Genomic DNA, 72089 nt, shown 5'->3' with positions numbered 1-72089 from the left:
GGTTGTGCATCTCGAGAGTAGGTTCCGTGCTCGTTGAGCAGTGGTCGTTTGCAAAAATAGTTTTTGAGAATTGTTACTGAGGTTGACTAATCTTTTCGAAAAGTATTCCATTTTCAAAACTGGACCATTTCTTGGACCCAAAAGAGGAAAATTTTCAGTGCTCATGGCCTGACTTGCATGATTTTAAATCAGAAAATCGAACAAGCGCGTTAATCTAACTCTCATGTTGGTCAAAACTGTTTTAGTAGAAAGCCAAAACAAAAAAATGGTCAAAATGATGAACTAGGGGCACAGTTGAGTCAGGTGTTCTGTCTTTTCCCCTTTGTCAAAATACTTGCCGGAAAGGGCACTCTACTTGTCGAAAAGGGCACCGTATTCGCCAGAAAAGGGCACAACAAAGGGCAGAAAGCTCTCACGTCCTCCAACCAACGAGGTATCAAGCCAAGTGCGAAGCACGAACTAGAATGGGGTAAGATATTCCACTCCATCGTCTGGACAGATCTTATCACGTCCAAACTCCCCAACAAAGCATCATCAACTGATGTTAGCTGCAGATTTGCTACACACCCAGTTGTAGCGCAACCCTTCCGTGGGAGGAATTCACTAGTTGTGAGCGGAAGAAAGAGAATCTAGCAGAGTGCTAGGGGTACGAGCCCACAATTTGCTGTTTATCCATCAACCACCCAGGGGAGGGATGAAAAATGAGAGAACAAAGAATAGAGAGATGTGCGATGAGAGGAAAAATGAGAAAAAGGCTTTTTCAGAAAAAACAGAGTTTGAGGGCCGAGTGATGTGAGAACCACAAATGAGAAAGGGTAAGAAACACTACCCGGTGAAACAGGCTCCCTGTGCACGTCTGAGTGTCGTGTCTTTCTGTTTTATCTCGATTCTTGTTTTGAGTCGTTTCGAGTGTTACTCGACGTGTCTAGGTTGTGTGCCTTTTATTTCCTTGTTGAGTCGTTTTGCTGTGTTCAGGCGTAGGCTCAATACCTGGTCGAAAACTCAACTCTCAATTTCAAAAATAAAATCGTTTTGTGCTCCGAGTGCCATGCCGTTCTCCACATCTATGCAAAACGAAATTCATTCTTTCATAAAATCGCAGGATTTAACCCAGGTCATGTGAGAACAGTGGAACCAGGACCAATCTGAAGCTATATATGGTTCCGGACTGCAAAGCAAAAGCAAAAAAGGAAAATGTCGGGTATCTGAGTTTGTTTCAACTTCTATAGGTTCCGTTTTGCGTCCTATCTTTTCAGATCAGATTGTCTGTTCAGAATGAGCTGTGTGCCGAATAAACCAAATATTGTGTTATAAGCTGCGTGTTCAGAATGAGCAGCATGCTGATATGAGCTGTATGTTCAAAGTGAGCAGATTACTTTATTGACTGTTTCACTGTCTCAAGCCAGAATGGCGATCAGAAGTGCTCCCCCCAAGTACCATTCCCAGTCAGAGTTATCCTGGCTTTTGTTTGTAATGAGGGAAAGTTGTGAATATGATCAGAAAGAAAAGCGGCATCCGTGGCTTTTACATGTAGAGATTACCCTTTGTCAACAAGAAATCATTTTACCATTCTTCCATTCGCGTGAGACGCATTCGGATTTCGAATTCACCTTTCCTCCTTTCACGTGAAACGTATTAGGATATGACATTTACCTGGTTAAAACCTTCCCTCTCTTCGTATGAAATACGTTGAGATATGCCTGTTGGTTACACCATTGTTTTTCTCCCCGATTAAAATCTTCCCTCTCTCCGTATGAAATACGTTGAGATATGCCAGTTGGTTACACCATTGTTTTTCTCCCCGGTTAAAACCTTCCCTCTCTCTGTATAAAATACGTTGAGATACGCCTGTTGGTTACACCATTGTTTTTCTCCCCGGTTAAAACCTTCCCTCTCTCTGTATAAAATACGTTGAGATACGCCTGTTGGTTACACCATCGTTATTCTTCCCGGTTAAAACCTTCCCTCTCTCCGTATGAAATACATTGAGATACGCCTGTTGGTTATACCATTGTTATTCTCCCCGATTAAAACCTTCCCTCTCTCCGTATGAAATACGTTGAGATATGCCTGTTGGTTACACCATTGTTTTTCTCCCCGGTTAAAAGGTTCCATCTCTCTGTATCAAATACGTTGAGATACGCCTGTTGGTTACACCATTGTTTTTCTCCCCGGTTAAAACCTTCCCTCTCTCCGTATGAAATACGTTGAGATATGCCTGTTGGTTACACCATTGTTTTTCTCCCCGGTTAAAACCTTCCCTCTCTCTGTATAAAATACGTTGAGATACGCCTGTTGGTTACACCATTGTTTTTCTCCCTGGTTAAAACCTTCCCTCTCTCCATATGAAATACGTTGAGATACGCCTGTTGGTTAAACCATTGTTTTTCTCCCCGGTTAAAACCTTCCCTCTCTCTGTATGAAATACGTTGAGATATGCCTGTTGGTTACACCATTATTGTTCTCCCCGGTTAAAACCTTCCCTCTCTCCGTATGAAATACGCTGAGATATGCCTGTTGGTTACACTATTGTTTTTCTCCCCAGTTAAAACCTTCCCTCTCTCTGTATGAAATACGTTGAGATATGCCTGTTGGTTACACCATTGTTGTTTTCCCCGGTTAAAACCTTCCCTCTCTCCGTATGAAATACGTTGAGATACGTCTGCTAGTTACACCATTGTTATTCTCCCCGGTTAAAACCTTTCCTCTCTCCGTATGAAATACGTTGAGATACGCCTGTTGGTTACACCATTGTTATTCTACCTGGTTAAAACCTTCCCTCTCTCCGTATGAAATACGTCGAGATACGCCTGTTGGTTACACCATTGTTTTTCTCCCTGGTTAAAACCTTCCCTCTCTCCGTATGAAATACGTTGAGATACCCCTGTTGGTTACACCATTGTTTTTCTCCCCGGTTAAAACCTTCCCTCTCTCTGTATGAAATACGTTGAGATATGCCTGTTGGTTACACCACTGTTGTTCTCCCTGGTTAAAACCTTCCCTCTCTCCGTATGAAATACGTTGAGATATGCCTGCTGGTTACACCATTGTTTTTCTCCCCGGTTAAAACCTTCCCTCTCTCTGTATAAAATACGTTGAGATACGCCTGTTGGTTACACCATTGTTTTTCTCTCCGGTTAAAACCTTCCATCTCTCTGTATAAAATACGTTGAGATACGCCTGTTGGTTACACCATCGTTATTCTCCTCGGTTAAAACCTTCCCTCTCTCCGTATAAAATACGTTGAGATACGCCTGTTGGTTACACCATCGTTATTCTCCCCGGTTAAAACCTTCCCTCTCTCCGTATGAAATACGTTGAGATACGCCTGTTGGTTACACCATCGTTATTCTCCCCGATTAAAACCTTCCCTCTCTCCGTATGAAATACGTTGAGATACGCCTGTTGGTTACACCATTGTTATTCTCCCCGGTTAAAACCTTCCCTCTCTCCGTATGAAATACGTTGAGATACGCCTGTTGGTTACACCATTGTTTTTTCCCGGGTTAAAACCTTCTCCCTCTCCATATGAGATACGGTTAGGTATGCCTGCTGGTTACACCACCTTCGCATCTTTCACGTGAAACGTGTTAGGATTTCGTGTTCATTTTCCTGCAGTCACATGAAACGCGTTTGGATCTTACAGTTCCATCTTTCTTCCTTTCGCGTGAGACGCGTTAGGTCGCTGATTCACTGGGTTAGAAACATCAGGTGCGCCAGGTGTTTACACCATCTTTCCTCATTCATTTTGCGTGTCTATCGCACTCTTTCACTTTGTACATCTAGCGCACACTTTCATTATAATTGTGGTACAGTCTCGTATCTTTCTTTTGTGTCTCGGGACGCGTGAAGCGCGAGCCCGAGCGATTTTGGACCTCTTCTCATGATTTCAGCGTGTTTTGAGTGTTCCCTTCCTTACACGATTTCAGCGTGTTTGGATTTTATCTCAGGTTGCGTTGTGCGCGCACCTGGGCGGTTGTTTTTTCGGACCTCTTCTCACGATTTCAGCGTGGTTAGAGTGTTTTTTTTTCCTCACACGATTTCAGCGTGTTTGGATTTTATCTCAGGTTACGTTGTGCGTGCACCTGGACGGTTGTTTTCGGACCTCTTCTCACGATTTCAGCGTGGTTAGAGTGTTCTTTTCCTCACGCGATTTCAGCGTGTTTGGATTTTATCCCAGGTTGCGTTGTAGACGCGCTGGGCGGGTTATTTTTGGACCTCCTCTCACAATTTCAGCGTGATTGGAGCCTTCCCTTCCTCACACGATTTCAGCGTGTTTGGAATTTATCTTAGGTTGCATAGAGCGCGCTCCTGATTGATTTTCTTTATTCTTCCTCCACTCGCGAGTCCAGCGTGGTTGGCGTGTGTTCACCCTTTGCATCTATTGCATCACATCTATTACATCGTATCTATTTTACTGTCTGGTCCAGGAGACCTTAAATCCTCTGGTCTACGGAGACCTTAAATCTTGCATCTTTATTCGCACTGTCTTGTGCACTCCCCGGTCTAGGAGACCTTAAATCCTCTAAAGGTGTAATTCCTTTGGTGTTTGTCGTGCCTGAACGACTTCTGGTGGTCTGATATAGCCACTTGCCTATGTTGGCGGTGAGTTCCTAGGAGACTAACTGAGACGGTGGAAACTAGAGTTCGAATGGCTTATGCCTATAACGCAAAGGTTCGGGATTTCCGAGACTAAAGTCTGGTTTAAATACCCAGGGGTATATCCTCAGCTTGAAATCTGTATGGCAGCCCCATAGATTGAGATAGCATCTGTATGCACCTCAATTCTGGATACTGATCCAACCTAGTCTGTCACCCAGTTGGAGAATAGGGAAAGTTGCAACCATAGTCAGGGAGAAAAGTAGTACCTGTGGTTCAACTGAGAAGAAGAGGAAGATTCCCACATCAGCATGAGGTAGCAGATTGCCGAGGTAAGTCATTGCCAATTGCCCTGTAAGGTACCTCCCTTTTCCTAGCCATCACATTGCATTTTAGCCACTACATTGCAGTGCATTACATAAATCCTCAATTTTCAAACCGACTTCGCGTAGCGTGTAAGTCCAATTTTCAAACCGGCTTCGCGTAGCGTATAAGTCCAATTTTCAAACCGGCTTGGCGTAGCGTATAAGTCCAATTATCAAACCAGCTTCGCGTAGCGTATAAGTCCAATTTTCAAACCGGCTTCGCGTAGCGTATAAGTCCAATTTTGAAAATCTTTCTGCATATCATTTCGCATCCTGCCCCTGAACTACGCTGGTTTGATTCCTTGCAAAAGGATACGTAGGCAGCCTGTGGGCACAACCATTTATTTGTCTATATTTTGTTTGTTTGTCCAAGTCTTCGGCCTCGTCAAAAATGGGTCGTCTCTGGGCTTTGACATTCACTCCCGTCACTTCTTGACTTCCGAGTTCTGTCAAAGAGGGGCAACTGTAGACACCCCATTTTTGACCGACCTTAAGACTCAGACGTCACTGATTGAGTGCTCGGTGACGTTGCATTTTGTGCTCGTTCAGAAGTCTCAGAGTCACGGCCGGGAGCCCTGCCTCCGGATTTCCGAACCCTCTTCTGTGCCTTGCCTCGGTTTGCGAACCAGACTCGGTTTTCTCTGTTTCTTTTCCTGAGGGGAGGGGGAGGTCTCGTAGATCATCTCTCAGTGGCCGTGGGCTACATTTTGTGGCTATAGGCCATTTTCCCTATTTCGGAGCCCGGTTCCCGATTTTTCGGAGCCGTCAGGCCGTGTGGCTCGGTTCGGGACCGCTTAACCACCTCTGTTTGCTCCGGTTTTTGGCACACATCTTATTTACTCCCTTTTGAGGGACACTGAGGTCTAAGAGAACCACTTCGTGGTCGAATGCCACTTTCGGTGCTTAACAGACAGTTTTCGGGGCCCCGAACTGCGCGTTCTGGCCCCCGAACATTCGTTTTGCATCGGTTTTCGTTCATTTTTGGCAGGTACCTCTGTTTCATCACCAGGAAGGCCGTAGAAGGGTGGGAGGCCAGCAATTGTCTCAGCAACCAGCTATATTCCTCCGGCGCCCTCTGACGCCCGTTTTTCTCAGTTCCAAGCCAATGTTGACCACCCTAGGGTCACTTTCTTCAATCCTAACCCCCATATTTGTGTTGTACACACATGGGAGGACACCAAAAGTTGGTGGCCGGCCAGTAATTCCACCTGATCCTTTTGAACCCTTCCTAAAAATGGCCTATTCTCTCTCCTGTTTTACAGTTGACAATTTTGAACCACAGGGTTGTGTTGAGGGCATCTGGGAGGACACCAATTTGTGGTGGCCGGCCATTAATCACACTTGACCCTTTTGACCCTTGGCCGGCCGACCGGCCACCTGCAGCTCCAAAACCTGGCCGGCCTTGATCCTTGCACCCTGCTTAGTTCAGAACTGACCTCTTTGACCCCCCAGATTTTGTATCCGGAGGGCCAAATTTTGGGGGGGAAACTTGAATGTTTTTCCCCCCCCCCCATTTTCCCCCCTCTTTTTCCCCTCCTTTTGCCTATATAAAAGAGCATCCAGCTCTGGTTTTTGGTTGACAAAAAATTGCTTAGGGGCTCTTGCATGCATATCTCCCTCAATCTCTCTCATTTCCTTCAAAAAACACCCAAATCCTACCCCATTTTCACACCATCACCTAGCACCACTCCACCACTTCCATTTACAGCAGCTTGGAGGTCTTCTCAGAGGCTAGGAGGCAGCAAATTTGGTCCAAGAAGTTGTTAAAGACTGGTCTACAAGGGTAAGCACCCTTTCCCCTCTTTTTGGCTTTTTTATTTGTATCTTTTTTTAGTTATTTTGCTTACTGTTTTGAGCTCCGACCAAAACTGAAAGTACCCTTTATTTGAGCTCTATTTCATGTTTCATTAAGGGAATTTTGTCATTTGAGGTCCCCATCTTGCACCTCCTTCTTTATCTCTTCTTTTGGACCTAATCTTGCATGTTATTTTTGGCCTATATGTAATCTGTTTTGGGGCGTGTTATAAACTGTAAGTGAGCTTATTTTGAGCCCTTATTCAACATTGAAGAAGGGCTCATCACTGTTTCGATACCCCATGTGCTACTTGCTTTGAAATCCATGTTTTTGCCTCATTTTGCATGATTTTTTTAGCCTATTTTTCTTCTGTTTTTGGACCTTGGACCGAACTGAAAGTGGCCATATTTTGACCCCCTTGTCATGTTTCATTAAGAGTCTTTTCATGTTTGAGGTATGCTTTGTATACTTTGTGTTATAACCTCTTTTGGGCCCTACCTTGCATGGCATTTTGAGTATGTTTGTATGCTGTTTTGGGGGCTTCCATAAACTGTAAGTAGTCATATTTTTGGTCCCTCTTCAGTTTTGTAGAAGAGTCTTTTTCTTTTTGGGCTTTTCATCTACCACTTGCTTCATTGCCTCCCTTGCGGAGCCATTTTTGTATGATAATTTAGTCCCACTTGTGCTTACTGTTTGGCCATGCTTTGAACTGTAAAGATGCTTATTTTGGGGCTGCCTTGCTTCTGTCTTTTCATTCCATGCACCAATTATGCATGCTTTGTATAGCTGTAAGCCATTTCATGTACCTAGTTTTGCATTTCGGGAGAAATTCCATGCATCGGGTGTCATTTCGCCTTGTTTCGGGGCTGTTTTTCCCCTCATTTTGCTACTGATTTTTGCATGTTCGTATGTCATATTCCATGTCTTTGCCATGTCTCATTAGAGTGGCATTTCGGTGCCTGAGGGTCGGTCCTCGGTTTGCGTGCACGCGTGCACGCATTTCGAGTTGTCTTGTTTTCATCTGATGGCCTCCTATGTGAGTGTGGCTGAGGCCCTCTCATGTTGGTGTAAGCCCATTATTGCATTGCGTATGCCATTTCATCCATAGCATTGTGTATGCTCTGTTGTGTATTACCTCGTGCAGCGTGTATGCCATTCCATAACATTGTGTATGTTAGGATTGTATCTTAGTTGCATTTCATGCATGTCATGCATATTGCATCGTGTTCGAGATGGGAGTTAGCTCAGGCACAGGAAACGAGGTACGTTTCGTACTCCGAGTGACGGAACGTGTCTCAATTCCCCAGTCACCGACATTCCGGATTATCCATGATGGAGTTAGGTTTTTGTTTTGTTTTCATGTGCATTCATTTCATATTGAGTTGTGCAATTCGACTCCTCGGCCATCATGCATCGATATGCGTGATTGGTGGCACGAGGATCGAGACATGCATACATTTGTGAAAATACATTGCCATGCCCCTTTCCTGCTCTCTGTTGCAGCAAAATGAAGAATCAGCAACTTTTCGAAGCTTGGCACGCATTTCAAGAATAGGTGCAAACAGAGGCTAATTGGGGCATCGTCATGGATTTCCGCACAAAGGCAACCCGAACATGCATCATTCATCACTCGGAGCGGAATCAAGGCAGTCCCTGGCTTGCATGCCAATTTTTATAGCTTTCTTAGTTAATTTGTTAATTAATTAGGAATTTGTACATCATTTGGACTGTAATATTTATTTGGACTGTACTATTCTTTTATTCGGGACTGTATATTTATTCGGACCCTCTGTGCGAGGGCAATACTGTAATAAGTGTGCGTGAGTGTGATGTATGTCTTCCAACCCCACGTCTTTTTTCCCTTTTATTTACCCGCTTATGATGGTTAGATTAGGGCATGTTTTAATTAGCATACAGTATGATAGCATGTTTGCATTCATTCATCTGTTTTGCATGCACCGGGCTCGGCGCATCATACTAACTGCATTCGTATTTCAATTCCAAGTTGAGTACTCGTTAGCTGTTGCATCTCATATGTCATGTTTAGAATAGCCGAGCCTGCTATAGTTGCATTTTGCATGTGTTGCATTAGGCATTTCTGTATAATTAGGATCATGCATGGATTTCTAATGAGCTTCTGTTTTGACTTGGAGTACTCGGTAAGTTTTATACTTTAGCATCCTTGCATGCGTGTGAGTGACTGCCATGAATAGCATGCTTACCATGAGGCTATTTGCTTATGTGATATATCTGCCTTGAATGCCTGTGGGTGAAGGTTGGGTTGTTTAGATTGGAATAAATCATCAACTGTTTGTTTTAAGCCCACTAGATAGTGGCAAAACCATGTTTTCTAAGCCCACCCGAGGGTGGCAAAATCTACATTTTAAGCCTACTTGCGAGTAGCAAACCACCTTTCAAAAACAAATACGAAATGTTTTGTTCCCAATTCAGGCGACCCGGTCTATACTTGTATGCTGTGCGCATCACATAGTAAATTTAGGCTAATAACCGGAATAAGAACGCACAGTGTTTTCAAAAATAGATATCATGGTTAGTAGAGGCCGATCTTTGATCGGGCGAGTAGGGGTGCTCACGAAGTGACCTTCCCCAATCGTACCCAAGTTCTCGAGCCGAGGCAACTTTGGTGATGACGGACACGTGGCCTTAGGCAAACGAGTCAGGGTTTCCTAAATTTCCCAAAATAAAATATTTAGGTGGCGACTCTGTATCTGGCAAAACAGTCCATGTTTGGCACTTCTTTCAAAAAATCTGTTTTCTCAAACGATTTGCCGGATTTGGACTCTTTGGTTCAGATTACGAACCGTGACAATTTGAGAGTCCTGAGCTGTAGTGACCCCAAACCTCCAGGGGTGTTCGGGGACGTCTATAACCATCGACTTTCATTTTTCTCTTGAATATCCATTTATATCCAAGAGGTTTAGAACCTGGTGGAAGATCCACCAATTCCCAACTATGATTTTTCATAATGGACTCAATTTCATTATTAACAGCCTCTTTCCACAAAGGTGCTTCAGGACTTGTCATTGCTTCCTTAAAGCTTTGAGGTTCATTTTCTAACAGGGATGTCAGAAAATCTGGACCAAAGGATTTTGATGTTCTCGCTCTCTTACTTTATCTTGGTTCATCATCAGTTAGATCCTGTTGGTCGAGACCATTACTTGCCTCTTGTGTTTGATTATCATTAGTCTCTTGACTTTGTGTACAATCATAAGTTCTTTTCTATGAACTTAACTCCTGTCCTTTCTTGTAAGGAAAGACATGTTCAAAAAACATAGCATTCCTTGACTCTATAATAGTGTTCACATTTATATCAGGTATTTCTGATTTATAAGTCAAAAATCGATATGCACTACTATTATGAGCATAATCGATAAACACACAATCTACTGTTTTTGGTCAAATCTTAGTCTTTTTAGGAACAGGAACTTCAACGTTTGCCAAACACCATCACACATTTAAGTATTTGTAGGAAGGTGGTCGACCTTTCCACAATTCATAAGGAGTGCTGTTGGTTTTCTTGTAGGGTATTCTGTTAAGAACATAATTAGTAGCCAATATTGCTTCTCCCCACAAGTTCTGTGGTAAGCCTGAACTTAGTAACATGGCATTCATCATTATTTTTAGGATTCTATTCTTCCTTTCAGAAATTCCATTTTGCTGTGGAGAATAAGGTGCTGTAGTTTGGTGAATAATGCCATGTTGTGTACAAAATTCATTTAATGGTGCATCATATTCACCACCCCTATCACTTCTAACCATTTTAATGGTTTTACCAAGTTGATTTTCAACTTCTGTTTTGTAGAGTTAAAACATTTCTAAGGCTTCATCTTTACTTCTAAGTAAGTAAACATAACAATATCTTGTGCAATCATCGATAAATGTTATGAAACACTTTTTGCCTCCTCTAGTTTGAACAAATTTTAGATCACATACATCAGTATGAATTAATTCTAGAGGTTCGGTTTTCCTTTCAACCGATTTAAATGGAGCCTTAGTTAGTTTCGCTTCTATACAAATTTCACATTTATGATTAGGATTAATTTCAAACTTTGGTGTATAATCCAAACCAATTAATCTACGCAAAGCATCAAAATTCACATGTCCTAATCTACCATACCATAAATTCGACTCAAGAATATAAGCAAAAGATGTGTTATTCTTATTCATAGCAACTTTCGGTACAACTGTTATTACATTCAACTTAAAGGGACCATCACTCATGTATCCCTTACTAACATACATACCACTCTTTGTTAATACAAATTTATCAGACTCAGAAACAAACCTAAAACCATTTTTACTTAACAAAGAACCAGAAACTAAATTCTTCCGGATGTCAGGTACATGCAGTACGTTGTTGAGGGTCAGTTCTTTCCCTGATGTCATCTTCAAGATCACTTTCCCTTGTCCAGCCACAGTAGAAGTAGAAGAATTTTCCATGAAAAGTTGTTCACCATTCGCAGCCTTATTGTAGGTAGTGAACATCTTCTTGTCCGCACAAATATGACGAGTTGCCCCAGTGTCAACCCACCATTCCTTGGGATTTCCAACCAAATTAGCCTCAGACACCACAGCAGAGAGGTTGATGTCATTCACTCCATTAGAGATGAAATCTAGTTCAGTTACATTGGCCTGATTGGTAGTCTTTTTGCTTGTACTTCCATGATCCTTCTTAGGGCGGCAGCAGTCAGAAGCTCGATATCCAGTCTTGCCACAGTTATAGCATTTTCTTTTGAACTTCTTGTTGCTATCGCCTTGTTTAAGACCATCTCCAGTAAACTTCCTCTTTTTGTTATGTGGTTTATGAACTTGTTCAACCACATTAGCCTTGGACTCAATGAGATTTTTCTCATTCCTCTTTTCAGCCTTACGGTTATCTTTCTCAATTCTCAGTCTTACAATAAGTTCATCCATGGTCATCTCTTTGCGTTTATGTTTTAAATAATTTTTGAAATCTTTCCAAGTCGGTGGTAACTTTTCCGCTAAAGCAGCGACTTGGAAAGACTCGCTTAGAGACATACCCTCAGAATGAATATCATGTAAAATTAATTGAAAACTTTGAACTTGAGAAATTACCATTTGAGAGTAAACCATAACGAAATCCAGAAATTTACCGACAACAAATTTTTTCGTGCCGACATCCTCTGTCTTGTATTTCTTCTCCAAAGAATCCCACAATTCTTTTGCTGACTTTAGAGAACTGTATACATTATACAGCATGTTGTTAAGCCCATTAAGGATGTAGTTTCTGCACAGGAAAACTAAATGTTTCCAAGCATCTACAGCGGCAACAACTTGCCGATCACTTTCATCCTCTTTGAGTGTTAGAGCCTCTTCATGGAGAAACTGGGCCAAATTAAGAGTTGTAAGATAGAACAGCATCTTCTGCTGCCATCTCTTAAACTCACTACTGTTAAATTTTTCCAGTTTTTCTCCATGATTTATTGGTACATGAACATGATTCTGGATAGGGATTGGTGTTGGTGTAACAATCAGAGTACCACTTCCAGTTGCAGTTTCAGTAGCAGTAGCCATAATCTCTGGTTAGAAAAATCAGAAAAAATTAAAACACAAATTAATTTTCTAGTTACTAAAACCAGAAAATAAATTATTACACAAAATAATTTTATTTTCCTTGTTACTAAAACTAGAAAAATAAAATACCACAATAATTTTTTGTAACACAAGTTAATATTCTGCAATTGTTAATGATACCAGTATATTACTACTATCTGTCAAATAGCATAAACCACTATTTGTTTTTCCAACCAGAATATGTCTTTATGAAATCACAGAAAATTAAATATAATGAAGATACCAAAAATGATTATGTCTTAAGATTGTTGGACAATCTTCACTATATTTAAATAGATTAATTTCTGTTGTGTACTAAACAACAACTAGAATATAAAGAAATAAAGGAAAGGAGAGAAAAATGTTTGATTACAAAAATCAAACTAAAAAATAGAATTAAATAAATAAAAACAGATTTTATTTTGTTACCAAAACAAAATTAAAATCTGATTTAAATAAATAATAATAAAATCGAAAAATAAATAAATAACTTACTTGATTAATATCTTGAATATTATTCTAATCAAGTCCAGTGTTTGACACTGTGCCCTTAAGACGGATTCGTCCTCTCCACGTTGCTTTCAGAATGTGGACGTCTATCTCCCAGGATGAAATGATCAACTACAAACAATAGCAGCACTACAAATTCTTTGCCTAACGAACATACTAAGTGTTTATACTCTTTCTCACAAAAATTAAATGCAGCAAAATAAAGAATAAATTTGCAGAGGTGAAATATGGAATTTCTAAATAAAACATCAAATGAGGGCTGTCCTATTTATAGATGGATTAGTGGCTGCAGGTTTTGAATTAAACAGGTGCAAACCTGTTTGAACAGGTATGAAACCTATTTGGTTTTGAATTAAACAGATTTAAATCTGTTGGGTTCAAAATTCAAACAAATAAAAACGAGAAGGGACCTGTTTGGGTGTACAGAAAAACCAAACCAGTTTATTTCCAGAATTAATTTGAATTTTGGATTTTATTTTTCAAAAAATAAAATTAAATTCAAATGTTTTTGACACAAAAAGATAGGTATTGGGCTGGACAAGCCCAACCCAACCTCACACCACGCACCCATGCCCAAGCCCAGCCCGATCGGACAGACGGCGGCGCGCGCGCGCGTGGTGATGTTTGGGTCCAATGGATCTAGCCCATTTTGCTTATGACCTTCCTCTCTGAAACACTTGGGTACCCCTTGACGCACACCCCAAGTTCTAATCCCATGCCTTATAAACCCATTCAAAACTTCCCCACCAAATCAATGTGGGACAAGCCTTATTCAAACCTTTAAGGATTTTTCACCAAAACTCCATTTCCATGGAGCATATTTTGGCTTCAATTTCCCATTCACTCGGTAATGGTTTTGAGCAACCAAATATACCACGTGAATCACAATGCGGCATAGAGCGTGTTACCACTTTGACCCGCGAAAATCGACGCTCGGGTCCCACTTAAATATTTGACCAAAGTTAGGAAAAAAATTCTATTTTTTACCCAGATTTTCAGATTTTCCAAACCGTTTCCAACAAAATTTTTGTGTATCTTCATTAGGATCTTCTTGAGCTCGTTGCATGGTTGGACCTTGTTCAAATGGTTCTGGTAAATTACTTTCTTCTGCATATTCATTCATATTTTGGATGTGTATGTGAAACACGTCCCGCAACATGTCACGTATATCACCATACTCAGGTCATATTTCTTCAACATGGCTTTGACTAGTTCTACTAGAAGTCGTTGCAGACATAATTTCCCCGTGATGATACCAACAATTATATCCTGGACTAATTCCATAGGATACCAAGTGATCATGTACAACTTCTAGGGTCAACATGTATGAATTCACACATTTCATACATGGACATGGAATTGTTCCATCATTAGACACATTATGAGAAGAAAACTCCAAAAATTCTTTAAGCCCTTGCACATAATCTCTTGACTATCTACTTTTCTTCATCCAACTCTTATCCGTTGATTGATAATTAACTAAATTGAAGTACCATGAAACAAAATAAAAAGTTAAATATATTATATAAAGAGTTATCTATACTAACATAAAAAGCACTACACAATTTAGTGTAGGTACACATAATAGAATTATTTGTATATGACTTTCCCTATATATCTTTTCCTAAAGTTGAACTATTTTATATTTATACGTTTCATTTTATTTTTTATTGTTTTCTTGGATTTCATTTTCACAATTTATGTAACATTTTAATTTTATGAGTTATGATTTTTTACTTTGTCGACCCCATTTGATAGGACTTAGGACTTAGTTTGGGTATTTGCTTTATGGTTGCTACACTAATTAAAAGGGTGGAATATTTCAACGTTTTTATGTTGATGATAAATGTACGTTAATTGTCTTTAGATTCAACAAACAAAAAGGCATACATGAACGTTGAATTTCCTTTAATCACATTATTAGGCGAACAAAACATTACACGTGTACTATGAATTAAATTCATGGACAACAATTTTCTTAACAAAAAAAGAAAAAGAAAAAGCAAAAAAGAAATGAAGGAATGCATTAGTCAAACAAGTAGGAGGTTCAGTTGTGAACCTAAAGACAATGCTATGATTGGCTGATTCAGAACCATTGATACCAGCTAATTAGATAAGGGAAAAAGTTATATGTTCAAACAGGACAACTATTGTTAATGCAGAATACACAAAATGGCTGTCACGACCCCAAACCGCCCCTAGTAGTTTCGGTGCTGTGATGGCCAGTAATCCGGGATTACCGAAGGCCAACTTTCAAAATTCACACACAATCAGAGTATAAATATATGGGGCTCACAAGTGCGGAAGTAATAATTTAAAATACAAGTGGTCCATAAGAGCTGTGCATAAGTTAAATGAAATAGCAATCATCTGCCTATGGGTTACAACTTAATTACAAATGAAGCAAAGTACAAATTACATCTTACATTTTAACAAAGGGCTTCACAAGCTGACACAAACAAAATGTACGAATTACAGGTCGAGGAACATAGTCTGCCAGATTGCCAACATCCCCGTTGCCGACATAACATACATACAAAACACACATCTTGATCAAAAGGTTTCTCAAGCCGACGTGTACGATATACAACTATTACAAGTCGAGAAGCATAATTTTCAAGACTACCGACGTAAATACAAGTCAAGCCGACATAATCAAAAATCCAAAATAAGCTCCAGAATCACATCTAGGTGTCACCGCCTTCTTGCTCATCACATACATATATATAGAGAGGGTGAGCTTGGATACTCAGTGAATGGTATAAATAATAAAGGGGTTCGCATGAATAATAGCCGAAGTCATTTCAAAACAATACAAGTCAAAACTTTAGATAACAAGGAATGGACATCGTCCATCTAACAAATCTTCAAAGCTTCAAGGGACACATACTAGCATCACATATTACAAATGAAAACATTCTGGCAAACATATCCATGCGGTAAACCGTTAGTGGCAAAACAAGACAAAACAAGAGAGACATCTCAAACAAGGGTGCTACCAAAGTTTAGAGTCCTCTAACATAAGGGACCTATGTTACAAAGGCCCGTAGCCTTTTAACACGAGAGTGTTGCGAAAGTTTAGAGTCCCCCAACACAAGGGACTTTCAAGACAAGATGTGCTGCGAAAGTTTAGAGTCCTCCAGCACAAGGGACTTTCGAGACAAGATGTGCTGCGAAAGTTTAGAGTCCTCGAGCACAAGGGACTTTCGAGACAAGATGTGCTGCGAAAGTTTAGAGTCCTCCAGCACAAGGGACTTCCAAAACGAGATGTGCTGCGAAAGTTTAGAGTCCTCCAGCACAAGGGACTTTCCGAGAAGGTCATCAAAACAAGATCATGCTTGATATACAAAATAGGGACAATTATTCATGCTTAACAAATACTTTCAGAACAAAGCAAAGCAAAGTCTTTATCAAAACGTACAACATAGCTTTATTAGAAATACCACTCACCTAGTTCGTCAAACGTCGGGGTCAAGGCAAGTCCAAGTCCTACAAACACATGGCAAAGTCTATTGAATGCACTTCTCGAAACGAGTCTTGCATGCATACAAATGACCTCGGCATTCTTCAAAAACTAAGTCAAATCAAATCAAAGCACTATTTCTTATTTCTGGAAAACATGCTGGGCAACTACCAGGTCTAGGCCGAGGTCCCACACCTCCTTGCCGAGGTGTGGCCCCGACGGCCACATTCAAAAGTGAAGTCGGGAAAATCTGGATTTCCCTCTTGACAACATGAAGAACATGAGCATGAAGAACATGAAGAACATGAACATGAGGAAAATGAATGCAAAGATCAAAACTTGCTATTACGAAAGCTGAGATTTCATGTTATGAATTCAAAAACTTGGACCTGGGTACCCATACTCAGGGATCTTATCAAAACAAAAACAAAAACATGAGCCTTAATGCAAACTTTCGGATCAAACGAGGCTTTTCTTCAAGAACACATGAAAACCATTTTCTCTTTCTAAAACCAACTTTAAATTAATGCATGACGTGCCGAACAGGTTTGATCGTGTAATGCAGCTAGATGATCAATAAGAACAACAAGAGTAGGTTAAGATTCTAACCTCAAAACTCGAATCTAACGGTTCAAGCTCCAACGATCAAGCTTGGAAGTTCACTCTCTCTTGCTCAAACTTCTCCTTCTTCTTCCTAGAGTCTCTCTCTCTAAAAGGCAAGATTTGATACAAAATGTTATGTTTCTCCTGACAGTCACTGAGTTAATCCCTCTGCTGGGACACGTGGCACCGGCTGGTTGGCTCCACTCGAAAAGGTGACTGACTGATTAGACAGGACTATGACAAGGTGTATACAACAAGCTAAACAACAAGATCAATCCAGCAAGTAGCGACATCGGCTAACAACAAGACTTCGGCAAGCAAGTGGCAAGGACATCGGCTTAGAAGGACAACACTTGACTAAGTTGTGCCACACCTTGGCCTAGATGTGCCACACCCCAGTCTAGGTCATACCATTCCAGGAAACAAAATCGCTAGTGCAAGGATCAAGGATCTAGAACGCCTAGATATTAACATCTTGGCCTAGATGATACACATCTCAGCCTAGGTGACGCGCACCTCGGCCTAGATGGTGACATCTCGGCCAATATACCAGGGTACAGATGAGGTCAACCGATGGGGTTCCAAGGTTGTTCTAAGTAGAAAAAGGTTTCGAAGGTGCCTAAGCTCAAGATAGCCTCGGCAACACACCAGGCAAGAACAAAGCATGCAAGCAACATTCGAGCAAATCAAGACAAGATTTGCAAATGCACATATCAAAACAAGATCATACATAAATGTATGCAAGTGTGACTAAGTTGAAATGAGGGTTGTTACAATGGCAGTATAGTCTAGTAAAACATATAAAAAGGTAGGCACTATTTTTTTATGACTTCCCTATATTTTTTTTCCCAAAAAATTGAAATATTTTATAAGAGGATTGTAGATTAATGTAACTCCTTTTTTTGGAGTGCAACACCTAAGTTACAGAACACACCAAGTGTCATCTTTGAAAATAAAGAACATAACACACTGTGGTGATTTGTTGATAGTTTATGCATGCCAATACATCAAACTTGCAAGTAAACCAAGTTTTAGTTGCATGACTGACATTTATGTTTAAAATGTTTGAAAATTTGTTTTCTAAAAAAAAAAAAAAAAAAAGCCTTTCATTGCTAGCACCGCAAAACATTCACATTAATATCATATATAAAGTTTCAAGGTCACATACCTATCCATTAAAATACATAATGGATATATATACAGTTCATGACTTGGCGAGATGGCAAGTGCTCATTTCCCTCATCACTATATGGTATAGGTTTGAGCCATAAAAATTAATTTCTCAACTCAAAAAAAATGAAAAACAAATTCTATAGATCTGTGCTCAAGACCATCATCAATGATCAATCTCAAAGGGAGGGAGAGTTCAAGTTAATTATTAGTTAAAAAGTACAATGCTGTGTTGCTAACATGTGTTGCTATAATAAAAAGTATAATGATAAATCACAGTAAAAGATCCTCATCCCTTTTACAAACCCCAAAAACTGCTTGAAGCATATGCGATTCATTGAAAATGTGCTCTCTCTCTCTCTCAAAAAAAAAAATAAAAATAAAAATAAAAAAGAACAACACTAAAATTCAAGAAGACAATGTGCAGTGTAATTAACCTTGGATCCTAGATTTGAATGCCCTCAAGTCATGGGTCCAATATTTAATATAACAGCTAGTGATAGTACTCCTCCTACAATATCAAGCCTGCCTTGAGCATCCTTCCCGTCCAATCCAATAGTCTAAATGACCTTCTACATGTTTTCCTTTTTTTTTAAGTCTTTAGTCAAGTTGTACACGCACATCACATAAATGAAAAGTTGTTGCCATTGTGATTTCGCAGGCATGCATCAAGCACACGCCCCACTGTCTCTCTCTCTCTATATATATATATATCTTTGTGTGAGAGTGTGGAAATTTTTGGGTAAAGTAGGCCAACAAGGGTTTCACTTGATCATTGCAAAGTCAAAAAGATCCAATTCCAAAAAGCAAGTGTTCCCTATGAGACAACATTAATAATTTCAGGTAAACTCAAGTTGATAATGTTGTAAATCCAAATTACTGTGTGTATAATTCCTTTGAAACCAGAAAACTTGCATCTTTATTTATTTATCTCATGGTTCATGCATGCACACACTACAAAAATTTCAGTTTTTTGCGATGGCAAAATGCCTTCGCTAATACTCCTAACGTCGTCTCAAAAAAATTTTAACAACGGCAAAAGGGGGGTCACAACAGAGAGTGTTGCTAAAACGTTTTAGCAACGAGATGATGCCGTCGCCTTTTTTTGCGACGGCAAATGTTGCCTTTTGCGATGACATTTTACCATCACCTATAATATGTAAAAAATTGAGATCTTTTGCGACAGTAACGCTGTACCATCGCTAAAAGTTTTATTTGAGACGGGAAAAAAAATGCTATCACGAAATGTTTTTTTGTTGCGATGGCATGACCTTTGTCACCAATTTCTTTTGCAACGGCATTGCCTATGTTGCCAAAAAAAATACATTTTAGTTCTAATGTTTTTTGCGACGCTGTGGTGCCGTTGAAAAATATATATATATATATATATTAAAATATTAAAATTATCTGTATTAAATGAAAAAAAATTGAAAAAGAAACCAATAATTGCATAATAATACAAAAATTCCTGTATAGAAATAACAATTTCTCCATAATAAAAATATTCCTGCATTCATAACTGCATATCAGCAAAATTACCCCATTACATAATGTTTCATAATACAGGTATAATGTTTAAATACATAATGTTGTTTACAATTCAAAATAACATAAACCAAAAACAAAAGTTTTCCTCATCATTCTCTGTGGACAACAAAAACAAAAGTTAGTCGCATTCTTCACGGGCATGCATTCCACAAGAAGCAAACTCCTACTCAGGAAATATCTAAAAACAAAAAACAAAAAACAAAAATAATTAATGACAATTTAATTTTGTGTTAATATATTAATTACAAAAAAACATAAAAATTTAACTACTATACAATTACAAATATAATTAAGTAAATAATTTTGCCTAGACTGAAATCCAGCTCTAACTCCCAAACCAGGAACTCGATTCGAGTCTCGTCTTCTCCCACAAGTCTTTCGTGCCAAGGCGGTCGTGTGTGCCAAGTTTCGTGCTAATTCGACACTATTTGGTGATTTTGGGGCGTCAACACCTCGAATTCTGAGTTTCTTAAGAAACTAGTTTGCCTAGACCGAAATCCGGTACAAACTCTCAAACCGGGAACCCGATTCCCACAAGTCTCTTATGCCTAGGCGGTAGTGTGTGCCAAGTTTTGTGCTAATTCGATGCCATTTGGTAGTTTTGGGGCATCAACATCTTGAATTCTAAGTTTCTTAAGGAACTAGTTTGCCTAGATTGAAATTCGGCTTTAACTCCCAAACGGGGAACCCAATTATAGTCTTGTCTTCTTCCACAAGTCTCTCGTGCCTAGGCAATTGTGTGCCAAGTTTCATGCTAATCCAACGTCGTTTGGTGATTTTGGGGCTTCAACACCTCAAATTCTAAGTTTCTTAAAGAACTAGCTTGCCTAGACTGAAATTTGGCTCTAACTCTCAAACTGGGAAACTGATTCGAGTCCCATCTTCTCCTACAAGTCTCTCGTGCCTAGGCGATCGAGTGTGCCAAGTTTCATTCTAATCCAACGCCTTTGATGATTTTGGGGTGTCAACACCTCAAATTCTAAGTTTCTTAAGGAACTAGTTTGTCTAGACTGAAATCCGACTCTAACTCCAAAACTGGAAACCCAATTAGACTCTCGTCTTCTCCCATAAGTCTCTCGTGCCTAGGCGGTCATGTGTGCCAAGTTTTGTGCTAATCCAATGCCATTTTTGGGGCGTCACTGCCTTGAATTCTAAGTTTCTTAAGGAACTAATTTGCCTGGACCAAAATCCCGCTATAACTACCAAATCGAGAACCCGATTTGAGTCCCCTCTTCTCTCACAAGTCTCTTGTGCCTAGGTGGTCGTGTGTGCCAAGTTTCGTGCTAATCCGACGCTGTTTAGTGATTTTGGGGCATCAATACCTTGAATTCTAAGTTTCTTAAGGAACTAGTTTGCCTAGATCGAAATCTGGCTCTAACTCCCAAATCAGGAACCCGTTTCGAGTCCCGCCTTCTCCCACAAGTCTGTCGTGCCAAGGCGGTCGTGCTTGCCAAGTTTCATGCTAATCCGATGCTGTTTGGTGATTTTGGGGCGTCAACACCTCGAATTCTAAGTTTTTTAAGAAACTAGTTTCATGCTAATCCTTTTCTCATCACACTGACCATGTTACAACATATTTAGACAGTTGATCATTGAGACGACATATTGTACATATACTAAAAAATCTACATATGCATCGATGAAATATCACAATGTAAAACACTAGAGCTAATAAAAAAATGTATTCCTAAAATTAGATTAATGCTTTTAAGTGTCATACATAGTCGACATTAGTGATAAAAAGGGAAAAAAATCCAAAACTATATACATGAGCTACTGACCTGATAAGCAAATTTAGTACGAGCCAAATCTAAAGGATATGTGCGTAAAACTGATGTTCCTTTGGCTACTGAACCAGCTAAAAGACCTATAATGGGGCCCACTACCAAGGTAGAGTAATTGTTCAAGATCCAAATGCGATACTGCTCATATGTCATGAAATGTAATGCTGCATAGGGAACAACCTAAAGGACACTAGCTCCATTTCCTCTAAAAGAGAGAATAAAACATGAGTTTAAACAACACTGTCAGTTTTTTTTTCTTTTTTTCTTTTTTATTTTTCATAAGTAACATTGTCTGGGAAATATATCAAAAGGTGAACAGTGAAATTTAATCAAAACTTACTTGTAGAATCCTAAAACACTTTCATGCTTCAGTAACTTCTTTAATGATTGATAGACCCCTAGAGAATGGAACCCTTCAGTTCTAGTCTATAAATATCCAAAGATAGAGGGAGTTAGGAAAATATAAAAGTAATGTATAGAAATAGTAGATACTAATAAAATTTGGCAAATGGAGTAGGCTAATTTAGATCACATGGTCAGAATGTGATGAGGTAGTTTTATATGCAATAGTAATTTAGAAATAGTAGATACTAAGAAATTAGGCAATCGGAACAAAGAAGTGAACACTTGCTTTCAAAATTATATATATATATATATATATTGGAACCAACAATGTAAAGACATAGAACTGAGTATGTCCTGTTAATATTGTATCATTGCGTATTTGATCCTATCCACTTCTTCATCCCCTCTAAGACTCTCTACTGAAGTCTTGGGACTCCATTCTATTAAATACTTAAACATTAATTGCAACTCTTTGTCTTATAAAGAGGGGATTACATTTTCTGAATGTGCATTCCATAAAAAAGCTAGGTCGTCAATGTAAATAAAATAAATCCTAAAAATGTAAAGAAAATCAAATAGCAAGACTAACAGAACAAATCCCACAAAGTAATAAAATACCTTTCAGATTCAGATACAGAAAGAAAACCAATGAAAACGCAAAACGAACGCATGCGTGGAAAGAATAACAAATTCAGTTACTTTATGAAATACGAAATCGATGTAAAAAAAATAAAAAAAAATATTAAAAAAACCTCATAGAATTAATAGAGTTGTGGTCAAATCCAGAAAGAAAATCACCGAAAACTAAAAGCCAATCCTGCCATTCGAAAAACAAGAAGTCTAGGGAAAAAAATCGAAACCGAAATCAATAATAGAGAGCAAGAGAATAACACAAAAAACAAACTTGGAGATTATCTCTAACAACCAACAAGATCAGTAATTCTATAACAGTCGGCTACATCAAAATCCAAACGAGACAGCTTATATAAAAGCATGTTGAAAAATACTAAAAACGGATACAATCATCAGATGTTTCCATTGAGGACCAACATTCTAGTTTAGACAAATTTCACAAGTGGCAGGTGTATCATTAACAGATTTATTGTCAGATTTATTGTAATATTTTTTAAGGAAAAGAGCAAGGCCATAGAAAATTGTAGATTAAAGCAATAAAAATGAATATTATGTCCAACAATTCAAGGTGGTATTGTTAAAGCTAGGTTTCAAAAGAAAAAAAATAGTTAGAGGTTGTGCCCCCCCAAAGTATGTTTAATAACAGAGTTGTAGATGCAGTTTTTGGGTCAACTTTGAACTCAAATCTGTATTCACTTGGATGGAATTAAAATACAAGGCCTACACCATTTGAAAGATATCCGAGTCTAGATTCTAACCAAAAAAAAAAAAAAACTGGTGCGTGATTTCGAGTTTTCTAGACAAAACTATGCCCGCTTTCCCTTAGCTTGAGAGTGCTACCTATTCTATGCAGGTTTCGAATTCAAACATTGTTTTCACTCTCTTTCCAAGTTTCTAAGCTTCATTTTGATACATGCAAACTTGTTTCAACATAAAAAAACATTCTATTCCCAGCAAATCAATGAAAACACAGCTCAAGTTATAGCAATTAGTTGTCAATTTTCGATGCCTAAAATAAATTTTAACAATTAAACACAAATTTCCAGAACTTGCAAAGAAATTGCTATTGTTAAGTAATGTTCCAATTTGTATTCAGTAATTACCTACTATGACATAACAAATTCAGCATTTGAAGCTTCAATTTCAAACACTAGATATAAATAAATAATCTATTTGATAAATTTCCAACCATAACACTCACACTATAAACAAATTCTCATTCAATTGGAATTTAAAAATTGATTTAATATAACGAGTAAAGAACAAGAATAAATTCTTACCGATATGATTCCATTTCATAATATAGTCCCAGCCCAGCCAAACATTTAATTGGATTGAGCAATAATCATATAAGAACTATTCTCTATAATCAAGTATATATACACACATGTGTGTATATATATATAACCACAAGATTCAAAACCCTAAAGCAATTCAGTTCAAAAGAAAACAAATGCCTGAGTTCTCATGGAACTCTCTAAATTGATCGTAAATTTTTCAAAAAGAAATTAATCGAATTTTTTTTATAATGAAAACAAAATCATGAAACCCCAAAATCAAAAGGGCAAGAGGGAAAGAAAAAAAGAAAAAGAAAAAAAAAACCCTAGTTCCACATATATTGGGATAAAAATTTCACAGGAATTAATCAAAAAAAATTTATAATGAAATGATGAAAAGCCTAAATCAAAAACACAAAATCACAAATCACCACAAATTGACAAATATATATATATATATATATACACACAAACAGTAACAGCGAATTCAATCAAGTTTAGTGAATGTAATAAAAGATAAAGAACAGATGTAGAACAAAAATGAAGGTGAAAAGAAGAAATTCAAAGAGTAAATTAAGCAAACACATATATAAACCACAAAACAAATGAGGGAGCTTTTACCTGAGGGAGTTGAATTTGGAGATCACATAGGGTCGTCGACCTAGAGCATGAGATTCAAGCCTTGAAGATAAAAAATAAAATAAAATATAAATAAATAAAGTGTGTGTGTGTGTGTGTGTATGTGTGAAAGAGAGAGAGAGAGAGAGAGAGAGAGAGAGAGAGAGAGAGAGAGAGAGACAAGAGAATACATACCAATGTTATTTACGAGGGCAACAACTTGCTCAGCAAATTCGAGCTCTCTAGAATCCCTAGTTCCTTATATTATAGTGTGCTTCGACATTGATGCTCTACAGATTTGAGCTCTTGTCGGTGGAGGAGTCAGAATGAGAGTGAGATGAGTAGCGCGAAGATGGAGAGAGAGAGAGAGATTTGAACTTGAAAATGAGAGAAGAGAGAAAAAGAAATTGTAGGCACCAAAGGATTTGAGGAAATTTGGAAAAATTGGGGGTTTTTGTCTATTTCTGAGAATATATATTGATCACATTTATGGGATTTTATTTATATTTTGTTAAAATAAATTTATTTTTTTGTAGTTAATGAATTTTTTTAATTTTTGATTTTTTAAAAAAAAATTTAAGGTTGAAAATTTATTTGTTTCATTTTTATTTTAATGAAAAAAAATATTATTATTTTTTATTTGGTAGAAGTATGGGTAATATTTTAATGAAAAATATTTTTTGTTAAAATAAAGTTAATTTTTTGTGCTCAATGAAAAATACTTTTTTGCGGCCCATTTTTTTTGGTTACTAAAAATTAGGAACTAATTTTTTGTGATAGAGGAGAAGGAGCAGCAGTAGTGATGAATGTGGTGGATAAGAGGTGATAGTGGTGGTGGTGGTGGCAAAAGAAATTAGTGGCGAAGTTGTGATAGTGGTAGATGAGATGGAGTGGCAGTGGTAGAGGAGAGGTAATGGTAATAGTAGTGGCATTAGTGGTGGTGGTGATGGTAGTAGTAATGGTAGTCATAGAGGTCACTACAGGAAAAAGCACATTCGGCTACTAAATTTCCCGACTAAAAAAAATTTGGTCCCTGAAAGTATAGCTTTCAGCGACCAAAACAGCATTAGTAGCCAAAAGTAAAGGTTTTTGGCGACTAAACAATTTTAGTAACCAAAAGTCTACAATTGGCGACCAAAACTAAGTTTCGTCACTGATTATATTGGTTTTAGTGACTAAAAAAATTTTAGTTGCCCAAAGTAAAGCTTTTTGGCGACTAAAAAAATTTAGTAGCCAAAAGTCTACAATTGGTGACTAAAAATAAGTTTGGTCCTTGATTATTTAGGCTTTACTGACTAAAAAAATTTTAGTAGCCAAAAGTAAAGCTTTTTGGTGACTAAAAAAATTTTAGTAGCCAAAAGTCTACAATTTGCGACAAAAAAATAAGTTTAGTTGCCAAAAGTGGTCATTTTTAGCGCGAGAGAACAAAAATTCTAAGGCAGGAATTAAATTTTTTGGTGACCAAAATTTTGGTAGTTGAAAGGGCATCATCAGCGACCAAATCCGACTTTGGTTGGCAAAAGTTAAGTTTTTTAGCGACTAAAAAATAATTAGTAGCCAAAAGTATAGAATTGGCGACTAAAAAATATGTTTAGTCGCCAAAAGTGGTCTTTTTGTTTTATTTTGCTACTAAATAATTTATTTTACATAAATTATGTTCAATAAAATAATTATGTTTATACATATACTTTTATATTAATATGGATGTATGTACTATATAAATAATATATGTCATATATATAATCATGTAGTGCTATAGAGGCGTAGTGGGAAGTGTATGGTGCATAACGTTTATGGTGCGGGAGGTTGGCGGTTCGAATCTCCGCAAGAGTGGATCAAATTGTTCTACAACGAATTATTATTTTTTTTCACGTTTGAAGCTTTTGGCGACTAATGGTGTTGGTCAGCGATTGGTTGCCTTTGGCAACTAAAGTTGTTGGTCGACGATTCCTTGACTATTGGCGACTAAAACATTGGTCAGTAAATGTATGATTTTAAAGAAATATAATTAACTATTGGCGGCCAAAATTTTGGTCGCTAAAGACTTGCTTTTGCTGACCAAAGGTTTTTTGGTCGGCAAAACCCTCTAAGACCTTTCCTGACAGGGTTTTGGTGACAAATGTAGCAACCAAAATTTTTGGTCACAGAATGTCATTGGTGACCAAAAACCAGACAATTGGCGACCAATATTTTAGTAGCTAAAAGTGACTTTTTTGTAGTGGATAGAGTGGCAACAACGGTAGTAGTGGTGGTAGTGTAATGGCATTTGTAGTAATGGTGAAGGTGGTAGAGGAGATGGGTGGTGAGAGAGAGAGAGATGAATGAGAGACAGATAGAGAAGAGAGATAGAGATAGAGAGACAGAGATAGAGTGATGAACGAGAAAGAGAGAGAGAGACAAAGTAGTCGCTAAAAGTGCATTTTCTTGTAGTGGATCGATAAATCAAGAGGGAGCTCAGTAAATAGAGAAGAGGGGAGGGAGAGAGTAAGCAAAATGAACACAGTAGGGGAGAGAGACAGACAGACAAACAGACAGGCAGGCAGAGAGAGAAAGAGAGAGAAAAGTGACAAGTGAGAGAGAGGCAGACAGAAAAAGAGAGAGAAACAAGAGATGAGCGAAAGATAGACAAACACAGAGAGAGAGAGAGTGAAAAGAGATGAACGATAGAGAGACATAGAAAAAGAGAGAGACAGAGAGAGAAGAGAGATGAACAAGAAAGATAAAGATGAGAGATGAGGGAAACAGACAGAGAGAGAAGAGAGATGAGAGATGAGCGAGAGAGATAGAGAAAAGAGATGAGCGGGAGAGAGAGAGAGAGAGAGAGATGAGTGAGAGAGAGAGACAGACAGACAAACAGATAGAGAATAGTGATGAGTGAGAGAGAAAAAGAGAAGAGACAGAGATAGAGACAGGAAGATGAAAAAATGGGTGAAAAGAGAAATGTTATATCAAAAGAGTAAGATGACATTTTTTTTTAAAAAAAATTTGCAACAGAAAAATACCATTTTTTTTTACCTTTTTTTTTTTGCGACTACAGCTGGTGCCGTCACAAAAACTCTATTTTTTCGCGACAGCAATCTCTGTTGTCTCAAATACTCTCCTTTTTTTGCGATAGCAATTTCTGCCGTCGCAAATACTCTTTTTTTTCATGACAGCAAATTGTGCTGTCGCAAAAACTTACCTTTTTTGCAACAAGAAGTTGTGCCGTCACAAAAACTCACCTTTTCTGAGACAGCAAGTTATGTCGTCGTAAAAACTCACATTTCTCGCGATAGCAAGTTGTGCCAACGCAAAAAGTCACTTTTTAAGACAACGAGTGTGCCATCGCAAATGCTTCTGTCTTTTAAGCCCACTTTTCTTGTAGTGACAAATCTATTGACAGTTTTTACTTCCACAAATCTTTTAGCAATGCATATTAAATGTGAAGACTTCTTAAAGGCCCACAACACCATACGATATAATTAACTTGTTTTTTGGTAGTACGAAAAGCTACAAAATATTAGCTAGCATTTTTCCACATATTTGCTTAATATACACCACATGATTGCTTCATCCTATGCTATAAGTTTAAGTTGACAAAAGACAAGTTCATTCATGCAAAAGTATACCAATTCTTCCCTTCATTTTCTCTCTTTTTTATTTTGCACTCTCCTCTTCAGCAACAGAATATTGCTAATATTATTCAGGGTTATCCCTTACTTCACTAGGAACACAGCTTCATGTACAGCTTTGCCTTTTGCTAACGGCAATTGTAACAAAGACAAAGGTGGCTCATATCATTCCAGAGAAGAATCAATGTTTGAATTGATTTTTCTATTGACTTTTCTGGACAAAGTTCATTGGAAAAGAACTGAACACTTCAAGGAAATGTTAAATTTTTTTTTTTGGGGGGGGCTTTTTAAATAGATTTCAAGTCAGTGTGAATGCTTTCTTATTATTAATAAGAGAAAGCTGAAAAGAAAGTACAACGAGATTGATAAGGGTGGATGATTATTGGGCAAAGCAAGAAAAAAGCCTAAACAATAACTTCTTTGTGACAAGACAAGGAGGCCTTCATAACAAGATTTCAATCACTGACCTAAATCGACCTAAGCAAAAGAATTGTAAAAGCCATAAGCCCATCTCATTAAGGAGGCAATGTTTTATCATAAAAGCAATGACAATAAAAAGAGGCAACAAATTTTCTAATCACATTATTAAGCCAACAAAACATTACAAACTATGCATTAAATTCATTGACAACAATTTTCTCAAAAGAAAAGAAAAACAAAACAGAACAAAAAGAACAAAAATAAACAAAAAGGTGGGGACTATTACTCCATTGTGGCATTTTATCAAATATCTAGTATACATAATGATTCCTCAAGCATGAGATTTTACTGTGTAGTATCAACAACAATCCATTCACTTCACTAATTACATTGGTTGAAATATGAATATCATATATCATCAAATGTGTGTGCGTGTTTGTGTGTGTGTGTGTGAATATCATAATCAAAATACAAAACATGTTAAAATATGTATTTTATAAATTATATTCCCAAATCAAAATCATTCAAGATGTTCATGAAATCCTTCAAAGTAGAAAAGTTTTGGAGATCTTAACAATGAATTCCACAGACCCAAACTTGTCCGAAGATGCTTTAACTTTTTTGGGATTCTTCATCTTCATGATTATTTCATGGTTATAGTGTTTGGGAAATGACAGTAGATAACCGACCTAAATCGAACAAAGTAGAGTGAAAGGGTTTTGCTGATTGGTATGGAAGAAGTAGAGAACATGATGTGGGGTGTAATTTGAAACAGAGGATGAGGAAGGAAGAAGACAGTGAGAGAGACAAAAACAAAGACAGTAGAAGAAAAAAAGAGGGGTAGAGAGAGAAATTGAGAGACAGAAGAAAGAGGGAGATAGAGAAAGAGAAACAGAGAGAGTAGGCTAACCTTGAAATCATAGTGGTAGCTTGCCATCGTCAACACGCCACGCTGGAGGATGAATGAAGGCTCTGGTACTGCACAAAAGAAGTGTTGATAGACTAGGACACAAATTGTAATCAAGGAGAAGGAGTAGAACGGTTTTGTTTGTTTTTTTTTTTTTTTTTTTTTTGACTGAAATTCTGATATGTTTAAAAAAAATGATTTCGCGCGAAATCAAAAATCTATTTGGCGAGTCTTTTCCTTGGCTTTTTGTAACGTTTGAGTCAAACTGTCACTATAAAAAAATATATGGCAGCGTTTTAGGAAAAAAAATGCTGCTAAAAATTTTATTTTTAGTTGCAGTCAATAACCGCTACAATAGCCTATCTATAGCAGCATTTTTCAGGCCGATACAATAAAAAACACAGCTAAATCTTGATTTTCTTGTAGCGATGATGGGCACTCTCAATTCACTGAATTCAAGGAATACATTTCCACAATCACTTATCTTCCGTCAACACTCAATATAAAAATAATTAATTAGTACTAGTAGAGAGAATATAAAACATTGTAAGTCATATGTTTCTCACCTCATCACTCCATGCATGTGCTTTCAAACTCTTAACAACTTGCGGTAGCTCAAGGTCTACCATCTGAGCACCAAAAGTCCCTTTGGGAAGCAAGTTCTGGAGGGTCAACACAACCGCAACCTAACAAACGTTGATGCAACAAATTTGTTGAATTCAGCACATACATTCTCTAGAGTAGATACAAACACATTTACTACAAACATTAAGACGGGCAAATCAGTCCTACGGTGGCCTCGTTTGGGAAGTTGGCTATTTTAGTAGGCTAAAATTTTTGTGTTTGGAAAAATGGTTGGATTTTTTATAGTAGGATGTGATGTTTGTGAGAGAAAAGTGAAACGATTATGGGTTTGATGTGATATTTTGTCTTATTAACTATTTTAGCATATTTTGTCATTTTGTGGATTTTAGCCAAAAAAAAAAGAACTAAAAATCCACTTGCCAAACAGGGCCATTATAAACTGGGGTAAAGTAGGTTAGCAACCTAAGCAAGAAAGAAAAATATAAACACTATGTTACATGGACACGGGTACGTGTATTGGGTTTGTATCTAGAGGTTGGATTCTTTAAATCTCAAATTTACGAGTACGCGGACTCAGTAAAAAAAAGAAGTCATATTTTTATATTTTTAATTTATTATGTGAGATAACATGGTATTATGTGTAACATGCAACATCAAAAAGGTGTTTTGTATTCTGACCGCCTCTTACGAAGCAAACCAATATCCTTCGCCCATTCAGGCGTCCATGTCACATAACCTTTCTCTAGCCAAGAATCTCGTACCCCTAATCCCATTGATAACGAGTGGGTCCAAATAATTTGATTGTGAATAGCATAGGTGATTTCGGTAAAACGATGCATGAGTTGAAGCTCCCATGTCATGCTGACCCTCCGGAATTTAATTTTTTTTTTTAAAAAAAAATGCAATAAGACCTCATCATGTTCATCCTTGCTAGCATCCGATACAAAAAATACAACAAATGATACATATAAGATAATGTCAAATACAAATATATAAAAAGTGCCCAATGAAGGTGTCAGACACATATCCTACACCTTTATCCGAGTGTGAACACAAGTATTTAATTTATTTTGAAGAGTCCATGTACCCTAGTTGAATTTAGACAAAGATTTTATCATGTTAAAATGAGCAAGCCACCAGCATGCAGTTTAGCATTGTGTTTAGTGATTTATCAATTATTTAAATTTTAAAATAATGAGTGTATCCACTTACTTTTCGTACCATTAATATAATGAGTCGCCCATGAGAAAATTAGTTTTGGTTGACAATATTTTTTTATTATTGCAAAAATTACATTTTCTTGCAGTGGTGGAAATGTTTTCTTCAAAGAAATGTGGCTCGTGCTTTTCATGTTTTTATTTTTTATTTTTGATAATATGTATTGGGAATTAAATTAACATAATTTAAACAGGATGAACGAAAATGATGCATATCACATATTTTAGTGACTAAAAGTATGTAGGGACATATTTTTTGGGTAGTCCACGTGGCCGAGGTTGTTAGCCGAGGTGCTACGTGGGCAGATCATGTTTGCCGAGATATTTGGGGCACTGCCGAGGTATTCTGCGATAATACCGGAATCTGAGATAAAGTGGATAAGGGACAAGAGTCCTAGAATGGGAGAAGACTTCAGTTTGGGTAAAGATGAGACTCTTAGAGAGTTTATCCTAATTCTACTGGGAGTCCAAGATTAGCAGTAATCCTAAGTCCATTGAAGCTAGGCTTCTATTGGGATTAGGTAAGTGTTGGCTATAAAAGAGAGACACCCCCATGGGTCTAAGGTATGCTTTTGATATTCCGTCTAGTGAGTTAAGCACTATTGGTTATCTTTTAGAGATATTGAGTATTGACTTGATCGTCGGAGTGCCCCCAGGTGGACGAGCCACCGCTGGAATCTTCTCTTTCTGTTGCAGGTTGTTCGGGCTTAATCTATTCTGCCGGTACTCTCCAGCTGGGTACCTGTTTGGCAGTGTGGTCAGAAAATCACCCACACAATTTGGCGCCATCTGTGGGAGAGAAAGGAGAATAGATGGCCAACGATGGACAGAAGAGAAGGTTGGGGACAACACCCCTACTAAGAATGGGAAACATATTGACTCTGACGTCGAAGAAGTCAACTGCAACGAAGTGACTCGTGATAAGAATCATGAAGGAAAGGACGTTGGCCAGGAGAGCGACAAACCAAAGAAAATGGACCGGAGCGGGTATTACAACGAGGACGACCTCCAGGTATGGAAGGATAAGATGCTTGCGGAGGGACAACGAGATAAAGGGAATGGGAGACAAATTGGCAGATCTGTAAACGGTCGTCAATTTCTTGATGCAGAACAACGTCGTGCAGCCACTGTTCTCGCTACAAGATATGCCGATTCTAGCGGCCAAGAAAGACACCCAGAAAAGGGGGTAGAAAACGATTCCTACAGTCCCTTAGCATGGCTAGACAAAGGGACATTCTCACCGGCCTTCGCGGGAGGTCGGCCATGAAAAATCCCAGAAGACACGATCTCGGTCTAGATGATTAGGTCCGAGAAAAGAAAAGCTCAGTCTAAAAGTGAGCAGATCCCAGATTTCAGAAGGCAAGATCTCGGCCTAGATGATTAGGTCTGAGAAAAGAAGAGCTCAGTCTAAAGTGAGCAGATCCCAGATTCCATAAGGCAAGATCTCAGCCTAGATGATTAGGTCCGAGAAAAGAAGAGCACAGTCTAAACTGAGCAAATCCCAGATTCCAGAAGGCAAGAACTCGGCCTAGATGATTAAATCCAAGAAGAGAAAAGCACAACCTGAGTTAAAGACTTTTTTCCACAAAGGAGTATGTGGAAGCCATGCAGGGGGTAGATCCCCTGCCCATAGAGCAATATCAAGGTCAAAGCCACGTGCCTAATGAGAACCCAAGTGGAACTTAAGTTCACATTAGGGGGCAAAGGACTGAAGAATGATGCTTGGGAGTTGGAATTTCATAAGCCGAGGTGATGTTTAACACTTGTTGAAACTTGAGAAAAGTTTACAAGTTGAAGTTAAACCGAGATGATGTTTAACACTTGTTGAAACTTGAGAAAAATTTACAAGTTGAAGTTAAACTGAGATGATGTTTAACACTTGTTGAAACTTGAGAAAAGTTTATGAGTTGAAGTTAAACCAAGATTATGTTTAACACTTGTTGAAACTTGAGAAAAGTTTACAAGTTGAAGTTAAAGCGAGATGATGTTTAACACTTGTTGAAATTTTGAGAAAATTTACAAGTTGAAGTTAAACCGAGATGATATTTACCACTTGTTGAAATTCTGAGAGAATTTACAAGTTGAAGTTAAACCGAGAAAGAAGATTGATATAACACTTGTTGAAATTTTGAGAAAATTTACAAGTTGAAGTTAAATCCAAGGTTATGAGTGAAAGTATCTATACACGTGCCGAGGTGACTATGTTACCAAGACTTGGAAGATAATGGAAGACAGAAGTCTTAAGAAGTAAAAGCAACACTTGTGAAAATATTTGTTACAATGTTTTCAAGTGTTAAACCGAGACCGAGATAAGCAAGGTCGGAAGTTTTGTCCGAGGTATGTTAACCTGGGGAGATTGCACAGTTAAGGTGTATGTTGAAGACATACAAATTGTGTTCTAAGTATGGAATCATACAAGGCATTAAGAAGAGGGAAAACATTCAAAACACTTGAAAGAATAAGTTAAAAAATGCATTCAGATAAGGAAAGAAGGCACTTCGGCCTGGCATTGAAGAATAAATTGTTTGAGTAATAAAAAAAAAAGTACAAGGTACAAAGACAGTACATGTTCAGTACATGGTGAAATTCAAGATAAAGGTTAAATGGTCAAAAGACATGAACGAGTAAAGCAATGATGCCGAAGTAAAGTTCGTCGGGATCAGACGGTAGCCGTAAGCAAGGAAGTGCGGCAGAAGCCTCGCCAGAGGGGAGAGTGAAACTGGTTGCAGACAGCTTCGCAAAAGCAGCAATAGAGGATTTGAAAGAGAAATTTTAAACAAAAACGAAGATGCAGAAGTGAAATGACGGAGAAAGTGAAGAGATTTTGATCAAAATACGCAGATACAAGTGTAGACGTCCTCGAACGTCCCGGCAAAAATCCTGTTTTGTTCATTTGTGCTTACTACAGTTCAGACTCAAATGTCACGGTTCTTAATCTGATCTCACAATGTGCGATGTGAGATTGATAAATCACCAAAGAGTCCAAATCTGGCAAATCGTTTTGGAAAACTGATTTTTAAAAAGAAGTGCCAAACATGGACTACTTTGCCAGATACAGAGTTGCCACCTAAATATTTTATTTTGGAGGAATTTAGGAAACCCTGACTCGTGCCTAAGGCCACGTGTCCGTCATCACCAAAGTTACCTCAGCTCGGGAACTTGGGTATGACTGGGGAAGGTCAGCTATGAGCACCCCCGCTCCCCCGATCAAAGATCGACCACTACTAAGCATGATATCGAGTTTTGAAAACATATGTGCTCTTATTCCGGTTATTAGCTTAGAATTACTATGTGATACACACAGCATACGAGTGTAGACTGGGTCGCCTGAATTGGAACAAAACATCTCATGTTCGTTTTGAAAAACGATTTGAAGGTGCTACTTGTAAGTAGGCTAAAACACGGATTTCAATGAATTGTTCCAATTCAAGCAATCCAACCTTCACCCACAGGCATTCTGGCAGTTATATCACATAAGCAATTAGCCTCATGGCAAGCATGCTGTCCTGTTAACATTCACATATATGCAAGATGTTAAAGCATAAACACTCACAGTGTACTCCGAGCCAAAACAAGAAACTAGTTAGTGATCATGCATGATCCTAGTTCATGTTAGCAATGGCTAATGCAACGCATGCAAAATGAAACTAAGATAGGCTCGGCTACCCTAAGAATGGCATGTGAAATGCGACAGCTCGATACACGTATTTAAGTTGGAATTGAAATACTATGCAATTAGTATGATGTACCGAGCCCGGTGCGTGTAATACGAATGAATGTATGCAAACATGCTATCATAAGTATGCTAATTGAAACGTGCCCTAAGACTAACCATTGAAAGCAGGTAAGTAAAAGGGAGAACGATGTGGGGTTGGAAGACATGCATCACACACACGCACGCTTATTACAAAATTCGCCCTCTCTCGGAGGGGCTAAAAGAATAATACAAACCAAATAAATAATTAACTACTCTAGCTAATTAAATATTACAAAACCTTAATTAATTAATGAATTAATTAAGCTATTAAAGCAGTAAAGCTGCCTCGGGAAGAGGGTCAAATGCATGCATTATCGATTCGCTTCGTTCGGAAACCCGTTGCCATGCCACATGTTGCGTCTATTTGCACTGTTCTGCACCTCTGAGAACTGTGAAAATCCTTGAGATGCCTCTGAATTACTCCCTGAGCATTGTGGGATGTCACCGGCCAAAAGATAGGACCACCGGCCATTAGGAAGTGGTCACCGACCAAAAGTGGGGCCTTCGGCTGGACTTTGGTAGCCAATGGCATTGAAGAGGGCCGACCGCCCATCTGTTCCTGCAGAACTCTATTTTTGCTACAGTAGAGGACAGACAGTGCATGGCAAGGAATTTACAAGACAATGTATGCATGACCACCCTCCCTATCATGCTATGAACTCAAGGAGGTTTGGTTCTGAACCCTCGGGCCACCAATCACGCATTTCAATGCATGATGGCCAAAGGCGCCAAGTGTGCAATTTGATATCAAATGAAATGCACAAAAACACATAAGGGCCCCAACCTCTATCATGATTGATTCAAAAGGCAAAGGATGCGCGCACAATGCTATGCAACCTAAGCATGCAAGCAAACTAATGCAACATGAGCATGCAAGCAACAATGATATACAAGGCAACTAGCATATAACAATATGCAAAGACAAGCATGCAAACAAGTATGTAACTTAACAAGTATGCAAGATGGATGAACATGCAACAACATGTCAATAGGCTAACATTTAATAACATGCAAAGGCAAGTATACTTAGACCAATGTAATACATGCATGATGAACTTAACAAAGCAACACAAGGATGCAATAGGCAATAGGCAATAGGCATACAACCTAAACTTGTGAACATGTATAGCATGCAACAACATGCAAAATGAAACAAGCATATAACAACATGGTGAGATAGACTTACACTAACATGGGTAGCTCTCAAGCATGCCAAAATTAGTGGCCAAACATGATGGAAATGAGGCAACAAAACACATGCAAACATGCAAGGTGCAAGGGCTCTAACTCATAGCACAAGATGCAACTCTCCTAGTGCATTGAAAAGATGATGTATGGCATATAATGGCATATATTCCAGCTCTAAAATGACATACAAAATGGTTCCGAATCATACAAACAACTCACACAATGCATGTAGGAAGGCTCAAATACTGAAACTAATGAAGCACAGTACACTAGAGGTATGCAAAGCGATGCTCGAATGACCAAACCAACCCCAAACAGTCCCTATGCAGGCCCAAAACAGTGGCAAAATGGACTAAGATGATGTGTTGAAGTGCACAAAAATGAAGCTTATGCAATGGCTCACAAATGGGGTATAAAAGCACAACTCTCAAACACATTGAAGACATGATAAACATGAGAATATGGCACACCTATAAAATCTGAAATATCATATTCAATGATGCCAAAACACTAAAATGCCTCAAGAAACACATGCAAGGGACCTCAAAACTCAAAGGTAAGCAAGGCTATTACACTACAACCATGCATGGCAAGCACCAATCGACTAAGAGGCCTAAAAATAGAGCTAAGGCAGCCCAAAACATGAACAAAACATGTTTGGAGTGTGGCCAAAAGGTGCTAGAATAAGGGAAATATGAACAAAACATGTTTGGAGTGTGGCCAAAAGGTGCTAGAATAAAGGACCAAAACAACATGCAATGTGAGCTAGTAAGCATGATTTACACTACAAGCCTATGAAGCATGTGAGGGGCCACCAAACCAGCCAAAAATAGAATCATGGCATGCCAAAATATGACCAAAAATCCACTAAAACATGGTCAATACATGCAAGAATGACATACTCCTTTGATAAGCTATGAATGGGATTACTCTACACATGCAAGAGACAAACAAAAGGGGACCAAGCCAGCCATAGACAGAGGCTAAGAAGGTCCCAAAAGTCACCAAAAACTGCCTGAAATAGGCCTCCAAATGATATAAACATATGCTCATTTGATAGGCCAAATATGCTAGTAAACAAGACAACAAAGGAGAGGGGATGACCCTCTCCTTCTTAGGATCTCAAAACACCATCCCCACCACTGAAATCTTTTTCAGTGGTGAGAAGGCCAATACAAGGTGGTCCCGAAGCTCACAAAAAAGGCACAAAAATGAGGCCAAACAAGGCCTAAGAGGGGGTAAACAAATCCAAATAAAAAAGTGATCTTAAACAAAGATTAAAAACATGAAAAAACAGAACTTTTATCAGTTATACCCTAAGCTCAAAGCAGCATGCAAGATAGGCTAAAATCTTGTGCAAAAATGGAAAATAAAGAGGGAAAATGAGTTACCCTTGTAGCTCAGCAAAACCAGCAGGTTCTTGGACCAAAAACCAGCTCTTTAACCTCTGAAAATACCCTCCAAAAACCTTAGATGAATGGTGGAGGTGTGTGGTTGTGAGGTAGTGTGCAAAGGGGCCAAGAATCTCACTCTTTTGAACCCAAAATATGGAGATATAGAGAGAGATATATCTCTTGTACCTTAGACAAATTTTTCAACCTCTCTAAAGGAGAGGGAGGCCCTCTCTTATAGAGAAAGAAGAGGGTTCAAGCTTCTTGGAGAAGCTAGAGCAAAGGTTCAAACTTCTTGGAGAAGCTAGAGTAAAAGGTTCAAGCTTCTTGGAGAAGCTAGAGCAAAGGTTCAAGAGGTTCAAGCTTCCATAAGAAGCTAAAATAAAGGTTCAAAAGGTTCAAGCTTCCTCAAGAAGCTAAAACAAGGGTTCAAAAGGTTCAAGCTTCATCAAAAAGCTTAAAACAAGGGTGCAAATCCTCCATACACGTGTATGGAGGGCAGGGTTTGTGCTTACCAGCTGGCACAGCTGGTATGCATAAAGCCTGAAAAAGGCAAAGAAAAGGTCTCAGCCAGAAAAAGTGGTCGATTGACCAAAAATAATGTCAACCGGCCAATACCTTTGGCCGGTAGCAAGAAAAGAGGGCCAGTGGCCTCAAGCCATGGCCGGTGAGGTATGGGGATGGCCAACAAGCCATTCCCTGTCCTTAGAAGCAAAAACACAAGTGTTTGGTCCATGACCAAGCACAAAACAGATAAGTTGAGAGATTTTGAGGCGAGGCACGTAGTCGAGACCTCTGAGAACTCAAAACGAACACGATCATGGATGATCATCGAGTGTTTAAACGATGACGTCCAAGTCTTGAGGACGGTCAAAAATGGGATGTCTACAGCAAGGCGACTTAATGACGCGTATCAGACACGGCTTAGTAGAGAAAAGATGCGTGGCAGAAATGGTTGAAAATTTGTATGTGCCAGCTCATACGCATGAAGAAAACTCTTGAAGTTCTTGATTTAACGAAACAAATACCTCAGCTAGAAGGACAGTTTCGGCCGAGAAACTTGAACGAATTTGGTTGTTGGTTCCAAAGCCTTGATAAAAGCAGACTATAGGTCTAGGTCATATTGAGTCGACGAGTTCTGACTTCGGCAATAAAATGATGAAGCAAGCTTAGCCGACGTGCTAGATGAAAGAGATAATATAGGTTCCATCACCTCAGTTTACCGAGGTAATAGAACCTAGGGGGCAGTTGTGGGGACATATTTTTTGGGTAGTCCACGTGGCCGTGGTTGTTAGCCGAGGTGCTACATCGGCAGATCATGTTTGCCGAGATATTTGGGGCACTACCGAGGTATTCTGCGATAATACCAGAATTCGAGATAAAGCAGATAAGGGACAAGAGTCCTAGAATGGGAGAAGACTTCAATTTGGGTAAAGATGAGACTCTTAGAGAGTTTATCCTAATTCTACTGGGAGTCCAAGATTAACAGCAATCCTAAGTCCATTGAAGCTAGGCTTCTATTGGGATTAGGTAAGTGTTGGCTATAAAAGAGAGACACCCCCATGGGTCTAAGGTATGCTTTTGATATTCTGTCTAGTGAGTTAAGCACTATTGGTTATCTTTGAGAGATATTGAGTATTGACTTGATCGTCAGAGTGCCCCCGGGTGGATGAGCCACTGCCGGAATCTTCTCTTTCTATTGCAGGTCGTTCGGGCTTAATCTATTCTGCCGGTGCTCTCCAGCTGGGTACCTATTTGGCAGTGTGGTCAGAAAATCACCCACACAAAGTATATATTTTTTTAAATCAAATTTCCATATTATCCATCATTTTAATGCATTTACAAATAGCAATTGAAAATAATTTTGTATATTAAGTAGTAAATTAAAATGATTTCAACTGGTGAATAAATTATATTTTTTTATGACAAACATAATAATTGAATAGGTTACAATTATCAAACCGATCTAATTTTTTTTGAATGAACTACGAGAAATGCTAGACAAAAATAATGTTTCCAGTTATCGAAATAAGACTCGTTGTGAATTTCATGGGTCAAGCAACGTTATTCAATCTAAATTATAATCCAGAGAGAATATACCTCCATTTAAATATAGAAAAAAATAATGTTATATGTACCAATTAATATATTAATTAGTATATTAACAAATGATGTGACATAATTTCAGAGATTTTGGGTATTTTTATAATTTGTATAATTAGTGGAGTCAGTAATAATGACATAACACTAATTAGTACACTAGTGTGTACATTAATTAGTACATGTAGCACCACCGTATAAAAAATAATATACAAACTCACTTTTTATATTTAGTTTGTAGGCCCAATAATATGTAAAATAGATAATTAACTAATAATTAAAGGAAATATGAAATGTCGTAAAAATTATGTTTAGTGTATAACGTGCTTCTCACGAGAGACACGTGAGCTTAGCTTTGTTTAGTGTTCTAATTCTAATCACAAACTTCTGAGGGAGTTTGGACGGAGACAGCTTCTACCGTGTTTTTACAAGGAAATTATTCAATACTCTCGGAGCACCACGTGTCCATACTCCAAACCAATCACCAATTAGTTGGCCCCATGTTGTTCCCCCATCCCTAATATAAATTGTGGGCCCTTGTGTCTCTCCACCAATCAAAACTTTATGGAGTACCGCGTGTCCATACTCCGGGAGTACTGAATAATCACCCGTTTTTATAACATGATGGCCTAAGTTAACAACAATATTTGTCAAACAAAAAGGTAGAATCGAAGAGTCTTTAGGGCTTGTTTGGGGCGTGGACTACTTCAACGCCACCTTAGCATGGTTCTGTAGTTCCTTGATATTTCCGAGTTCAGATCCTCTCCTTGAGGACCCTCCTCCATTCCCTACTTGCAACGGTTCAGATGAGCCGTTGCACATACAACGGCTAAGATTAAAAAAAAAAAAAAATTGAAATTTTCGTCGATCTCCCGCCCAAACAAAGACATAGCTCTTAATGCCCAAACAAAACACAGCTCTCAAAGGCTATACATTCACAGAGGTTGTGCGCACTCCTCCCACGTAGCCTACACTCACCCATTCCCTCTGTCGAACCCACCCTCACCAACGACCCAATACTGGCGGTGACCCACTATCGACGTCGTTGCAGATCCGACGACGGTAACCCAGTCTCAAATCGTTCCAGATTCTGTCTGGGTGGGTCCTTGGCAAACCAGAGGTTAGTCTTCTTCCTTTCTGCTGGGGTTAATCTTCATTCTGTTTTCTTCTTCCTTGCCAATGATGTTCATAGTTCATAGTTCATTCCATAGTTCAAGCATTCTGTTTTTTTTTTTTTTTTTTTTTTTTTATGAACATCATTGTATCGATTTGAGATTCTGTTTTCATTCATTCTGAAATTATGATTGACCTACATGGCATATAGGAATGTACAAAAGTATCTAATTGAACTAATACAACTAATTTTTAGGGCCGTTGCAATTTCTCTATGAATCATGTCATATAAGGACATTACTTAATTTTCCCTCCCAGTAGACTAGTTAGGTTTTTAATTTAATCTGGTTTTTAGATTAATTTTATAGTAATTTGGTTTTTTAATAGGAAATGAATTTTATAGGACCATATGCCATATAAGGAATTTAATATGACCATATGCCATTATATGATCAAAATAAGGATGACATATGGTCCTACTCAATTTGGTTTTTAATTTAATCTGATTTTTATGGTCCTATCGATAGTAATTTAATCTGGTTTTTAATAATTCAATTTCCTTAATTCCAGTAATTTTCCTTATATGACATATGGTCCTATCTATAAACCAGATTAATTTTATCTATAAACCAATTTCAATTCATTTTCATAGCACTACAACCTAAGCAACCCTGCAATCTTCTTAAGAAGCTCAGCTATCATTATCTTAGATAGTAAGAACCAAGATTTCACTAGCTGTGTGTGTTGAGCACAAGTTTTTTTTACTACACCCATGTTATTTTGAAACAAAATTCCCAAATGCAAGTTGTTTTGAACTACCTAAGTTATTCTTTGAAGTCGTGTTTCAGAAATTGTTTAAAAATGGCATGGGTTTTGGTAAATAACTCCCACAAGCACATAGAAAATGTGAACCAGAAAATGACTGGAATATTTTTTCAAACTGAAATTATGTTTTTTGTGTGTAAAATAAAGATGTAATTTATGTACTTAAGATTTTATTTATATGGGTTTGCAGTTGCATTTTGATATCAATATGGAACCTGAGAATGATTGTGATTGGAAGCCAAAGCAGGGAATGACATTTGATTCTGAACAATGTGCGTATGATTTTTATAATACATATGGAGGAAGAATGGGGTTTAGCATAAGAAGGGATTATTTTAGGAAGGACAAGTTCACTAATCAACTTATTTGTAGACTTTTGGTTTGCAACAAGGAGGGATTTCGAAAGGTTGACAAGCGAGACCCATTGTCAAAAAACCCTAGAGCTGAAACTAGGACTGGTTGTGAGGCTCGACTTTATATTATAGATGAGGGTACTGGTAAATTTGTTGTGACTGATTTCAAAGAAAAACACAACCATGATCTTGTATCACCCGAGTGTGCCCACATGTTGCCGTCACAAAGAAAGATATCGACTACCCAAGCAATTCAGTTAGATTTGGTGACACAATCTGGTCTTCATTTAGGCCAGTCTTTTGAACTCATGGGTAGGGAAGCTGGTGGAAGGCAATGTCTTGGGTTTACGAAATTAGATTCTAAAAATTATTTGAGAACCAAAAGACAACAAAGTTTAGCATATGGGGAAGTCGACAATGTGTTGTAATACTTTAAAGAAAAATATTTGCAGAATCCTTCATTCTTTTATGCTTTTTAATTAGATAATGAGGAGAAAATAACCAATATGTTTTGGGCCGATGCACAAATGATCATGGATTATGCCCAATTGGTGATGTTGTCACATTTGATACGACTTACAAGTTAAACAAAGAACATAGACCCTTTGCATCTTTTGTGGGATTCAACCATCATAGGGAAACAGTTATATTTGGTGCAGTATTATTGTATGATGCGACCGCTGAATTGCTTGTATGGTTGTTTGAAAATTTTCTAGAGGCTATGTCAAGTAAGGCACCAAAAACTTTGTTCATTGATCCAGATGCTGCAATGGCTAAAGCCATACCCATCGTTATGCCTGACACAAGTCACCAATTGTGTACTTGGCATTTGATGCAAAATGCATTAAAACATGTTAACTGTTTGTTCTAAGATAAGGGGGTGAAGGGTGTACTAAATAAATTCTTCTTTCACATTGAAGATGCTAATCAATGGAAGTTGGAGTGGGCAGAAATGCTTGATAAATATGATGCGCATAAAAACCATTGGTTGAAATTGACTTTTGCGGTGAAAGAAAAATGGGGCTGGCCTTACGTTAGATCAACATGGGCTGCGGGAATAAGTACCGCACAGCTTAGTGAATCTTTTAATGCTTTTTTGAAGGATTACATTCGTTCTGATTTTAACTTAAATGAATTCTTCATGCATTTTGAAATGGTACTTTACGAGAAGTGATACAAGGAGTTAGAAGCAAGATATGCTTTGTGCCAAAGGTTGCCAAAGGTGAAAGCAACAATAAGAATGTTAATTCAAATGGGTAATGTCTATACAAAAATGATCTTTGAGGAATTTCAAAATGAGTACTTTCAATCCATTGAATCGGACATAGAAACAATTGAATGTGGCGAGGCTAGTACCATTTACACAGTTGTTGATGTTGGTAACAAACATGCAAGGAAAGCGAAGATGGAGAGGGATGACTCTTTGGGTTGTAATTGTACAAAGTTTGAAAGGGAAGGAATCTTGTGTTGTCACTCATTGAAGGTTATTAGAGACATATTGAAGATGAAAGAGGTTCATTCACAATACATTCTAAAGAGGTAGACCAAACAAGCAAAAGCCGAAACTGTGAAGGACATTAAGGGGAATGACATTGATGTAGATGTGAAATTCCAACAAGCCTCGAGGTCTAAGACATTGATTACTGCATTTAGAGCACTAGCAAGTAGAGCTACTGAAACTGAAGAAACTTATGGTTTTTGTATTGCACACCTTGCTACATTAGGTGCAAATGTTGAACGCAAGTTAAGTGCTCATTTCGGTGTTGGAAATGAAGTAGGTAATGATGATGACACCCAAAGCTTTGAAGTGGATTGCAAAGATGTGAATCATGTTGTGCAACCAAAATGATTGAAGAAAAATGTGGCAACTAGTAAGGGCAAAAGGAGGGTCAAAGGTAGATTCGAAGCGACGTTGGTAGCGAACTTCAAAAAACAATCCCGTGCTAATAGCTTGGCTTCATCACAATCTATTGCAAGTTCAACAGTTGTACCTTCTCCATTATCTATTGGAGGAGATATATATGTTCGTCAACATGTTCCTCCTTTTTAACCTCTTCCTCCCCTTTATCCTCTTCCTCCATCTTTGCCCATGGGTGGTAATTATATTCCTCCGCCATTGATATATCCCACATATCATGTAAGTCTTACTTTAACATTGTATTTTTTGTGTGGATATAATATGTGACTCAAACCATGACTGAAACCATAATTGCGAAACCTAATATATGACATTATTGTAGGCGAACAATTTGCGGGAGATGTATGTGGTGCCAAATTATTTGCCAACTTCAATGCCTCAACGGCATTCTGCTCAACCAACATTCTAGTCACTACTACAAGGTTCATGTGGATATGACATTGGGTTTCGATATTCTCAAGAATCAACTACACCAATGTGTAGTCAAGTTCGTCCTTCATGTATTTTTAATTTATAGTTACTGAAAATTCTGGGTTTTTAGTTGATGAAAATTCTGTGATATCATGTATTTACTTGCTAAAAATTCTGTCTTTTTTTTTACGTTATGGACAAGCAGAAACAGAAGCAAACTGATGCTGAAATTGGGCTGGAAAGTGAAGTCATGGCCTCTGAAATTGTGAAGCAAACTGCTGCTGGAAAGTGATGTGGAGGAATGTGTGTTCAAATGTTAAATTATATGGACCAATGTGTTAAATTACATGGACCAATGTGTCAATTTTGATGGACCAATGTTTTAATTTAGATGTTAAACTTGTATTGGTTGATGTTCAATTACAGTTGATTTTAATTTATATGTTAAACCCAAGTGAGCTGGTTGTGGTTCATGTTCATTTAACTTGGTTGATGTTGGTTGATGTTCATTTAACTTGTATTGGTGTCCATGTTGGTTCTGGTTCTGGTATGCTGGTTCTGGTTCTGATGTTAGTTGATGTTCATGTTCACTTAACTTGGTTGATGTTGGTTGATGTTCATTTATGTCTGCAATGGTTATGGTATGCTGGTTGATGTTCATTTAACTTGGTTGATGTTGGTTGATGTTCATTTATGTTGGTTATGGTTTATGTTCATTTAACTTGGTTCTGGTATGCTATTAACATGGGCTGCTGGATCTGCTGCTATGGTTCTGCAATGATCTTCATTATGTCTGCAATGGTTATGGTTCTGCAATGGTTATAAGTTGATATTTTCTTGTGTTATTATGGGTATCAAGAAATGGTCAAGAAATGTTATGCAAACAGGTATGCTGGTTCTGTATTAAACACTGTTCAAAGCAAATGTATGCTAGTTCTGGTATTCAGAGCAAACTGGTATGCTGGTTCTGTATTTGATCTGTACATTCAAAGCTTTGTATTGAACACATTTTAAAGTAGATGCTGTACATTTGATCTGTATTGAACACTTGATCTGTATTGAAACTAGATGTACATTTAATCTGTATTGAAACTAGATGTACATTTGATCTGTATTGAAACTATATGCTGTACATTTGATCTATATTGAACACATAATTCATTCTGCTAGTATGCATCTGGTATGCTGGTTCATATGCTGGTAAATTCATTATGCAGGTAAATTCATAAACTAGAAGCTCCCAATTCTATTGAAACTAGAACAGGTGTTTTGATCATCTATGTCATCCTTATTTTGATCATATAATCCAACTGGACAGTGCTCTGAAATCAGCCAAAATCCTCCAATACCTCCATTTTATCCGTCTAAGTCAGCTAAAATCCTGTACCATTCATCTCAAACATCTCAAACATCCCAAGTTGCCAAATTCCATTCATAAAAACCATCTAAAATCATTGCATCTATAATCATTAAATCCACAACTACATTCATCAAATTCCATTCATGAATAGCTTCTAAATTCATTACATATATTCATCAAAGCCAAATTGCTAATAATACATCCGTTAAGTTCCATTAAATCCATAATAACATTAGTCAAATTTTTCGGATACCAACATTACATCATAAAGTACATTACATCTATACATCCATAAATCCATAATAACATTACATCATAAAGTACAAAAGTATAGAAAATACGATCAAATACACCATCGCCTTCAAATAATTTTCCACCCTTCGAAGCCTTCGACCATAGTCATCATGTTCATTTTCCACGTCATACAGCCTCCTCCTCAGCTCGTTAAAAGTCTTCTACTGTAACACCATCAGAAGCTCTAGTGTTGGAACGGATTGTGGACGTCACATCTTCATCATCTTCATCCACGAACTTGAAGTAATTGCAATTGGGAGTTTCAGTCTACAATGCATGACAATTAGTTAGTCGAATAACACAAATTAAATTGTCACTACTTACATATTTAATAAATCCATAATAACATACTTACATATTTTGATGGGCAAACAAAGAACAAACGGCCTTTATTTCCATTCTCATTGGTTCTTACAATATGTATGGTAGCTGTTCTTCCACAATTGCATAGTCTCGGTTTTAATCTTATGTTGCTATTGTTAGTAGAAGAAGAAGCCATTTCTAAATCTGCATAGATAACACAACACAAACAATGTCAAAGCAACCTATTCTACTAGCTTAAAAAATTATGTTTAGCTCTATGTGTACATCAATTGTGTACACAGTGTTGAAGTGTAGTTCAACATTGAAGTGTACCTATTCTACTGGGATTGAAGTGTAGTTCTACTACCTATTCAGCATTGTATTTCAGCATGGAAGGACACAACCTATAATTGATTTTGTGTTCACTTCAATCTCAGTATAATTCTTTTCTGTTGGATCTTTAAATTGATTATGGGGCACACACACAATGTAATTTGGTTAATGTCTTGATTTATCTATTTTCTGCATAACTATATGACAGGACCTATATGAAACTATATTCATAGATATATTCACTCTACTAAATAGAGAAGTAGCTGGATCTTCAGAAGTTGAGGATTACTAGGTCAGCAAAATATGAAACTATTTGCTTCATTGGACTATTTGTTTGACTAACTTTCTTGTCTTTCCCCAAAGGATGCATTGAACTTCTTTTCCCCTTCTCTCCCTAATCAAGTGTTTATTTTTCAGAACTTGAATAAGTAGCCAAAGTTATAGAATGCATGAGCACAACAAAATTTTATGCACAAAAGACATGCATAATGCACTTCAGACTAGTGATAGTAACCCAAAAACAGACAAATGTATTTTTATGTAACTGTATGCTTAATTTAGTCCCTTAACTTATCTAGCCTCATTATGATGGGGTCCAGCTGTGCATATTACTAACCGTAAAACTAAAGCAAGATAATGCCAATTGCAGAGGTTGAGGGAGACTAATCTATCATCATGAATCAAACTAACGATACAATCATCCCCTTTTTAGTTTATCCAAAATCTTATCATGACAACCAAGGTGGACATGTGCAGCTTCCCCATGCATGTAAGCAGGCAACAGAGATTATAAAGCTAATAAGCCAACTGGCAGATATGTGGAGAAAGTTCATACTCTATTTGAATAGAGCATGTGGCATCCTGCTTGCTAAGAGAAGTCATATGAAAACACCATTTGGAAGTAAACAAAATGCAATGAAAGAAAAATAGCTGAAATATACATGCTTAAATGGATGAGACAAAAATAAGATAACAGGAAAAGCACTAATTCCAGGCAAGATAGGAAAAGACTAGTAAAATGTTTTGGCCATGTGCACAAACACTAATAGTTGCATTAGTGGGTGAGATGAAAGTGTATATTATTCTTCTTTTTTTTTTTTTAAACAGAATTCATGTAACCAAAACATAGCAAAACAGAACCTATATGAAATGATCAAAATAGATAAATCGAGACATTAACCAAATTACATTTAGCAACCATCCATAAAATAACAAGTACAAAAAAATTGAAGTTGTATTCTTTTTTGCATAACTAGACTTACTAAAATTGATTATGGGGCACACACACAATGGTGGTATTGTTTCATAATAGTATGAGAATGTTTTCTTGCAGTTGAATTCAAGAAGCCATTCAAGAAGTCATAATGGCCATTAGAATGTTTTTTATGGGGCACACACACCTGTTAAAATCGATTTACTAACAGAAGCCATTAAAATTTATTTATCCTACAGCTACAACTACTGATATTAATGTTAATGGCTTGTATTTAGGCAATTTAAGGCAGAAAATTACAGAACTACTAACATATGGACAAAGATGGAAAAAAGAAGAAGAAGAAGAAGAAGAAGAAGAAGAGGAAACCCAAATCAAAGCCCTAAATTTTAAGCCGTTGGAATCCCAAATCAAAGCCCTAATTTTGAAATTCCAAATCTAAAAGCCGTAAATTTTTCAGACGTTTCAAAATCCCAAATCAAAGCCCTAATTTTGAAATTTCAAATCTACAAGTCCTAAATTTTTTCAAACGTTTCAAAATCCCAAATCAAAGCCCTAATTTTGAAATTCGAAATCTAAAAGCCCTGAATTTTTTTAGATATGTGGAGAAAGTTCATACTCCATTTAAATTTTCTCAGAAATTTCAACTCTAAAAGCCCTACATTTTGTCAGACTCCTAACTTCTTAATTTCAGACGTTCGAAGACCAACCTGGTTCGTGAAGAAGAGATCTATGCTCAACCGATGGTGGTTCTCGTCACGATGGATTTCATGAAGCGTACAGACAACGGTGGAGCTGTGGTCGTCGTGGGGTCGTGGGGTTACGAGGTCGTTATGGGGTTACGAGTGGGTTCGCCGTCTGGGTCACCGTCGGGACTGGTCGCCGATTCGCCGTTGAGGTTGGGTTCGATGGATGACCACGGTCGACTGTGAGGCAGAGTGAAAGTGAGAGTGAGAGTGAATGTATAAATCGTGTTTTTGTTTGGGCGGGAGATCGACGAAAATTTCAATTTTTTTTTTTGTTTTTGTTTTAATCTCAGCCGTTGGATGTGCAACGGCTCATCTAAGCTGTTGAAAGTAGGGAATGGAGGTCGGGCCTCAAGGAGAGGATTTGAACTTGATATTTCCTTCCTACCATTCAAACTTTATCTCCCACAAACATGCAAAAATACACCCAAAAAATAACAACAATATTTTAAATTCACCCTTATCAATTAAGAATTTATTCAGAAAAAGAAATTAATAATTCATATTCATTTCATATAAGGATCTCACATTTTATCAATTCAATTTCTATCACACAAACAAATTTGGGATAAATTTAGAATCCTTAAGGTAGGTTCCTTGCATTTTTTAAAAAAATAAAAATAAAAATGATTTATTGATCTTGAGGCCTATAGATTGGTAACATAAAAAGAGAAGATCAAAGTCAAAGTACGATACTGAAACTTGAGTACTCTCTTATCTCCTCATCTCACTAGCTAAGTCCAAGCAATCTATATAGTATATATGTATCAATCAATCAAATCAATCAAATTAGGTCTTAAGTCCCATAAAATGAGATCGGCTCTTTGAAGCCTTCTTCTCCACGCGACCTTATAAAAGGCTATTTCGCTAGTCAAATTAAATAGATCCATATTTCTATTCATAACACTAGCCAACGTTAATCTAGGCCTACCCCGTCCCCTAACATTCTTATTTACCGTTACAGTATTGCATCTCTTCACTACTGCCTCTATTGGTCTCCGTTGAATGTGACCAAACTATCTTAATCGATTCTCTCTCAACTTATCTTCTATCAGTGCTATTCCTACCCATTCCCGAATACACTCATTCCTAATTCTGTCTTGTTTAGTCTTGTCACGCATCCACCTTAACATTCTCATCTCAGCCACACTTATCTTATCTGCATGTTATTTTTTGGCTGCCCAACACTCAATCCCATACAACGTCGTTAGTTTAATAACCATTCTATAAAACTTACCTTTTAGTCTAGTGGGTATTCATTTATTGCACAGTATCCCAGACACACTTCTCCACTTACACCATCCCTAATTTTTAATAGAAAGAGGTTTGTCATCACTTCTTCAGATTCAGCCACCAACTTATGGAAACCTAGTCACCATTCTCAACATTGATGGAGGTGGCATTCAAGGAATCACTCCTATCACTATCTTCACTTTCCTTGAATCCCAACTTTAGGGTAATTATAACCTTATTTTTCCTTCATTCTAAACTTATATAAAAATATATAGATTTTGTGATTGTAGGTTACTAATTCCAAAAAAGTTGGTTGATGATCAGGAGCTAAATGGAGAAGATGCAAAACTTGCACATTACTTTGATGTGATTGTGGGAACAAGCATAAACGAGCTTGTGACTGCAATGTTCATTAGAAAATAATAGTTCTTTAATGACTTTAATGTAATATTAAAGTGGTTTAGATTCTTTGTAATGAAATCTTTACACCACAAAAAGAATGACAAAAAACCATCCAGATTTGAATGAGATATTAACTTATTAAGTTAGCCTCATGAAAGAGGTGTTGGGAAAGGTATGTAACCTTCTATCCCACATTGATTATAGAGGAGAGTATTGATGGGTATTTAAATCTCATTTTTTGCCTAAAGATGTGAGTCTTTTGGGGCATTTAAATTTTTCGAAGAAATTGACTTATGGATGCTTCAAGGATGGGTTTGGGTCAAAACTATAGTCCAAGTTGATTATGCAAAAATTGTCACATGCACGTGCACCGCCCACCCAAACTGGGCCGAGTCAGTGATCCTTGGGCTTGAGGCTTGTTGGAATGGGTTAGGTTTGAGCTGGGCCAAGTTGATGGTCTACCAACCTAATCTTTTTGGGCCAAGCCAGGTTGGTGGCTGCAAACATACACACATGTACATATAAAGCGTATAACTCTCACACTTAAAACCCATCAATTTGCTGCATTTGTTGCAGGAAGGCTCCTCCTCTCTCTCATTCCATGTGTATAAAAAGGAGACCCCTCTCCTTCAGTCTGCTACCCATAAAATTATTCTCCCTTTGTGTTCAAATAGTCTTCTCCAGTCTTATATTTTTCCTAGCGTGAGAGAGTGTTGTTTTAGTTCTGTTCACCGAAGCTACACTGTAGGTGCTTGGCTATATCTGGTCCAACCGTCGCATCTTGAGAGACTGACGTCGAACAACCGCCAGCACCCCAACCAGTGAGCCAACGAATCTATTTTAAGGAAACTATCTAGCACAGGCTTTAATTAACTTCTTTTTGCCATTATTTTGTTATGCATTTTTGTTCCATCTACTTGTAATTTTTCAACATGCTTCTTGTTTTGAAATTTAAAGTGTTAAATATGAATCTATTTATACTATTTACTACACAATTTTTTACAACATTCTTAAAACTCCCAAGAACTGTAGTACTCACACACAGTGTAGAAAAACATTATTGCAGTGTAGAATTCATGAATAAGATGTATGCTTGCTGCGGTTTCCTTACATATTATTCCTTATTAGACATTCAGTGTGATATCTATACTAAGGCCACCGTTTCCCGGATTCTTCATTTCTCTGATTAGTTATATATATAAGAGCTCCCTAAGCTTTCCTTTTAGTTCTCAAATACTGTTTGCCTTAATTAATTAAAACACACACACACATACACACACACACACACACACACACAAAAAACTATGCATGATCTGAGTTTAGTATTTGGAATATTATGTTCTGGGCTTTCAATTTAAGAAGCAGGTTTTTTTATTTTTTACTTTCTAGATCTCTAGTTTAATTTTACATGCTAGTGTGTGTTTTATTCACTGTTTAATTTCTTGTATAATCTTTTTTTATGGGCATGCTTTTTATTTCTTACCATGATTTGTATGCTTCTTTATTTTATAGTTTCATAATATAATTTGCATTCTCATGAGTCTCTAATTTTTAGTTAAAATGGACATGCTAATTAGTTTTTGCTTTTCGAATATGATATACATGTTCATTGTTTCTATTTTCCTAGTAAATTCACATGTTTATTAGATCGTAGATTTTTAGGATAATTCACATGTTTTATAATTTCTAATTTGTAATGTAATTTGCATGCTAAATTGCTTTCTAATTTTTAGTGTAATTTGCATGCTAATGGTTTTATAATTTCTAGAATTATTTATTTACATGTTAATCATCTACAACTATGTACATGTTTAATCACTACAAGAAAATGCACATTTGGCGACTAAAATTGGCGACCAAAACAATTTTAGTCGCCAAAAGTAACCATATTGGGCGACTAAAAACCTGATTTAGTCGGCATTCGTTTAATATTTTTAGCTACTAAATTAATTTAGTCGCCATATATTATTATTGGCGACCAAACTTAGCCGTAGTCGTTGTTTGCTACTATTTTGGGACAAAAAATTTTTGTCGCCAAAAGATGGGCATATTTTTTATGAATTTATGGCGACCAAAACTAAGTTAGTCGTTGTATAGTAAATATTGCCGACGAAAAATTAGAATTAGTAGCCAAATAGGATGCTTTTGGCGACCAATTTTTAGCCGCCAAAAATGATTTTGGCGACAAATAAGGATTTAGTCACTAAAGCTTCGAAATTTTTTAGAGGGAAACTCATTAAAGATTCGCGCCCAGTATATATATTTCAGAGACACATTTTTGGAACTGTTTTGTCTCACACACCAACATACAGACCTCACACACCAGCAGTCGATGCCAAACCTGACCGCCGATCATCACCATCGCTGTCCACCGGCGCTGGCCGATCATCGCTGGTCACCATCGCTAGCCACAGGTATTTGTCTCTCGTCTCTCTCCCTCTCTGTCGATCTGGGTCTGTCTATTTGTATCTCTCATCCCCGTGTCTCTAACGATTTCTCTAGGGTTTTTAATTTTTTTTTTTGTTTCATTTTCTGTTGATTTCACAAACAATTTTTAGGGCTTTTTCTGATTTCGTGGATGGGTTTGGTTAAAATTTCGGATTGCCGATTTCTGATTCTCCATTGTGGATTGTTGAACTATATGACCAAATGTTCCAAACTAACCCTGTTTTAGGAAATCAGATGATTAAACTGAATGCATATATATATATATGACCTCTGTTTTAGGAATATTCCAAACTAACCCTATATATATATATAAATCTAAATAATATTCCAAACAAAAAATCATGTTCTATGCTCATAATAAAAGATTTCATTTTGAAGAATGTAGGTATAGTCCACACCCCACTAATTTGGAGCTCTTTTTATCAATTGAGCTAATGCTTGTTAGTAGAAATGTATCATATTATATAGGAAACAATTTCATGTTCTTTGCTTTGATCTCTCACAAGACAAGTCCAAGGCATATCCTTAACTATAAATTCAATTTTGCAGGACACTTTCTTTGCAAACTAACCCTATATATATTATTCCAAACTAACCCTATATATATAACCCTATATATATAAATCTAGATTTCATAGGTGAGAAATCTAAATAATGTTTGACCTTGTTTTGTGTGTTAGTGAGAGGATCTGAGACCACAAAGGAAAAGCCTCTGCAATCTAAGTAAGCTAAGGAGCTTAAAGTGACAATCCAGTTCCATTCTGCTGTGCTTTTTGGAGATTTAAGGTACCTTTTCTTTGGAAAAAATTTCCGTCTAATTTGCTTATAATTTTTTTTTTTTTGCTCTGATGATGAAAATCGTATTTATGTTGTTCCCAGCATTTAGAACAACATATGTTTTTAATGTAATCAAACACTCAAATTTGAGAACCACAATTACAACTACATTATAAACAATGTTTGAGAACCCCAATCATTTTTAAACATCTACAATTTTTACATAAACTAGCATCACTTGGATGGGGTAGTCGCAGCCATCCTACTATAACCTGCTGCTCATTCAATACCCCATCTCATCCACTATGGATTTAGTAGTAGTATATGAAAAAATAAAAATAAAATAACAAAAAACCTAAACAGAGGATATAACTAAGGTTTACATTCAAAGTAGTGGCAATCATTAAAAGCACTAGGAGTCTAGTCGCTCATATTGTAGTAGCCCTTCCTGATGATGATAACTTCCATTGTGTCCATTTAATTAGCATCAGTTGCATACTCTAATGCCTTTAATAATGTAGGCAGAAATAGTTTGAGAGAGAACCATAAACAATTTGCCTTAGGATCCTGTGAACTACCACACATCCAAAACCATATCTTGTTGATTACCCAACAATGCCCTCACATAAATGTATTGAACATATACTTCCTGTTCCATGAATCATTTGCGTATGAGGGTCCTCTGAATAAAATTCAAAATACAAATTGTTGTTGGGTCGCCAGGATTATCAGTTAACAAATTTTCTTCTCCCTTCAGCACGGGTTAACAATATACTGTCATGAACTAAAAATATCGAAAGACGTTGCAAACATATTACAAAGAATTACAAGAAAAAAAACTGAATTTGTAAAATATGTGAATGGAAAACCTTGATGTGGATCGCTGGGAATAGAAACCAAAATGATTTACAGAATTGTAAATACATATTGACAATGAATCGATGAACATGTGACAAAATTAACTACATAGCTAAAGAGAGCAATGAATTTACAGGGTATGCGCATACCATCAGTGCCATTGTTAGTTTCTGAATTTCGATATTTTGAAGTTGTTCCAAAAGGGGCAAGCTCCACCAGTATTGGGTTTACAGCAGGAACAAATATTTCGTTGTAAAATGTAATTATATCAACATGCTTCTGCCCTGTTTTCTGTTTTCAGAGTAATGTAAAGGATTTGAATAACCTTTTCTTGTGTGCTCTGTTTTGCTGGGTTTGTCTTTGCTCTGCTCAGTTGGTTTGCTGCTGCGGGTGGGGTGGGTGTGGGCTGTTTATTCTTTGTTTATTGTTGATGTTTTGGTTGATGTTGGTGATGGTTGCTGGGTGGAGTTTAATAGGTCTATGAGGTCTTAGGTTTTTGGTTTATTCCAAATAATGGTAGTTTGGGGTTTTGATTCTTTGGGGGGTTTTTTTTTCTTGACTTTTTTTCTTGTTGGCTTTGGTTTCTCACCAACCCTTGGGGTCGAGCTTGTAGATGATTGGGCTCTCTGCTGATGCCTTGTTTTGTTGTTTTGTGTGCTACTGTTTGGTTGTTATTCATGCTGTGTTGGTTGTTAATCTGACACAACATTTAGGCATTTCAAAATATGTTTTGAAGTAAACAAAGCCATGAGAACACTCACATTTGCTGCTGGTTTTGTTTATACTGAGAACACTCACATTTTGAGAAGTCATTTTTTTTTATGCACACCACTATTGAAATTTTGGATTGTAATTTTTGGTAGTTGATTGAGGGAAAAATTTTATTCTTATACTGGAATTAAGTTTATCAAGTTTTGGAATTTTATGGAACTTGACTCACTTTAAATAGTAGTGAAACATTACCATGTTACAATGACTTGCTACCTTAGCATGATAGTTCCTGATGGGTTGCTCTGTAATGGGACTAGAGGTTGTTTTCTTGCTTTAGAACCTAAAAAATTGCAAATGAAGTATGACAAATTTGATCAGAATTTAAAGCTCTTGAAGGATTCATAACTGACAGACACTTACTACTTTTTGAACAAGCTTCTTGTTTGGCATAGGACTTGAAACCTTGAAGTTTGGCGTCTCTGACTGAGCCTTAAATACTGTCTCTCTAGCAATGAGTCTTTTTTAGACATAATTTATGGATATTTGTCACGTTGTACAAATGGCTGGATGGACTATCATGTATATTTGAGATCTAATAGTTATGTCTTGTTATTCTGACAGTGCTGCATATCAATGGTTTAAGGAGGCAAAAGAGAAACATTCAGCATTGAATGCGATCATATATGGAAATATAATATATGCCCATTGGTATGTTTTTCATTTGACAAATTTCGAGCTTTTTTTTTTTTTTTTTTTTTTTTTGGTTGCTCTGCCATATGCATAGATGAAAAGTTTGTAGATCATGTTCCTAATTTCTATAGCTAGTAACCTCAAAGATGGGTTAGGTACTATCATATTGAAATTTGTTTTGAAAAATTTGTAGTATTCTATCTATGGTATGATGGTATCTGTTTTGGGGCAAAGAATTGTTGAAACTGATGTGAGCTAATAATCTGATAGAAATGCTCCTATGCTGAATTTTAGATATGTCATATTATTATTGGAGACCTCTGATGTAACCATAGTCAACGTAGCGATTCTTAGCCCAAACTTTACCTTGTCTAGCAAAGCAACTTTATATATATACAAGTACTATGCTTTTTTTTTTTTTTTTTTTTTTTTTGCTTGTATTATATATTAGCCATTCACTTGGGAAATGAAGCCTTCCTAATAAAATGTCAAAGCTTCTTATTTATGGTCTAGCAACCCTAATAAAATAAGAAAACTAATACTCATATGTTGAGTTTTGACATCAATGTAGAATAATTGTTTGGTACCATCAGTTGGATCTCTATTTCAGGGTTATTCGTTTGTTAATTGGAAGTGATGTTGGGTGGAGTTCATGGTAAAAGGGTAAATGGTGTGGTCCCTGGTGTGTTACTGTAGAGGGTCATTGGTCTGTTGCTACTACTGCTGGCTGATGCTGGACTGTATGCTTAGGTTCACACGGGTCATCAGGTGGCCTCCTGTGTGTTTCGGATCCTAGAGAATTCCAGATGTCAGGTTGCTACAGCAATAGAAGCTGAAGTCTGAGTTATGGGTAACTTGCTCAAGTTGCAAAATCATGAAGTTATGTTGCCACTGAATTTGTAGTGGAATGATCTGTGTGAGAGGTTGAGCAGCAATAGTATTATGCCATGGTCTTGGTAGATAACCTGCAAAAATCTAGTGTGTTGATCTGTGTTGCTAGTCTAGGTGAAAGGAATGCTCTTGATAGGATTAAAACCTGTTTTGATCTCTTGATTGTGGTTGTTTTGTGTTTTGCTCTCCCAATTGGTGGTTGCTGCTGCTATGGATTTTGTCCTGTTTCTTGATGGTTTGAGGCTGATGTGTAGGAGCCTGCTGGGGTATGCTGCTGGTTGGTTGCTGGTCTGCTGTGTGGTTTTGGAGTCTGTTTGGTGTATGAGGATGATTGGAGGCTGCAAATAGGTGTTCAGAGGTTAGCTGGTGTATACTGTGGGAGGAAGTGGTATTGCTAAAAATGATTTTTTGGTTCATTTCTGATTGAGAAAAATTATGGGTTTGAATTCTAAGATACAAATCAATGGTAACAAGTTTCGTTCTTTTCTTTTCTGTAAGGTCATCTTAGGATTTTTAGTCAAGGAAAAATACCAAAGAATACTATACATAAAAAAAAATTAAAAAAAGAGAGAAATGGTAAAAAAGAAAAAAAAAGAATATTATACAAACAAAAAATTCATATAATTGGTGAAAATAATGCGATCCACACCCACATAGTGTTCTCACCCCAAATAATTTGTCACTTGAAATCCACCTAATATATGACATGAACAATAAAATAGAAACCCATCAACTACATTAATAAAATTTTCAATGTAAATGATAAATCAAATCGTCTGATAACAATTTTGAATAGTGAGATATTATCACTTTCATTCCTCACTTGCAAGCCTCTCACTTAGTATCCTAACTCCCATGTACCTGCAGCATTTACAAACATAGTTTCTGGAATCAGTGATAATTAAGCACATTAATTCTAAAGATGATTAAAACACAGACAGTTTCATGGAACAGAGACAAGAGGGGGTCTCTCATCTGAGAACCTTTATGTATTTTATTTATGTGCAAGTAAACTTTTTGTAATGCAAAAGATCTGTCAGGAACAATTATTCATGCATGTTTGTTACGTAATGTAGGTACCATGGTTCCTGGAATCAAGACGGGGTGACGGAAGAGAGGAACAAGCGGCAACGTATTATCACCCTCTGAAGCATGTCCACAGGAGATTGGCACCCCGCTGACGTTCTTTGATGAGACGCAACCACCAGATGATACACAAACAGTGGTGGACGAGACGTAGCTAGGTGGAGTGGGTAAGAGCATTGAACTTAGTTGTAAGCTAAAAATTTTGTTTTTTTTTTTTTACTATTTGGGTGCATAAGTCATCAAGTAAGGCAATGAAAACCCCGTAAAGACAAAGAGAAACAAAGAAAAAAAAAAACAAAAGGTTACTTTGCACATAACAAGGACACTTCCACAACAAATAAAATATTAGCTAAACAACCTTGAAATCAGCTACAACAGCAGCAACAACCAATTGAATGTTGCCCCAGCTGCATCGATAGCTTCGAAATCCAAGTTGTAGCATAATTTATGTTTGACTTTATGCAGCCAAACAGTAGCTGGCAGCAACACTAGGCAGCGAAAAAACTAACAGGACCCATAACTAACACTTTTTTTTTTTAAGTTCATTAGCAATGTTTGTAATTTGTGACTTCCTTCCCTTTTTGTACCTGGGCAAACGAGGTCAACTCGTGTACGAGGATCAACATTAGGAAAAGGAGTGCAGAAAAAAATTACTAGGAGAAAGGGGGAGAAATTACATGTCTATGTCAATCGGATGTTGAACGCAATCACAGGAGGGAATGCCATCCCAGTGACGAATGAGTTGGGCCTTCAAATTAGACGGTTGTGCCCTTTTCAGAGCGTGAAGTCATGGAGAAAATTGATCAAACTACCAAAGATGCGGTCATCCAAGCGGTGCTAGTATGAGAATCATCTTGCCATAATGTCTTCATTATGTTATTTGTAATTGCATAAATTAATTGTTGTACTAATTCTCTTATTATGTTTGTAGGACAAGTTTGTTATCGGCGATGATTTTGATAATGATGAACAAGCTCAACAGATCCTCGATAGAAAGGCATATTTGCTATACAAGGATTGGAGGTACAATCTAAAGCAAGAGTTCCTCAAACTTGAGGAAAAGAGTGTTGATGACCCCTATAGTCATCTGCCTAGTGGAGTGAGCTTAGAGGACTAGAAATATATGATTGATGTTGCTTGGAAAGACGAATCTCATTTGGTAACAAATTAATTAGAAACCCCATTATTGAAATTAATTTATGTTTTAATATGTAAAAATTGTTCACTAATTTTTTTTTATTTTGTTTTTTTTTTTTGTTCCTATTTTTTAGGAACGTTCAAAAGCTGGTAAAGCAAATAGGGGTATGCTCCCCTATAATCATACAAGTGGATCGCGATCATTTCCTATAGCAATGTCACTTATGGTGAGAAGTTAATTTACTAATGTAATGGATGATTGATTCTTCTTGATTTTGAATATTACCATGTACTAATTCGTCAATGGAATTTTTCTAAACCTAACAGACAAATGAGGATGGAGATATAGATTTTCCTGAATTTTATAAGAAAGCACACAAGTCTAAGAAGACGGGAGATTGGATTGACTCCAAATGTGGTGAGCTACATGTGAGTATGGAATGTTGAAACCAAGTGTGTTGCATATCTATTAGTAAAGTTGTTTTACATTCCTTCTCCCATCTTGACTTTATTATTTTTTTGCCATGACAGGATGATATGGTGAATCTACAAGTGGTAGCCACTGATGTAGGGATGCCATTGACCCACGAAGAAATATCAAGGCAAGTGCTCGGGGAAAAAAAAACTACTTGCGTGGATGTGGGATAGGCCCACAACCCTCTTTCACAGCTTCTAGTGCGGCACGAGCACGTGATAAACATATGGAGTCAATGAGAGCGAAACTGGAGGTTCTTCATGAGGACCGTCGAAGAGATCACGACGAGTTGCTGAAGGAGAAAGAGGAGTGCCAAAGAGATCCCGAGGAGCTATTGAAGGAGAAAGAGGAGCGCTGAAGAGATCACGAGGAGCTATTGAAGGAGAAAGAGGAGCACCAAAGAGATCGAGAGGAAATTATGAGGGAAAGAGAGCAGCTCATCAAACAAGTCAATGAAGAAAAAAAAGCACGGGAGGAACAATAAGTACAACTCAATCATTTGAACGACGTGGTGTCACGGCTGACAACCCTCTTGGAGGGTTAAGATGGTCATCCTACTATTCGGTAAACAGAATTTTGTTTGACAAGCTAGTTCAACTTCTACAACAAATATGGATCATATTGACATAGAATTGTTTTCTAAAGTTGCTATGCAAATTTTGTTTTTGTTATGTGCTTCGAATAGGTTTTAAGGCATAAAGTGAGTAGACTTTGCAACAGCCGACGTGGTGTTTTGCTACATTACACAAAGGACCGTAATCTGATTTCCATAAGGTAACCACATGATTTCAATGAAATATTAAGTTCCCCAAAAGCAAATACGATGAGCCTATGAATATGAGGCTAGTTACTATATTAGCAGTGATATCCAATTGAATGTAATTTCAAATTTAAGACTAATTGAATAAACCAAGTTAAATTGGAATGAATTTTGATTTAGTACAATATAACTAGTACAACTGGACTGGTCTAAAGTGCATGCAAGCCATGATTGGCTCATAGTGATGAGTTTGAGAGAGAGAAGAGCTGTGAAGATACAATGCAAATTGAGAGCACTAAAAGGTATAGAAAACCAATTTTTTAGAAAACTAAAATGTTCTTTGAATTTTTTAAGTTAGAAACAGTCGGTAGGTTTTAATCGAGTCAATCGGTATATATTTTTGTAACGCTTCTATGTATAATAAGTCTATCATTGTTTCTAGAGTTTGGGGTCTATTAGTGGACAACAATTTTGGGTTGTAATCAAAAGGATGATAATACAATTGTAATTTTTGTTGCGTAAAAAGGACGGTAATACGTGAAAAAAATTAATGAAACCCTCATTGTGCATTAGGAGTTGTCAACATTGAATCATGACTTTATTTGGGTTGTATTCAACATAATTCCGGGTCTATTTCCCCCTATTGACCATGTTCAGTACGTTGGACAATTATGAGCTTCATTATTGTCATATTGGAAAAATATATTAGTTCAGTTAGTCTCCTCTGTAAAATGTCGTCTTACCAGAACGCCATAAACTTAGCCGAAAAAGGCCTTCGTGGGCCGAAATTTGAAAGCAGCCCCCGAACCACTATGGGGATGGCACGGGTAGCTTCCTCGTGTCAAATAGGACCTATAGGGAATGACGGGACGTAATTAGCACATGTACGTTGGGAGTTGGCGTGAAAAACGCCATAACCTTAGTTGAAAAAGGCATTCGAGGGCTGAAAATTGAAATCAGCCCCCGAACCACTGTAGGATGGCACGGGTAGCTCACTGGTGTAAAATAGGACCTATGGGGACAGACAGGATGTAATTAACATATGTACGTTAGGAGTTGGCGTGAAAAACATCATAAACTTTGTCGAAAAGGCGTTCGAGGGCCGAAAATTGAAAACAGCCCCTAAACCACTGTAGGAATGGCACAGGTAGCTCCCTTGTGTCAAATAGGACCTGTGGGGATAGACGGGACGTAATTAGCACGTGTACGTTGGAAGTTGTCGTGGAAAAGGCCATAAACTTAGCCAAAAAAGGCCTTCAAGGGCCGAAAATTGAAAGCAGCCCCCGAACCACTGTAGGGATGGCACGAGTAGCTTGCTGGTGTAAAATGGGACCTATGGGGACAGACGGGACATAATTAGCACGTGCACGTTGGGAGTTGGCATGAAAAACGCCATAAACTTAGCCGAAAAAGGCGTTCGAGGGCCGAAAATAGAAAGCAGCCCCCCAACCACTGTAGGGATGGCACGAGTAGCTGCCTTGTGTCAAATAGGACCTGTGCGGACAGACGGGACATAATTAGCAAGTGTACATTGGGAGTTGTCGTGAAAAAGGCCATAAACTTAGCCGAAAAGGCCTTTGAGGGTCGAAAATTGAAATCAGCCCCCGAACCACTGTAGGGATGGCATGGGTAGCTTCCTTGTGTCAAATAGGACCTGTGGGGACAGATGGGATGTAATTAGCACGTGTACGTTGGGAGTTGTCGTGAAAAAGGCCATAAACTTAGCCGAAAAAAGCCTTCGAGGGCCGAAAATTGAGAGCAGCCCCGAACCACTGTAGGGATGGCACGGGTAGCTTGCTGGTGTAAAATAGGACCTGTGGGAACAGACGGGACGTAATTAGCACGTGTACGTTGGGAGTTGGCGTGAAAAAAACCATAAACTTAGCCAAAAAAGGCGTTCGAGGGTCGAAAATAGAAAGCAGCCCCCTAACCACTGTAGGGATGGCACGGGTAGCTTCCTTCTGTCAAATAGGACATGTGTGGATAGACGGGACGTAATTTGCACATGTACGTTGGGAGTTGGCGTGGAAAATGTCATAAACTTAGCCGAAAAGGCCTTCGAGTGCCGAAAATTGAAAGCAACCCCCAAACAACTGTAGGGATGGCACAGGTAGCTTCCTCACGTGAAATAGGACCTGTGGGGTCAGACGAGATGTAATTAGCACGCGTACGTTGGGAGTTGGCGTAAGAAATGCTATAAAGCTAGACCAAAAATATATTAAAGCTTATATTGACTTCCGAAGTTGAAAGATAAGATACTTGACATTTACCACAAGTCTTGACTAGTTTCTGTTGCAATATTTACATTGTTTCTGTTGTTAGCATTTGCTTTGAACCTTTCTTTTCTACCATATCCTTAAAAAAAATAAATAAATAAATAAATAAATAAAAACACTCACTAAGAGATAAGAAAAAGAGTGAATTGAAAATGTGTTGCCCCCAAATCATACTAGATAAGATTGTAGAAAAAATTATTGATTTAGTGATCCAATCGGTGGTGTGTCATATCCGTTTTGTTACTTGCTACAAAGGAAACCTAGAGAAGTTGGATGCTGAAAAGAAGAACTTGGAAGATCAGTGGCAAAAAGTCAATGGCGAAGTTGATATATACAAGACCCTTGGTGAAGACATAAAGGCTAATGTTTCAAACTTTCTAACAGAGGCGGACAAGATGATAAAAGAAGTTAAAGAATTTGTGAACCACATAACAGATCTTGAAAGCATGAAATGCTTTAAATTTGTGAACCACAAAACAGATTAGGGTGCATGGACTAGGAGGGGTAGGTAAGACAAAAATGGTTGAAGAGGTTGGCAAACAAGTGAAAAAAATGACTTTTTGATGAAGTTGTGATGGCATGTATTAAAGCTTACAAAAATATATGTGCTATAAGCATCTCTATATATGTGCATTTATGAATAAAATACATATATGTTTACACATTAGACTAAACTTGACTTGGGGATCATGCTTGACTTGGGAAATTTATTTGCACTTTGAATGTACACTTTCAATACAATTTAAAGTGTAAAGAAAGTATATTGAAATTCCTAAATTCAAACTATAGTTAAATACAATTTCAATTGCAATTGACATCCTTGCAATTTGTGTTTTGTAGATGGCTATAACTTTTTGTTTACAATTTTTGTTTACAATGGAACTAATGGGTGTAATTTTTGTTGTGTAGATGGCTTTTGGCATTGACATATGGATCTTCTATTTTTTTGTCCGGAAGATAATTCACAGTTTTGCAAATTTCGGAAGTTTTTTGTCGTCCTATACTTTTTGTGTGGACTGTGGATCCATCGTACATATAATTTTTGACGGGGTACATAGTATTTTTGGAGCTTCTATTAATTGCTCTGGTCGTATAGAATCAATGGACCATGGAATTTGGATGCGTCGTATATATAATTTATGGGGGGGGGTACATAGTGTTTTTGGAGCTTGTATTAACTGCTCTGGTGGTATATATATGGATTACCTTTTGTCGTGGTACATATTACCATGGTAATTTGTATCTTGGCAAATGGTCATTACAATGCGTAGTATAGTAAAAATGTTGTGTAAGGAGGACATTGTTTTGGTAACGTATTTGGAATGTATGACGTTATTATTTGTAATTGGAATATATATAGTTGGTTTGTATATAAGTTTACATAAGCAGGTGTTCTTTTTTGTTTGATGGTTGTAAGTGAAACATGCATTACAGAATAGGTGATAATATATATAGGTTGTATACCTATTACAGTTTGTGGTGGATACATACAGGTTCTAACAAAATTTATTAAAATGAAAAAAATAAAATAAAAATATAAAATGACGTTTTTGGTGACAAAACAATTAGTAGGCAAAAAAGAAATAAATCTTTTGGCGACTAAATATTTAGTAGCTAAAACAAATCAAAACACTTTTGGCGACTCACTGTTTAGTAGCTAAAACTCAAAACACTTTTGGCGACAACATTTTTAATCACCAAAACATAATAAAAAAGCATAGCCGACTAATCTATTTAGCAGCCAAACAAGAATGAACCTTTTCACGACTAAAGATTTAGTAGCTAAAATAACACTATTGGCGACAAAAGATTTCGTTGCCGTAGATATTTTCAGTTTTCGCAACAAAAGATTTAGTAGCTAAAGAACTGATTTAAACAAATTAATGCACCCTCTAGGCAACTAATATGTTAGTCGCTAATGTGAGTCATCGGCGACTAAAGCTCTTTTCGTCGCTAATAGCTGTTACTTTTGCCTACTAACGTGTTAGTCGGTAATTTTGTAGTACTTTTGGTGACTAAATGTTCTTTAGTCGCTAATACCTTCGGCGACGATGTATCCCTGACAAAGCCAGTGACCAAAATTTTTGGTCGGCAAAGTCTTTTGGCGACTAAAATCAGTACTTTTGGCGACTAATATTTTAGTCGCCAAAAGTGTATTTTCTTGTAGTGAATGTGTAACAAGTTCATATGTACCTCTTGCTACTTAAAATTTTTAATTTAATTATGGAGTTATAAATTTTATTTTTGTAACTCATCTACCATTTTAATTCATTAGTTAATTTTATTATTAAATAATTTGCTAAATAGTTTCAAGTAATTTATTATATTTACAGTTTTTTTAGATTGTTTGGTTTGTATTTCATTGTACTTTTCTAATAACTTTCTTTACAGGAATACCCATGCGAGAGGGGGAGGGGGGGAACAAATCCAAATGAATAGGATTTGGGATGGCAAGGGAAAAAATAATTAGACTACTAACCTTTTTGTTGAACAAAAGTACCTAAGCGTAGAAAGGAATTTTTTTTAACTAAATTTGAAGCAATTGTTTGCTTGAGTTTTAACTGTGGTTATCTACCAATATGTTGAAGCATTGCATTTGCTTGTAATTATTGTGGCAATATTTTAATTGCTTGTAATTTTGGGTAACAATTTTTAAATTGCATGTAAGTTTGGAACTTAGTTTGTTTTAACCTAATTTATCCCCTGGAAACCTTAATTCTAACAATTGTTTCCCATGGACTAGGAGTCAACGTGCTCTTGAAAGTTTTGTCTAAGATTAACTAGGTTTTAAATGGGATCGGTGTAACCCCTTCAATCTTCCTGGGAACTTTCCTGACCATGTTCGATTTTAAGTTAAGTGGTGAAACTAGTCTTGAATTAAATTTTCAACTTTGGGATTTTCTAATGTTAAGTTTGACTTCTGGAAACACAGAATAGTGAAACTCTGTTGTATTTCTCAGAAATGACAATTGTCACCGATGCTACTACTGTTGCTAATGTTGGTGGGGATCAAAACCCTGGGACAACTGCCTTGCCAACCCCTACTGGGACCTTTGTGGTCAATCCAGCTGCTGTGACCGTTGTGGTCAACCCTGTTGTTACTCCGACTGTTCCAGAAGGACTGTTCAATCATCACGAGCACCCAGAGAAGTTCACGGGAGTGAATTTCAAGAGATGGCAGCAGAAGATATTGTTTTACTTGATTCCTCTAAGCCTTGCAAGGTTTTTGTGTGAGGATCCACCATCTGTGGAAAAGAATGAGCAAGACAAGCAGAAACTCATGGCTCTAGATACTTGGAAGCAGTCAAACTTCATTTGCCGAAACTATGTTCTGAATGGCTTGGCAAACCCACTATTCAACGTGTTTTATGCCAAAAGGTTGGCAAATGAGCTGTGAGATGCTTTGGACAAGAAGTACAAAACCGAGGATACTAGGGCAAAGAATTTATCGTTGGCCGATTTCTAGACTTCAAAATGGTGGACTCAAAAACCATTAGTCAAGTTCAAGAGTTCCAAGTAATTCTGCACAATATTCATACAGAGGGAATGTTATTAAGTGAATCATTCTAGGCCGCTGTTTTGATTGAGAAGTTGCATAACGGTTGGAAAAACTTCAAGAACTAACTGAAGCACAAACGAAAAGAGATGATTGTCAAAGAGCTCGTTGTCAAACTCCGTATTGAGGAAGACAACATAAAGAAAGGGAGGAGTACCTCCACTGTGAAAGCAAACGTAGTTGAGCATGGCTAGTCCTCGGGGGTGAAGAAGAAGCCACCGATAGACAAAATCTCAAAGTTAGGGCCTAGAGGTGGAGTCTCCAATAGGCCGGTCTACAAGCCGCAAGAACTTACTTTTAGGTTCAATGGAAAGTGCTTCAATAGTGGAAGCAATGGGCATTGGGCAATTGATTGTCACAAGAAGAAGAAGCCGTACAAGAAGAACCCTCCACAACACAAAAGTTGGGCTCACATGGCTAAAATGGATCTGTGATGATGATGATGTTGATAATCAAGATCTCTAGTAAATTTGATGATGATTTGTGATGTTGATGATGTTTTTGATGATCTCAAACTGATCAGTGTAAAAAAAATTATTTGAGTTGAGCTTCAAGATTTTTTTATTTGTCTTGATGATGATGTTGATGATTTTTTGTGATCTAAGTTAATCAGATGATGAAGCCATGTTGAATTGAATATATTTGTATGTATGAAGAGAGAGAGAGAGAGAGAGAGAGAGAGAGAAAGAGAATAATAGAATTCCAACAAATAGAAAAAAATTCAACAGATTAAATTCAATAGCAAGAGAGAGAGAGAGAGAGAGAGAGAGAGAGAGAGAAAAGAAAGGTATAAAAATTCAACAAATTAGTTGATAAATTTCAACAAATAGTAAAATTTTGGTTCAATGGATAGGATTTTGTTTAGCTTCGTATTTCAATAGATAGAAAAAAATAAAAATAAATAAAATTAAATAGGTAGAATTTAGACAAATTGAATTTAAAGAAAAAAAATTGAATAGATAATAAAATTTGAACAGATAAGGGGGAAAATTTTGAGCAGATAGACAAAAAATTTGAATAGATAAATATAAATTAGAACAGAAAGTCAATGAAGAAGTCAACAAATAAATTATGGGATAAAATTAAAAACAAAATGTCATCCCAAAACAAAAAAAGACTTCTTGCCAAACTATTTCAAAAAAAAGTGGACATTTTACTAATAAGAAATATTCACTAAATCTAATGCCTTATACCCTTGTGTAGACACCCCATTTTTGACCGACCTTAAGATTTAGACGTCACCAGTTGAGCGCTTGGTGATGTTGCATAATGTGCTCGTTCAGAAGTTTCAGAGTCGCGGCCGTGAGCCCTGCCTCCGGACTTCCGAACCCTCTTTTATGCTTTGCCTCGGTTTGCGAACCAGGCTCGGTTTTCTTTGTTTCTTTTCCTGAGGGGAGGGAGAGGTCCCGTAGACCATCTCTCAGTGGCCGTGGGCTACATTTTGTGGTCGTAGGCCATTTTGCCCATTTCGGAGTCCGGTTTCCGATTTTTCGGAATCGTTGGCCGTGTGCCTCGGTTCGGGACCACCTAACCATCTCCGTTTGTTCTGATTTTGGCATACTTCCTTTTTTACTCCCTTTCAAGGGACACTGGGGTCTGAGAAAACCACTTCGTGGCCGAATGCCACTTTCGGCGCTTAATAGCCCATTTTCGGGACCTCGAACTGCGCGTTTTGGCCCCCGAACATTCGTTTTACAACGGTTTTCGTTCATCTTTGGCAGGTACCTCTGTTTTATCACTGGAAAGGTCACTGAAGGGTGAGAGGCCAGTAATTGTTGCAGCAACCAGTTACATATCCTCCGACGCCCTCCGACGCCCGTTTTTCACACTTCCGGGCTAATATTGAACACCTTGGGGCCATTTTCTTGAACTTTGAACCACATATTTGTGATGTACACACTTGGGAGGATCCTAAAAGTTGGTGGCCGGCCAGTAATTCCACCTGACCCTTTTGAACCCCTCCTTCCGGGCTAATGTTGAACACCTTGGGGCCATTTTCTTTAACTTTGAACCACATATTTGTGATGTACACACTTGGGAGGACCCTAAAAGTTGGTGGCCGGCCAGTAATTCCACCTGACCCGTTTGAACCCCTCTTTCCGAGCTAATGTTGAACACCCTTGAGCCACTTTCTTGGACTTTTAACCACAGGGTTGTGTTGAGGACATATGGGAGGACACCATCACATGGTGGCCGGCCACTAAATCAGCTTGACCCTTTTGACCCCTAGCCGGCCGGCTAGGGGGTCCGGCCGGCTAGGGGGTGTGGCCGGCCGGCCACCTGCAACCAAAATACTTGGCCGACCGAGATCCTCACACTGTTCACTTTACAGCTGTATAGCTTTATCCCCCAGAAAATATCAATATCCGGGGGATATTTTGTGGGGGAAAGTTGGCCTCCTTTTCCCCCACCTTTACACCCCCTTTTTGAGCCATATAACCAGCAGCCAACATCATATTTTGGGGTTAAAAAAAATTGTCTTCAAGTCTCAATACACATATCTCCCTCCATCTTCCTCATTTTCCTAAAAATCCTTAAGTTCTACACCTTGTTTTCTTCATCACCACCAAGCACCACCATCACCACTTCATTTCCAGCAACAAGGAGGGCTTCTCAAAGGCTAAAGGTGCTGCAAATTGGTCCAAGAAGCAACAAAAGACTTGTCTCCAAGGGTGAGTTGCCATTTCTTTCTTTTTGAGCTTTTCTTTGCAATATTTCTTAGCCATCTATGCTTTTTTCTTTGAGCTCCGACCATAACTGAAAGTGGCCTTCTTTTGAGCTCATCTTCATGTCTCATTAAGGGGTCAACCCTGTTTGAGCCCCCCATCTTGCACTTGCTTCATTATCCCTCTAAAATGTCATTTTCTTACATGATATTTTTAGCTCGTGTGTGATTTGTTTTGGAGCATGTTGTAAACTGATAATAGGCTTATTTTGAGCCCCTCTTCAACATTGAAGAAGGGCTCAATACTGTTTGGGACCTCCATGCTATACTTGCCTTTATACTCCTTTTTTGGTCCCATTTTTGCATGCTTTGGCAGCCTATCATGCTTTCGTTTTTGGCCATTTTACAGTTCTGAAAATAGTCTTATTTTGGTCCATTCTTCATGTTTCATTTAGGGCCTTTCATGATTTGGGACCTTCATATGCCATTTCATGTTATCTCTCTCTTTTGGTCCCTATTCTTGCATGTTTTGTTAGCCTATCATGCTTTTGTTTTTGGCCATTTTACAGTTCTGAAAATAGTCTTATTTTGGCCCATTCTTCATGTTTCATTAAGGGTCTTTGGCCGTTTGTGGAATATTTTGTATACTTTGTGTTATAGCCTCTTTTGAGCCACATTTTGCATTGCATTTCTAGCATGTTTGTATACTGTTTTTGGTTTTTTACAGTTCTGGAAATATGCTTATTTTTCATCCCTCTTCAATATTGTAGAAGGGAATTTTTCAGTTTGGGCATTGCATATACCACTTACCTCTTTGGCCACCTTTTGGCCCTTTTTTCTTGCATAGGAGTGCAGCCATACCTGTGTTTGTTTTTGTGGTTTTTACAGTTCTGGAAAACATCATATTTTGGGCCCCTCTTCAATGTTGTTGAAGGGTCCTAACTCATTTGGAGTTAGCAGTTGTGAGTTGCTTCATAATTTCATGTTAGGGCCATTTTCGTATGCTAATTTCGCCCTATCTTTGCTTGCTGATTGGCCATGTTTTGTACTAGTAAAATGCTTATTTTGGGGCTGCCTTGCTTCTGTTTTTACATTCCATGTACCAATTTTGCATGTTTGGTATAGCTATAGGCCATTTCGGGTGCCAAAATTCGTGTTTCGGGACTATTCCGTGCATCGGGTGTGTTTTCGCCTCACTTCGGGGCTGTTTTCCCCCATATTTCATTGCTGAAAATCCATTAGCATGCTTGCATACCATTTCCATGCCATCACATTGCGTATGCCATTGCCTCGGTTTGCGTGCCCGTGTGCACGCATTTCGAGGCACTTCATTTTCATCCATCGGGCTCTTATGTGAGTGTGGCTGAGGCTCTCTCATGTTAGTGTAAGTCCATGTTGCATTCTATATGCCATTTCCATGCCATTGCATTGCGTATGCCATTGTCTCGGTTTGCGTGCCCGTGTGCACGCATTTCGAGGCACTTCATTTTCATCCATCGGGCTCTTATGTGACTGTGGCTGAGGCTCTCTCATGTTAGTGTAAGTCCATGTTGCATTCTATATGCCATTTTCATGCCATTGCATTGTGTATGCCATTGCCTCGGTTTGCGTGCCCGTGTGCACGCATTTCGAGGCACTTCATTTTCATCCATCGGGCTCTTATGTGAGTGTGGCTGAGGCTCTCTCATGTTAGTGTAAGTCCATGTTGCATTCTATATGCCATTTCCATGCCATTGCATTGCGTATGCCATTGCCTCGGTTTGCGTGCCCGTGTGCACGCATTTTGAGGCACTTCATTTTCATCCATCGGCCTCTTATATGAGCGTGGCTGAGGCTTTCTCATGATTAGTGTAACATTTCCATGTCATTTAGATCGCATTCTGTCATTTTCTCAGTTTGCGTGCCCGTGTGCACGCATTTCAAGGCATCTCATTTTTACAGCATAGTGCATACTAGGTTGTATCTTAGATCGCATTCTGTCATTTTCTCAGTTTGCGTGCCCGTGTGCACGCATTTCGATGCATCTCATTTTCATAGCATTGTGTATGTTAGGATTGTATCTTAGTCGCATTTCATGCATGTCATGCATATTGCATCGTGTTCGGGATAGGAGTTAGCCCGGGCACGAGAAACGAGGTGCATTTCGTACTCCGAGTGACGAAATGTGTCTCAATTCCCCGGTCACCGACGCTCCGGATTATCCATGATGGAGTTAGGTTTTTGTTGTGTTTTCATGTGCATTCATTCCATATTGAATTGTGCAAATCGACTCCTCGGCCATCATGCCTCGGTATACGTGATTGGTGGCACGAGGATCGAGGCATGCATATATTTGTGAAAATGCATTGCCATGCCCCTTTCCTGCTCTCTGTTGCAGCAAAATAAAGAATCAGCAACTTTTCGGGACTTGGCATGCGTTTCAAGAATAACTGCTAAACAGAGGCTAATTGGGGCATCCCGGTGGATTTCCGCGCGAGGCAGCCCAAGCATACATCATTCATCAGAAGCAAGGCAGTCCCTGGCTTGCATGCCAGTTTTACAATTTTCTTAATTTATTAAATTAATTAGTAATCTGTAATATTTGGACTGTAATATTTGGACTGTAATATTCGTTTATTCGGGACTGTATATTTATTCAGACCCTCTCTGCGAGGGCATAACTGTAATAAGTGTGCGTGTGTGTGTTGTATGTCTTCCAACCCCACATCTTTCTCCCTTTTATTTATCCGCTTATGATGGTTAGATTAGGGCATATTTCAATTAGCATACAGTATGACAGCATGTCTGCATTCATTCATCTGTATTGCATGCACTGGGCTCGGCGCATCATACTAACTGCATTATATTTTCAATTCCAAGTTGAATACATGATAGTTGTAGCATTTCATATGCCATCTTAGAATAGCCGAGCCTATTTTAGTTGCATCTTGGCATGTGTTGCATTAGGCATTTTTGTATACTTAGGATTCATGCATGATTTCTAATGAATTTCTGTTTTGGCTTGGAGTACTCGGTGAGTTTTATGCTTTAGCATCCTTGCATGCGTGTGAGTGACTGCCATGAATAGCATGCTTACCATGAGGCTAATTGCTTATGTAATATAACTGCCTAAATGCCTGTGGGTGAAGGTTGGGTTGCTTAAATTGGAATAAATCATCAAATGTTTCAAGCCTACCTGCGGGTAGCAAACCACTTTCAAATAAACAAACATGAAATGTTTTGTTCCAATTCAGGCAACTCAGTCTATACTTGTATGCTGTGCGCATCACATAGTAACCTAGGTTAATAACCGGAATAAGAACACACAATGTTTTCAAAAATAGATATCATGGTTAGTAGAGGCCGATCTTTGATCGGGCGAGCGGGGGTGCTCACGAAGTGACCTTCCCCAATCGTACCCAAGTTCCCGAGCCGAGGCAACTTTGGTGATGACGGACACGTGGCCTTTGGCACCGAGTCAGGGTTTCCTAAATTTCTCATAAAAAAAAAACATTTAGGTGGCGACTCTGTATCTGGCAAAGCAGTCCATGTTTGGCACTTCTTTTCAAAAATCTGTTTTTTTCTCAAAACGATTTGCCGGATTTGGACTCTTTGGTTCAGACTTAGAACCGTGACAAATTTGAGAGTCAGAGCTGTAGTGACCCCAAAATGAACAGAACGGGAGCTCGTTCCTCCCGGGGCGTTCGGGGACGTCTACAGTTTCTGGCGACTCTGCTGGGGATTTAGAGAACTTGACTCGAACTCTTGATATCTGTTTTTGACTACACTTGTGTG

At 37.8% G+C, this 72089-nt stretch overlaps 1 protein-coding gene and 1 long non-coding RNA gene across 2 annotated transcripts; both read left to right on the top strand.

Moving 5' to 3' along the window:
* Positions 1-32018: 32018 nt before the first annotated feature.
* On the top strand, positions 32019-42946 carry LOC145822189 (protein FAR1-RELATED SEQUENCE 5-like). Its single transcript, XM_082918789.1, has 4 exons — positions 32019-32231; positions 41610-42103; positions 42409-42590; positions 42693-42946. Exons 1-4 carry the CDS (start codon positions 32019-32021, stop codon positions 42944-42946), a joined length of 1143 nt encoding a protein of 380 aa, XP_082774915.1.
* Positions 42947-59743: 16797 nt separating this feature from the next.
* LOC114282303 (uncharacterized) lies at positions 59744-63466 on the top strand. The gene is made up of 2 exons (XR_014365176.1): positions 59744-59832; positions 63004-63466. It is a non-coding gene; the product is annotated as an uncharacterized LOC114282303 (long non-coding RNA).
* The last annotated feature ends 8623 nt before the right edge of the window (positions 63467-72089 follow it).

This window comes from Camellia sinensis, chromosome 3 (assembly GCF_055761805.1).
Source record: "Camellia sinensis isolate YWXY chromosome 3, ASM5576180v1, whole genome shotgun sequence".
NCBI lineage: Eukaryota > Viridiplantae > Streptophyta > Magnoliopsida > Ericales > Theaceae > Camellia > Camellia sinensis.
Note: the sequence above shows the minus strand (reverse complement) of the source record. Positions and strands in the feature narration are given on the sequence as shown.

Bases quoted from the DNA above. Each gene is read 5' to 3' on its own strand.
- LOC145822189 (XM_082918789.1), top strand. From the start codon at position 32,019: ATGGACCGGAGCGGGTATTACAACGAGGACGACCTCCAGGTATGGAAG. The intron at 42,104-42,408 runs GCAATGTCTTGG...CAACCATCATAG, and splicing joins GGTAGGGAAGCTGGTGGAAG to GGAAACAGTTATATTTGGTG. The intron at 42,591-42,692 runs GTACTTGGCATT...TTCACATTGAAG, and splicing joins TGACACAAGTCACCAATTGT to ATGCTAATCAATGGAAGTTG.